Source organism: Gorilla gorilla, chromosome 4, assembly GCF_029281585.2.
Source record: "Gorilla gorilla gorilla isolate KB3781 chromosome 4, NHGRI_mGorGor1-v2.1_pri, whole genome shotgun sequence".
Taxonomy (NCBI): Eukaryota; Metazoa; Chordata; class Mammalia; order Primates; family Hominidae; genus Gorilla; species Gorilla gorilla.
The window spans coordinates 126398100-126470188 of record NC_073228.2 but is presented as its reverse complement, the minus strand read 5'-3'; the positions used below and the strand labels follow the sequence as shown (position 1 = coordinate 126470188).

The following is a 72089-nucleotide window of genomic DNA, read 5'->3' as shown; positions in this document are numbered from 1 at the left end:
GTAAGTTTGAAAATAAGAAAAGGATGCTGTCCTTAACACGTATACTAAAGGAAGTTTTCAGACATCCAGTTTTTGTACCTGGAGTTCACCTGTACGATACCAGTACTTCATAGATGCAAACACCCACCCAAGTGTCCTGCCATTTTTCCATCCTATGCTCATCATCCCATATTAGGAAATCATATAGTTAGGGAGGATTATAAACAACCTCTGTCCCAGAATCAGAGACTGAAATACTGGTTTGTGTCACCCACTTAAACGACTTGTTCATTCTCATGCTACTTGGCCCTTTGGCCTCCATCCCTTGTTGGCCTAGACCCACAGAATATTCAATTCACCAAATATTGAATGGTCCCCACTCGTGTACCAGACAATGGGGACCAATGGATGAATAACAGTTTTTGAATTCAAGGAGCTCACAATTTAATAGGGAGGCAGGTGTCTATACAGTGCGGTATGATGAGAGCATATAGGGGCAGATAGAAGTTGAGGTACAAGGGAAGGGTCACTGTATGAGAAAATTCAAGTAAACCTTCCTATGTTGTGTCTTAAAGAATGAGTGGAAGTTTATGAGGTGAAGGGCCTTTCAAGGAGGGCTGTGCTGTGTACAGAATCACAGGGCATGGTACTATAAATGCATTAAATATTTTGGTCTGGCATAACTGGGTGTCAGATTGGAAGTGATGAGAGATCTGGCTGAAGAAATGGCAGAAACAGACTATGAAGCACCTTGAGCCATGGGCTCGGCTTCTCATTGCAGACATCAGTAATCCATGATTGCACATTTTCAAGAGGGGTATATCATTCTGTCAGATCTATGTTTTAGGATGATGATTATTTACATCCTTTGTGAAGAAGAGTTTGGGAGGTGGCCACTGTCCATTAATGTTTTACACAACATAAGTAGGTGGAAACCAGATGAGAAATTCAACAAATTTGTTTACTCTCTACCTCATTTCTAATATCAGTGGAAGTGCTGCAGAAATTAGCCTAGTAATTCCTGGTATGCTGTTGTATTTTAGGTATAGGTCTTGACACTAGTTTTGGTGTTGATCTGGCCATTATCCTTAACTTCTGAGAACTATCTGAATGCAATTACTCCCCAATGAGTAATGTGCTAGATGATTACTCAATACTCAATGACCGTCTAGGATTCTTGAACAAGATGAATTACGCTAGAGTTAGAGAGCCACAGGTCTTACAAATTTCTTGAACATAGATTCCTTTGAGAATTCCCAGAAAATTGCATGTGCGTGAGTGCACATGCATGCCTGCACTTGTTGCTTATATTTTCAGGAGTTCATAGACCCACTTAAAGCCATCCATTGATCTCCCAGGACCATAAACTCCACCCAGAAGATGGTTACTCTAAAATCACTCAACAAACTGGAGGTTAAAGTCTTTAGTTGGCGATCAAGCTCAAAAGAACTAAATTTCAAAGTTCTTCTACGAACTTTCACAGTTCACCAGAAATCTCCTTGCAGGCTAGAGCTGAGAATAGTGGCAGGGCTTTATGTTTGGGAGATTTTTGTTAACTGATATCAACTTTAGAGGTATTGATATTAGATATAAACTGAGTGGCTTTCTTCTTTCTACTTCAGGTACACAGCAGTCAGAGTAGACTTGAGCCAGGTTGAGGACTTCCAAGGCAAGGCCATAAACTCTGGACATAGATGCTCAAGTGAAGGCTGGTCTTCTGTCATAGTTGGGTGGCTAAGGTGGCAATAACAGTCACGATAGCTTATTAACAGGGAGGTCCTGAGGGATATTTCATGTCTTCTACCAATGTTGGCCTCGTAGACCATCTTTGTATAAGACAAGCCAATGTAGTTCCCACATACTTTATTTTCTCATTTCATTATCACCAAAATTTTTATAGTCCCCAGTACATATTACTTGGCTCATAAAACAGCAATGTTGAACAGAAAACTAGAAAAGAAAATATGTCTAATCTCACATTACTGCCTGCCTGTAATTTGAGACCCATGAGCCACTGGAAACTTTACTTAAGTGTCTTGCTGAGTTACTCTTAAAACTTAAATTTAATTTGTGTGTATTTTTGGCACAGTATTTGTTTTAGTAAGTATTTTTGGCACCTTGGTTTTGGCACTTCAAAATACAACTCATAGACTTTCATAAGTTTTCAGTTTGCTTCCCCACAGACTTTGTCTAAGTGGCTGGCTAAGAAATCTAGATGCAATGAACTTCTTTAAAGCATTGCAACAACCAAAAGACTGATGTGGTGTGTGCATGTTTTAGAAAATATCTAGCATCAATATAGTACACAAGTGTTTCCTTGAGGACAGAGAAGAAGTACATTTTTTAAAAAATGTATACAAATACATATATCCTTTTTACATATCTACCAAAGGAAACTTTTAAAAATAATTATGCCATTTTGTGGTAAATAATAATAATTATAACTACAGCAAAAAAGAATCTTGCCTGTATGCAATCTTATGTGCTCAGGTAGCCAGATTTATTACATTAATATGTGCTAAGACTTAGAAAAAGTGACCTTCTGTCTAGTAGGACTTGATTTTATCATTGTGTCACTGTAGGGCCAAGTTGAATGTGGCTCTGGAAAGAACAGATTTTGTTTAATCAAGAACCAACAAAGACTAGACCTTTCAAGACTGTGAGACTGACAAACATTTCCTATCACTTGCTTATTTGTTTATTTTTTTTTAATTTTTTTAAACTTTTTTGAGGCAAGATCTCACTCTCTTGCCCAGGCTGGAGTGCAGTGGTGTGATCATGATGCTGCAGACTTGACTTCCCCAGACTCAGGTGATCCTCTGATATGGTTAGGATTTGTGTCCCTGCCCAAATCCCATCTTGAATTATAATTCCCAGGTGTTGAGAGAGAGACTTGGTGGGAGGTGATTGGATCATGGGGACAGTTTCCCCCAGACTGTTTTCATGATAGTTAGGGAGTTCTCACGAGATCTGATGGTTTTATAAATGGCAGTTTCCCCTGAGCATTTCACTCTCTCTCTTGCCTGCTGCCATGTAAGATGTCCCTGCTTCCCCTTCTGCCATGTTGTAAGTCTCCTGAGGCCTCCCCAGCCATGAGGAATGGTGAATCAAAAAAACCTCTCTCCTTTATAAATTACCTAGTCTCGGGTATTTCTTCATAGCAGCATGAGAAAGGACTAATAGAGTCAATTGATACTGAGATAGTGGGGTGCTGCTATAAAGATACCTGAAAATATAGAAGTGACTTCGGAACTTGGTAACAGGCAGAGGTTGGAACAGTTTGAGGGCTCAGAAGACGACAGGCAGATGTGGGAAAGTTTGGAATTTCCTAGAGACTTGTTGAATGGTTCTGACCAAAATGCTGATAGTGATATGGACAATGAAGTCCAGGCTGAGGTGGTCTCAGATGGAGAAGAAGAACTTATTGGGAACTGGAGTAAAGGTCACATTTTTAAGGCTTTAGTAAAGAGACTGTTGGCATTTTGCTCCTGCCCTAAAGATCTGTGGAACTCAGAACTTGAGAGAGATAATCTGAAACTGGAACTTATGTTTAGAAGGGAAGCATAGCATAACAGTTTGGAAAATTTGCAGCCTGATGATGTGACAGGAAAAAAAACATTTTCTGGGGAGAAATTCAAGCCAGTTGCAGAAATTTGCATAAGTAACAAAGAGTCAAGTGTTAATAACCAGGACAATGAGAAAAATGTCTCCAGGGTATGTCAGAGATCTTGGCAGCAGCCCTTTCCATCACAGACCTGGAGGCTGAGGAGAGAAAAATGGTTTCATACGCTGGGCCCAGGATCCCCCTGCTCTGTGCAGCCTTGGGACTTGATGCTTTCTTTCCCAGATACTCCAGCTTCAGTCATGGCTAAAAGGGGTCAAGATACAGCTTGGCCCATTGATTCAGAAGTGCAAGCCCCAAGCCTTGGTGTATTCCACATGATGTTGGGCCTGCAAGTGCACAGCATTCAAGAACTGAGGTTTCGGAACCTCTGCCTGTAGTCAGAGGATGTCTGGAAATGCCTGGATGTCCAAGAAGAAGTTTACTGCATGGCCAGAGCCCTCATGGAGAACCTCTGCTAGGGCGGTGCAGAAGGGAAATATGGGGTCAGAGCCCCCACAAAAGGTCCCCACTGGGACACTGCCTAGTGCAGCTGTGAGAAGAGGGCTACCATCCTCCAGACCCCAGAATGGCAGATCCACTGACAGCTTTCACCATGCTCTTGGAAAAGCCACCGACATTCAATGCCAGCTGTGAAAGCAGCCAGGAGAGGGGCTTTATCCTGCAAAGCCACAGGGGTGTGGATATGGTTTGGCTGTGTTCTCACCCAAATCTTATCTTGAATTGTAGCTCCTATAATTCCCACATGTTGTGGGAGGGACCTAGTGGGAGATAATTGAATAGTGAGAGTGATTTACCTCATACTATTCTGTGGTAGTGAATAAATCATATGAGATCTGATGGTTTTATAAGGGAAACCCCTTCCACTTGGCTCTCATTCTCTCTTACCTGCTGCCATGTAAGATGCACCTTTTACCTTTCACCATGATTGTGAGGCCTCCTCAGCCAAGTGGAACTGTAAGACCATTAAACCTCTTTTTCTTTATAAATTACCTGGTCTTGGGCATGTCTTTATCAGAAGCATGAAAACAGACTAATACAGGTGGAGCTGCCCAAGGACATGGGAGCCCACCCCTTGCATCATCATTCCCTGGATGTGAGACATGGAGTCAAAGGAGATTGTTTAGGAGCTTTAGGATTTAATGACACATGAGCTGGATTTCAGACTTGCATGGGGCCTATAGCCCCTTTATTTTGGCCAATGTATCCTATTATAAATGGGAGTACTTATCCAATGCCTGTACCTCCATTGTATCTTGGAAGTAACTAACTTGCTTTTGATTTTACAGGCTCATAGGCAGAAGCAACTTGCCTTGTCTCAGATGAGACTTCGAATTTGGACTTTTGGGTTAATTCTGGAATGAATTAATACTATGAGGGACTGTTGGGAAGGCATGATTGGTTTTGAAATGTGAAAGGGACATGAGATTTGTGAGGGGCCAGGGGCAGAATGATGTGGTAAGGCTCTGTGTCCCCACCCAAATCTCATTTTGAATTGTAATCCCCAGGTGTTGAGGGAGAGATCTGATGGGAGGTGATTGGATCATGGGGGTGATTTCCTCCGTGCTGTTCTCATGATAGTGAGGGAGTTCTCACGAGATCTGATGGTTTTATAAATAGCAGTTTCCCTGGGCTTTTCACTCTCTCTCTCACCTGCTGCCATGTAAGATGTGTCTGCTTCCCCTTCTGCCATGATTATAAGTTTCCTGAGGCCTCCTTAGCCATGTGGAACTGTGAGTCAATAAAACCTCTTTCCTTTATAAATTACCCAGTCCTGGGTAGTTTCTTTATAACAGTGTGAGAATGGACAAATATATCCTCCCACCTCAGCCTCCCAAGCAGCCAGAACTGTAGTCATGTGCCACCATGCCTGGCTAGATTTTTTTTAATGTATTTTTTGTAGACACAAGGTCTCTCTATGTTGCCCAGACTGGTCTTGAACTCCGTGCTCAAGCAATCTGTCCAGTTTGGCCTCCCAAAGTGCTAAGATTACAGGTGTGAGCCACTGCACCTGGTGTTTATTTTTTTTTTAAGTGTGAACTGAAGTTGACTTGCCCAGAAAACAGGAAGGCTCCATTAGCCATATTTACAATGAAGATTGCCCCCTTGAGACCCACTGTATTCAGCAGAGTGACTCTTGTTATTGTGAAGTTCTATAGCCTCATTTCTTTCACTTTCTAAGTTTTCATCTTGCAAAGAAATGCTATTTTTCACTAATCCTGAATACTACAGTTTAAATTTGTAAAAACTTTGCCTGACTGAATCTTAAATCTCTCTTAAGACTTAGTTTGGGCATTGCTTCCTCTAGAAAGTCATCTTTGACTGTCTTTGGGACAAGCATTTCTAGTGTGCTTTAAATATAGTGTATGGGTAATAACACGCACTACAATAGGAAAGGATGATACAAAGTTGAATAAGATATAGTTCATAGTCAAAAATATTATATTCCTGTTGTATTTCCTCCAGGTTTTCTATTTCTACAAAGCATTCAATGTTATTTCCTAAAGATGGTGCTAGGTAATTTTAAAAGGAATTGGAATGGCTGAGAACATAGTTATTGAGGACAGACTGCTGGGATTGGCCCTTGACTCTTTTTGATAAAAGCTGTGTCACCGAAGATGGCTGAATAGGAACAGCTCCAGTCTACAGCTCCCACTGTGAGTGATGCAGAAGACGGGTGATTTCTGCATTTCCAACTGAGGTACTGGGTTCATCTCACTGGGGCTTGTTGGACAGTGGGTGCAGGACAGTGGGTGCAGGAGAGTGGTGCAGCCCACTGAGCGTGAGCTGAAGCAGGGCAAAGCATCGCCTCACCTGGGAAGTGCAAGGGGTCAGGGAATTTCCTTTCCTAGCCAAGGGAAGCTGTGACAGATGGCACCTGGAAAATCAGGTCACTCCCACCCTAATACTGTGCTTTTCCAATGGTCTTAGCAAACGACACACCAGGAGATTATATCCTGCACATGGCTCAGAGGGTCCCATGCCCACAGAGCCTTGCTCATTGCTAGCACAGCAGTCTGAGATTGAACTACAAGGCAGCAGTGAGGCTAGGGGAGGGGCACCTGCCATTGCTGAGGCTTGAGTAGGTAAAAAAGTGGCCAGGAAGCTCGAACTGGGTGGAGCCCACTGCAGCTCAAGGAGGCCTGCCTGCCTCAGTAGACTCCACCTCTGGGGGCAGGGCATGGCCAAACAAAAGGCAGCAGAAACCTCTGCAGACTTAAATGTCCCTGTCTAACAGCTTTGAAAAGAGTAGTGGTTCTCCCAGCATGGACTTTGGGATCTGAGAATGGACAGACTGCCTCCTCAAGTGGGTCCCTCACCCCTGACTAACCTAAATGGGAGGCATCCCCCAGTAGGGGCAGACTAACACCTCACACAGCTGGGTACCCCTCTGAGGTGAAGCTTCCAGAGGAACGATCAGGCAGCAACATTTGCTGTTCAGCAATATTCACTGTTCTGCAGCCTCCGCTGCTGATACCCAGGCAAAAAGGGTATGAAGTGGACCTCCAGCAAACTCCAACAGACCTGCAGCTGAGGGTCCTGACTGTTAGAAGGAAAACTAACAAACAGAAAGGACATCCACACCAAAACCCCATCTGTACGTCACCATCATCGAAGACTAAAGGTGGATAAAACAACAAAGATGGGGAAAAAACAAAGCAGAAAAGGTGAAAATTCTAAATATCAGAGCACCTCTCCCCCTCCAAAGGAACGCAGCTCCTTGCCAGCAATGGAACAAAGTTGGACAGAGAATGACTTTGATGAGTTGAGAGAAGGCTTCAGATGATCAAACTTCTCCAAGCTAAAGGAGGAAGTTCGAACCCATTGCAAAGAAGCTAAAAACCTTGAAATAAGATTAGACAAATGGCTAACTAGAATAACCAATGCAGAGAAGTCCTTAAATGACCTGATGGAGCTGAAAACCATGGCACGAGAACTATGTGACGAATGCACTGAAGTAGCCGACTTGATCAAGGAGAAGAAAGGATATCAGTGATTGAAGATCAAATGAATGAAATGAAGTGAGAAGAGAAGTTTAGAGAAAAAATAGTAAAAAGAAATGAACAAAGCCTCCAAGAAATATGGGACTACGTGGAAAGACCGAATCTGCATCTGATTGGTGTACCTGAAAGTGATGGGGACAATGGAACCAAGTTGGAAAACACTCTTCAGGATATTATCCAGGAGAACTTCCCCAACCTAGCAAGGCAGGCCAACATTCAAATTCAGGAAATACAGAGAACACCACAAAGATACTCCTTGAGAAGAGCAACTCAAAGACACATAACTGTTAGATTCACCAAAGTTGAAATGAAAGAAAAAATGTTAAGGGCAGCCAGAGAGAAAGGTTGGGTTACCCATGAAGGGAAGCCCATCAGACTAAGAGCTGATCTCTTGGCAGAAACCCTACAAGCCAGAAGAGAGTGGGGGCCAATATTCAACATTCTTAAAGAAAAGAATTTTCAACCCAGAATTTCATATCCAGCCAAACTAAGCTTCATAAGTGAAGGAGAAATAAAATACTTTACAGACAAGCAAATGCTGAGAGATTTTGTCACCACCAGGCCTGCCCTAAAAGAGCTCCTGAAGGAAGCACTAAACATGGAAAGGAACAATTGGTACCAGCCACTGCAAAAACATGCCAAATTGTAAAGACCATTGATGCTAGGAAGAAACTGCATCAACTAACGAGCAAAATATCCAGCTAACATCATAGTGACAGGATCAAATTCACACATAACAATATTAATCTTAAATGTAAATAGGCTAAATGCTCCAATTAAAAGACACAGACTGGCAAATTGGATAAAGAGTCAAGACCCATCAATGTGCTGTACTCAGGAGACCCATCTCATGTGCAGAGACACACATAGGCTCAAAATAAAGGAATGGAGGAAGATCTACCAAGCAAATGGAAAACAAAAAAAGGCAGGGGGTGCAATCCTAGTCTCTGATAAATCAGAGTTTAAACCAACAAAGATCGAAAGAGACAAAGAAGGCCATTACATAACGGTAAAGGGATCAATTCAACGAGAAGAGCTAACTATCCTAAATATATATGCACCCAATACAGGAGCACCCAGATTCATAAAGCAAGTCCTTAGAGACTTACAAAGAGACTTAGACTCCCACACAATAATAGTGGGAGACTTTAACACCCCACTGTCAACATTAGACAGACCAACGAGACAGAAAGTTAAAAAGGATATCCAGGAATTGAACTCAGCTCTGCACCAAGTGGATGTAATAGACATCTACAGAACTCTCTAACCCAAATCAACACAATATACATTCTTCTCAGCACCACATCGCACTTATTCCAAAATTGACCGCGTAGTTGGAAGTAAAGCACTCCTTAGCAAATGTAAAAGAACAGAAATTATAACAAACTGTCTCTCAGACCACAGTGCAATCAAACTAGAACTCAGGATTAAGAAACTCACTCAAAACCACTCAACTACATGGAAACTGAACAACCTGCTCCTGAATGACTACTGGATACATAACGAAATGAAGGCAGAAATAAAGATGTTCTTTGAAACCAATGAGAACAAAGACACAGCATACCAGGATCTCTGGGACACATTTAAAGCAGTGTGGAGAGGGAAATTCATAGCACTAAATGCCCACAAGAGAAAGCAGGACGGATCTAAAATTAATACCCTAACATCACAATTGAAAGAACTAGAAAAGCAAGAGCAAACACATTCAAAAGCTAGCAGAAGGCAAGAAATAACTAAGATCAGAGCAGAACTGAAGGAAATAGAGACACAAAAAACCCTTCACAAAATCAATGGATCCAGGAGCTGGTTGTTTTGAAAAGATCAACAAAATTGATAGACTGCTAGCAAGACTAATAAAGAAGAAAAGAGAGAAGAATCAAATAGACGCAATAAAAAATGATAAAGGGGATATTGCCACCGTTCCCACAGAAATACAAACTACCATCAGAGATTACTATAAATACCTCTACACAAATAAACTAGAAAATCTAGAAGAAATGGATAAATTCCTGGACACATACACCCTCCCAAGACTAAACAAGGAAGAAATTGAATCTCTGAATAGACCAATAAGAGGCCCTGAAATTGAGGCAATAATTAATAGCCTACCAACCAAAAAAAGTCCAGGACCAGACGGATTCACAGCCGAATTCTACCAGAGGTACAAGGAGGCGCTGGTATCATTCCTTCTGAAACTATTCCAATCAATAGAAAAAGAGGGAATCCTCCCTAACTCATTTTATGAGGCCAGCATCATCCTGATACCAAAGCCTGACAGAGACACAACAAGAAAAGAGAATTTTAGACCAATATCTCTGATGAACATCGATGCAAAAATCCTCAATAAAATACTGGCAAACTGAATCCAGCAGCACATCAAAAAGCTTATCGACCATGATCATGTGGGCTTCATCCTCGGGATGCAAGGCTGGTTCAACATATGCAAATCAATAAATGTAATCCAGCATATAAACAGAACCAAAGACAAAACCCACATGATTATCTCAGTAGATGCAGAAAAGGCCTTTGACAAAATTCAACAGCCCTTCATGCTAAAAACTCTCAATAAATTAGGTATTGATGGAACATATTTCAAAATAATAAGAGCTATTTATGACAAACCCACAGCCAATATCATACTGAATGGGGAAAAACTGGAAGCATTCCCTTTGAAAACTGGCACAAGACAGGGATGCCCTCTCTCACCACTCCTATTCAACATAGTGTTGGAAGTTCTGGCCAGGGCAATTAGGCAGGAGAAAGAAATAAAGGGTATTCAATTAGGAAAAGAGGAACTCAAGTTGTCCCTGTTTGCAGACGACATGATTGTATATCCAGAAAACCCCATTGTCTCAGCCCAAAATCTCCTTAAGCTGATAAGCAACTTCAGCAAAGTCTCAGGATACAAAATCAATGTGCAAAAATCACAAGCATTCTTATACACTAAGGAAGAGAGCCAAATCATGAGTGAACTCTCATTCACAATTGCTTCAAAGAGAATAAAATACCTAGGAATCCAACTTACAAGGGTTGTGAAGGACCTCTTCAAGGAGAACTACAAACCACTGCTCAATGAAATAAAAGAGAATACAAACAAATGAAAGAACATTTCATGCTCATGGATCGGAAAAATCAATATCGTGAAAATGTCCATACTGCCCAAGGTAATTTATAGATTCAATGCCATCTCCATCAAGCTACCAATGACTTTCTTCACACAATTAGAAAAAACTACTTTAAAGTTCATATGGAAGCAAAAAAGAGCCCGCATTGCCAAGTCAATCGTAAGCCAAAAGAACAAAGCTGGAGGTATCACACTACCTGACTTCAAACTATACTACAAGGCTACAGTAACCAAAACAGCATGGTACTGGTACCAAAACAGAGGTATAGATCAATGGAACAGAACAGAGCCCTCAGAAATAATACCACACATCTACAACCATCTGATCTTTGACAAACCTGACAAAAATAAGAAATGGGGAAAGGATTCCCTATTTAATAAATGGTGCTGGGAAAACCGGCTAGCCATGTGTAGAAAGCTGAAACTGGATCCCTTCACTACACCTTATACAAAAATTAATTCGAGATGGATTAAAGACTTAAAATGTTAGATCTAAAACCATAAAAACCCTAGAAGAAAACCTAGGCAATACCATTCAGGACAGAGGCATGGGCAAGGACTTCATGTCTAAAACACCAAAAGCAATGGCAACAAAAGCCAAAATTGACAAATGGGATCTAATTAAACTAAAGAGCTTCTGCACAGCAAGAGAAACTACCATCAGAGTGAACAGGCAACCTACAGAATGGGAGAAAATTTTTGCAATCTACTCATCTGACAAAGGGCTAATATCCAGAATCTACAATTAATGCAAACAAATTTACAAGAAAAAAACAAACAACCCCATCAACAAGTGGGCAAAGGATATGAACAGACACTTCTCAAAAGAAGACATTTATGTACCCAACAGACACATGAAAAAATGCTCATCATCACTGGCCATCAGAGAAATGCAAATCAAAACCACAATGAGATACCATCTCACACCAGTTAGAATGGCAATCATTAAAAAGTCAGGAAACAACAGGTGCTGGAGAGGATGTGGAGAAACAGGAACACTTTTACACCGTTGGTGGGACTGTAAACTAGTTCAACCATTGTGGATGTCAGTGTGGCGATTCCTCAGGGATCTAGAACTAGAAATACCATTTGACCCAGCCATCCCATTACTCGGTACATACCCAAAGGAATATAAATCATGCTGCTATAAAGACACATGCACACGTATGTTTATTGCGGCACTACTCACAATAGCAAAGACTTGGAACCAACCCAAATGTACATCAATGATAGACTGGATTAAGAAAATGTGGCACATATACACCATGGAATACTATGCAGCCATAAAAAATGATGAGTTCGTGTCCTTTGTAGGGACATGGTTGAAGCTGGAAACCATCATTCTCAGCAAACTATGGCAAGGACAAAAAACCAAACACCGCATATTCTCACTCATAGGTGGGAACTGAACAATGAGAACACTTGGACACAGGAAGGGGAACATCACACACTGGGGCCTGTCACGGGGTGGGGGGAGAGGGGAGGGATAACATTCGGAGATATACCTAATGTAAATGATGAGTTAATGGGTGCAGCACACCAACATGGCACATGTATATATATATGTAACAAACCTGCACGTTGTGCACATGTACCCTAGAACTTAAAGTATAAAAAAAAAAAAAGCTTTGTGACCTTGGACAACTTACTTAATATCTCTTATCCTTGGTTTCCTTCCTTGTTTATAAAATAGGAGCAATAGTACTTACTTCATGGGTTTGTTTTCAGTATTCAATGCAATTATATATAATATAATATACCTATAATACATGTATATTATATATAATGGGTATATAATTATAGGTATATAATATACCTATAATATATGTATATTATATATATTATGGGTCATATATTATAGGTATATTACATATATATAATTGTGTGTGGCCCTGTTTAAGTGCTCAGATAGCTTTGGTTATTACTAGTTTCATTTTCATCACGGGCTGCTAAGGTTGCTAATGTCCCCTTCTCACTGCTAGTTATGTTTTCCTTTGAAGCTCAATTGAAAAGCATCACTTCCTTATTCAGGACACAAAAACTAGTTTTTTAGGCACAACAGCATTCACAACATTTGTCCCCTTTAATGACACAGAGTAGGTGTGCTGCAGTTCTGGTGAGGAGTGCCACCCACACCTTAGTTTGAAGGATCTGATAACAGCATATTTTTCTTCCTCTGCATTGTGAGCCAAAGAACTGAGAATGACTTGCCAACTGGGTGCTGGAGAGTGAAGGGCTGTGTAATGACCACTGTGTACCCTTCCATGGGAGGCACGGGGAAGAGGTGGGAAATGGCAAAGGTGGGCTCATATGTTCAGCATCTGGCAGTAGTGGAGCAGTAGAAAGAAGGAAAAGAAAACGGCTTGGGTGGGGTTGTGTTACAGAGAGTGGGAATTGTGATCTACCATCTGAGGACTACAGCCAAAGAAGGTAATGTTCCAGGACATATTCCAATGCCCCAGCAGCTTCTAGGAATGCACCTAGGAAGCCAGAACTGGGAGACTGCCTCTACCTCCCTATACAGGAAGTAGACATTGACCACGGGAAGAACATTTGCTCTAATAGTGAACATTAGAACAGCGTGGCCTTCATTGTGTGCTCTCTCCATGATTCATGCTGGCTGCTAATGTCAAATATACATGCAAGTGGTGTATATGTGCCACATTTTCTTAATCCAGTCTATCATTGATGGACATTTGGGTTGGTTCCAAGTCTGTGCTATTGTGAATAGTGTCACAATAAACATACATGTGCATGTGTCTTTATAGCAGAATGATCAAGTCAAATTGCTTTTGAAGACAGCAGGCTCACAGAGACTCAGGTTCTTTAATTATAAATTAAATTTTCTTTTTCCCAGAGCTGTTTGTGATATTTGTGTCTTTCCATCGGATTGATCCAAATATGGAGATCTGTTGGGTGAAATTGTTGAGAAATAGAGCAAGCCACTGACATCAATAAATGCTTCTGATCATAAGAGAAGATAAAATCCCTAAACAAGGAAAAAGCAAGTCAGATTTGAACCAACATGCTAAAAGGAAATCCTGATAGAAAAACCTTGAGTCTGTGTCTTTACTTCTGTTTTTACCATTGCAAATGGTTTAATGTAGAAAACTGGTTCTTACTGTTTTAAGGAACTACTCAATAATTATTCATATCAGGTGCACTTCAAATTTGGCAAGCTACAGGTGCTCTGATCACCAACCTGTAATTCTCATTGGTGAGAACCCTGCTTATGGCATAGAATCAGACCCTGCCACATACTCACTGTATGACCTGAGACAAGTTACTTAAATGGTCTGGCCCTTAGAGTCCTCTGTTATAAAATGAGTATAACAACAGCCGCCTTAGAATGTTAGTGTACAGACTGTGAAAAGATGGGTGCACGTGCAGAGCATGCTGGCAGGCACATCTTAGCTGGCAGCTCTGGTTGCCACCACGTGAGCACTTCTCTTCTTCTGCACATCAATAGAAAGGCATTTATGTAGGCCTTTGAGTGTTGGTGTGTGCTTCTTCATTGCTTATGTAAGGATATTAAGCCTTACTCCAATCAGGAACACAGCATTTCAGATCTAGCCTCAATAATTTTATCAGATTTCTGATTTTGTAGAAAAGTTTAAAAATGCCCATTTCCCCATGGGTTACAAAATAATAAGATTTTTCCCTGCTTTGCTATCTTTTCAGTTAGTTATTTCAGCATATCACAGCATTAAAACACTTCCAATGTAAAGGTCACTCTTTCTCCGATCAAAACATTTCTTTGCTGTTGTGCTCCCAGAGGTGCACTGGGGAACAACAATCAATAAGAGAAGCTCATGGAATGTTTTGACTTACCTTTGAGGAATAGCCATTAGGTCAACATGTAACGTCGTGGTTTTACCACCAATAATTTCTCTCAGAATGGCATTTTCTAATCATTGAGTGAAAAAACTTCAGTTGCAATAATAGGGTTCCATCAGGATCTTTTAAGATCTTTTCCAGAACTTTGACCTTAACATTTTTTTTTCCATTTTGGCATTTAAAAAAATATGTAATGAAAACAATTCCTGATGTTTCAGACTAAACAGATAAAACATTTTTCAATATATCAGCTGCAAAATAATTAAATATTGCCAATACACATTTACTTTCCCGTATTTCTTACTTTTTAATGTTTATGTATTTTCAACTACAAATATGGTGAATGGAGATGCATTCATTATTACAGTTCCTCATGACTTTGAAGAGTGACTTTCACCAGGGTTCAAAGCCCAGAGCACAGATAACCTCTAAAGTTTCCCATCTTACTGAGAAATTAAGATAGGGTATATATAGTGAATGTCTTCTGAAGTAGAAGGGAATAGCAAATATTTTTAAAAATAGGGCTACCGTGGGTATTTTAGCAGCACACAAACTGTAGGACTGTTAGTGTGTCTGTCTCCTTAGTCTGTGAGTTTGCCTGCAAAGCTCTGTGAAATCCCTTAGAAAGGTAAAGAATATGCTGTGGAGATCTCAAACGTGGATATGTACAATTTAAGTTGATATCTTAAGCATGACAATTTTAAATAATTCCTGGAAGCTTTATCAAGTAAATGTTACCCTCAGAAGTTCATTCATAAGCTATGATAGATGTGAAAAAGGCAAATAACATTGGAAAATTTAAAGCAAGACTTGCAGATAAACTCTGAAATAGTCCTGTGTGTTGTTTCTAAATTGCATCTCTCCACTGCTGGGCACTCAGAAATTATCTATTAGGATTAGGCCCATATATATGTGAATTGGTTTGAAGTCCACTAATCTTTTGTTTTAGGTAAGATTTTGTTTGAAATTGAGTTTTGTTTTTTAGCATGTGATATTTCATACATACAAGATGATATATGTATACCATGAGGCATGGTAATAAAATCAACACTAGCACGGCTACTACTCAACTGAAGACCACAAAAATTACTAATACTGTTATTAAAACTTAGGTGCTGCTTCCATTCACATCCCCCTGCACTGCACCAACTCCTGGAGGTAAACACTCTTACATTTTATTTTTGTATAATTTTCAGCTTTATATAAATAGTATTATTATATGTATATATGTATCCATGTATGGATGGATGTGTGTATATGTTTTTCTGACTTGTTTTTTCATGTTTCATTATGTTTCAATATTATTATTGCATGAAGATAATATTTATTTTCACTGCTTTATAATAATTCATTGTGTAAAAGTTCCACAATTTATTTATTCACTCTCCTTTTAGTATACACTGGAAATATTTTCAGTTTTTGTTATCACAAACAGTGCTGCTAAGATGATTCTTGTACAGTTCTTTTGGTGCACATGGGCAATAATCTCTCTATGGTATATACCTGGGAGTAAAATTTCTGAGTCATTCAGATTTGAATGATACAAAAGCAATGCCAAATTATTTTGTGAGAGATTCTACCAATATACCCTCCCCAGCTGGAGTCCTCCTTTGCCACCTGGAACACAAAGGTGCTGTGGTCATCTGCCTTGCCCCTCATTTGGAATAATTTTACTTTTACATTTTACTCAGATTCTGTGGCTAAAAGGACAAGTAAAACTTCTATATTGTGCTTCCTCCTGTAATAAGCGAGTAGAGGGAAAAAGCCTTTTAGAGAGAAAGAATACACCACTGGTCATATATAATCTAATATTTATAAAGAAGGCAAAACCCCTAGTTATCTGGATGCTTGAGAACACCCAGAATCTCTCCCACAGTGGCATGAAGCAGAGAAACCACGCAGAATTCATTGAAAAACAAATGGGTGTCCAGTGGAGTTGTGGCGGGGATCTCATGCTTGTTTCTCAGATAAAACCAGGTATTCAAAGTGGGACAACTTAAAGTCACACATCAAAATCTTAATTGTCCTACCTCACATATACCCTGCTTAAATAAATATGTCCAGAACGAGATCTCTAAATGTTTCTAGGTAGCTAAATTCTTTTTTACAAAATCTTCATTCCTTAGGCATGTTTGCAGAGCTGTATCTTCTCAGTACACATGTCAAGATGCTTGTGTTCAGTCCAGTCAAAACCTATTAGGAAAAACTTAATACTTTGATTGAAATTGAATTCATTTATGCCCATGTGAAACATGGCAAATAGCAACCCATAATAAATTTTCCCGTCCTTAACTGAATGAAAATAGGTTTTTATAATTGAATTTCTTTGATGTTTCTCACATTTGCATCCTGGGGAAAATGGAAAAATTTATTATAGGCATGGTATGAATTGCTCATCTGTAAAAAATATTTTAATAACAGAGGTTTCTACAATGACTAGGAAGGATAAGAAGATAAGAATAGGTTTGTCAGCCTTCTCTTATGACAAATTCAAGTAAGAAAAGGCACAACATTGGCTTTCTGGAAAGAGGATATTGGTAGAAATTTGAAGAAATCTGCAGGAATGGAGTGAGCCCTTGGATCCAAGAGTCTGAATCATTAGATTTACTTGATTTCCCATGAAGGGTACATTACAGAGGAACAGAATCTAGAACCTCTCCTTGAAAACCCATCAAGAAGTTTTGCATAAACTCAGTGACTGAAGTTTTTAGTTTTGACTCTAACCCTCATGACTATTTCGCTGAAGTATTTGCCATCTCTCTTGTCATTTTTCATAATGCTTATGTAGGGTAGGGCACTCAATAAGTATTTGTGGAAAGAATAAATGATGAATGTAGCCAATTTCCCCATCCTTATCCTGTCACTACCATAATCTATGATGGAAAGTTAAAGTGCCAAAATGTCTGCAAAATTTTACACACAATCTTTTCTAGAGTTTCACATATGAAATTTACACATATCTGGTAATAATGAAAACAACAACAGTGGGCATTTATTTCATGCCAATGAATGTTCTAGGTACTGGATTAGACACTTCATATTTAATCTTTATAACAGGCTTACAAGTCAGGTGTCAGTATTTCCATTTTACAGATGAGTAAACTGAGACTCAAGAGAAAAATGACAGAGCAGCTGTGAAATAAAGATACCATGAACTGGGCTGTACTGCCTCTTACGCAAAAATGTGAAAAAATCCTTTCCAGTGTTTGGTTGGTCAGTGAATTTTTTTTTTCTTTTGAATGAGTCTTGCTCTGTCACCAGGCTAGAGTGCAGTGACATGATCTCGGCTCACTGCAACCTCCACCTCCCGGGTTCAAGCAATTCTCCTGCTTCAGCCTCCCAAGTAGCTGGGACTACAGGTGTGTGCTACCACGCCCAGCTAATTTTTGTATTTTCAGTAGAGACACGGTTTCACCATGTTGGCCAGGATGGTCTCGATCTCTTGACCTCATGATCCTCCTGCCTCAGCCTCCCAAAGTGCTGGGGTTACAGGCATGAGCCACCATGCCTGGCTGGTGATTGAATTTTAAAGGAAATATTTGAAAAATTAAATATAATTTTGATTCAAAGCAAAAAGTATCTCATACATTTTATGTATTACAGGAAGTATTTGAATACTCAGTCACCTTGAAATAAACAGACATCAGAAATGAATACTAAGTTGTATTTATTACCAGAAATACACAGAAAAACTCAGAATACTCAGGAGAAAGTAGGACACTGTGGTCATGTGCTGGTTGAAAAACCACATTGTCTGCCTAAGACATTCCTGAAATATTTAAATTATTTAGCCCATGACTGAGCTGGAAAGAAATTGTGTTGTCTGGGTAAGCACTCACAGCACTCTGTACGGAGCTGAGGATTTTGCATGCAACAGGGACTTAGTAAGCCCAGGGAGCTGGCTGTCTCTCATTTCAGGACACCCTGCACATCCTTCTATTTCATGAAGTTTTCCCATTGAAAATGACATGACAAAAACACAACTTCCCACAATCCCCCTTTCATTACGCACCTAACATTCACGTTTCTTTTCCTCTTAATTAAACATAGTTAATCTCTTCCCGATTTAGCCAACATCCTGCACTTTTTCAGTGTTGGTTTGAGTGTGTATCTTGCTGAGACGTGGCTAATTTCTGCTGGAACGTAAGCAGCTAGGGGTTCCACTGCTGTCAAGCTCTGTCCAGGACAGCATTCTCTAAAGATAAGTGCCAAACACCATAATTACTTTATAAACTTTGGCAGTCACTGGCTCTTACCTTTGCCCTATAGTAGGACTAGAGATTCTAAAGTGCCATCCGTGAGCCTCGTCCTTTCCCCAGATTGGTTCCATGCTTGTAACTGGGACCAGCAAATGGCAAAATAAAGGACAGATACAAAGTACTTCTATACTGCGGCAAAATTTAGCTTGCTATCTTGAAAATAGTCATACTATTTTGGGATTTTATAGTAAACAAAATCCAGACAGCAGACCACAGGGGCCATTTATGAGTTATAAAATTGCCTGGGTAAGATAAGGCAACTCATAAATGATTCAGTGAAGCTCACAGGATAAATCTTATTCCTCATACGCACGAATCCAAGGAAGATTCTGTGATGCTCTTAGCCCTTGATAATGTAAGAGAGGAACACATGTCACATTAAGAACCTGACATGGCATTAGAGTGCTATAAAATGTTCAATTAAACATGGCAACTGCAGGACAAATGGTACCCAGGATACAGTTCTTTGTTTGCCTTTAAGAACTTTAATGTGTCTTATTTATTGAGGGCAAAGAACATAAGATAGTAAAGTGACAGCCTCCAACCCATCTGAAAATATTTGTGTTAGTGTCAAGACAAATAATAAATGGGGCTGCCTCAGGATCTTAGCCTTTTCATAAGATGGACAGAGTTGTGTTTGGTGGATTGCACCTTATGGAATTAGAGCCAACTTAAGGAAAACTTCTCCAGCATCTGTCTTCTTTCAAGCAGATTGTCAAGAGGCAAAAAGACTAGGGGAGAGGGAATAAGTGGAGTGGGGGAGAAGAGGAGGGAGAGTGAAAGGTGGGGAGGAGGAGAGAGAAGCAAGTAGGGACAGCTTGCATGTTTTAAACCTTCAAGATAAGCTTCGCTTAGAACCTTGACGGCTCCAGAACTTGACACATGCGTTTGCTCTCTGGGGGCCTTTTCTGGCTGCTCTGTGAGCTGATCACGGCCACTGAGCTGTGATGCCCCGGCACTTGCCTGACCTGACATAATGGGCAGCTATTTACTGCAAACAAGGTAGATGGAAGAACATAGGCTTAAATGATGCTCTGGTGTAAGCAGGAATCCACTGGGATCCCTTGCAAACCAGTCCATCTTCTGGGGTTTTTTTTTTCCCCCCTCCTCTCCCCTCCCTCTTCTTCTAGGCTGGGACTATTTATTTCTTTCCCTCAGGACTAAACACAGATGTCTGACTCGGAGCAATGCTCTTCTTCCATCCAACCCCCTTCCCTTCCCACTCAAGATCAATACAGTGGGTTAGAGAAGCAATTACATGACAATAAATAAAACAGAAAACTAAGTTTGGATACTACCACTTCCAAAATGACTGTTTCTGGGTTATTTTTATCCATTGCTAAGGAGAAAAAAAGAACAGCCCCAGGAGGCTTTCTGGTTATGCTGTCAGATCGCTTCAATGAGAAACCCAATCAGACTTGATTTGTGAAGTGTCAAAAGCTGTAGTGAATCATGTACACATCGTCGTCTATTACGTGAGGCTGTTGCTTTGCAAACTGAAGGCTCCTCATGCGTGTTTCTGAAGCTGAAGCTGGTGGATGTTTATTTTTCCTGCATCTAAGAACACACATTTGCACTCTCCATTTTCTGGTCAAGGGGAATGATCAAAATGGGAGCCTTGGTAGTGAATGTGAGTGAATGCACAACAAGGGGGATTTGTAGTTTTTGCCTCTATCCTCCAGACCTAAGCCCTTCATAATAGAGAAAATTATTAAAAAGTCTTTCTCCCATGGCATCCTACTTTTCAAAGAGCCAGAGATTTTATTTCTGTCATTGCATGTATTTCCAATTAACTGAAGCAAGAAGGCAGGTATACAAAGAGGAATCTAAGGCTCATTTGCCAAAGTCAGCACGTCAATAGCACAATTTTCTCTAAATTTTCTGACTTCCAAATTGGTCCCTTACAGTCACGGATTAAAAAAGAAAAGAAAAATCCTTTTCTTAAATCTTATAAATATTTAAATGGCACAAATAAGATTAAAAACTTTTTTGTCTTCAGCCTCCAGAGACTCAATGCATACCAGTTTGGCTGTGAGTTTCTTTTTCTTTCTCTTTCTCTCTTTCTCTCTTTCTTTCTTTCCTTCTTTCTTTCTTCTTTCTTTCTTTCTTCTTTCCTTCTTTTTTTCTTTCTTCTTTCTTTTTTTTTTTTGACAGTCTTGCTCTGTTGCTCATACTGGAGTGCAGTGGTGTGATCTCAGCTCACTGTAACCTATGCCTCCTGGGTTCAAGTGATTCTCGTGCCTTAGCCTCCCAAGTAGCTGGGATTACAGGCATGTGCCACCAATCCCAGATAATTTTTGTATTTTTAGTAGAGATGGGGTTTCACTATGTTGCCCAGGCTGATCTCGAACTCCTGGCTTCAAGTGATCTGCCCACCTTGGCCTCCTAAAGTGCTGGGATTACAGGCTTGAGCCACTGTGCCTAGTCATGCATTTCTTTACATAATATAAGAAGCTCAAAATGAGAAGCTTGGTTCCTGAATGTCTGACAAGAATGGAAGGCAAGTTCCTTTTGGAAACTGATACTGTTTATTTTTATTTTTATTTTTTTTTAAGTAAAGCCTGCATTAGCTATAGAGGAAAGAAACATTGTATAATTTTATTATTAGATTGTAATAGCTTTGTTGGACCTTTATATCATGTTTAAGTATAAGGCCATGCGTCTTTTGCAAACAAGTTCATAAACCAAGAAAACTGCCTTATAACTCCACCAACTCTCCTTATTCATTGTTTTAAATGCTTTTATAAATCTTTACTGTCACTTGATAATTATTTACAGTAACATGGAACAAAAGTGAAACAGATATTTGAAATCTACAGATGACTCTACCTCCAATTCAGTTGATCCTTTCTAACTCATCTTTCCCCAAAACTATGAACTGGCAGTGAAATCACTTTGTTTCAGTATCATCTACTCCTTCTCTTGTGGGGATCAGTGCAGGTGGAAGGCAGGAGATTGAACAGGTTTTTATATTTCTTTTCTTCCTTTTTTTTTAAATCCCTTATTAAAATTTTCTCTGTCTGATTTCTTCTTACCATCGTCAGCTGAGTTCTTTGGCGGCTGACCATGGTTTTGCACATTGGTAACACAAAGGCCAATTCTGTTTCTTTTTTTTAGGCTGCCGGGAATAATCTCATGTTTCTGGGCAACTTTCATATTTTCAAATACATTATTTCCAAAACTCTTATTATTATATCCACTTTAAGAAATTCCACTCTTGGCCATGAGAGTGATCTGTCAGCGGACTGGTCAGGGTACCTTTTCACCACTACAGTTTCACCCTGGAGTAATGGAATAAAGAAGACAGTGTTTGGGCACTGTGGTAGGAAAGGAAAATGGGAGTTTTATTATCCCCCACCTATAACTAAAACTCGTTAAACAATTATGTTTTATATTAGAATGTTAACTCTGTAAAGAACCTGGTATGTGTTGCATAGAAAGGTAGAGTTTTAGGTCATTTTCTTCTTTTCTGACAAAAAGTTAGTCTTTCCTCAGTCCTGCAGGTGATGAGAACTCTGTATGGGACACACATATCAACAGCTGGTAGACGACGCAGGACTCCGGAGTAGATGTGGCATTCTGCCTTCATATTATTCTCAATGTGCGTGTGATTTATTTCATAGACTATACACACTGAAATAAGAAATGAGGAAGGTTTGAAAGTAGAATTTTGGGTCTACAGTGCTCTCCAGATGTACACTGACATGCCACATGTGTTATCCATGTCCCCACGCTCACCTGCCCTGCCACCTTGCATTCTTTGATACAGAAAGAACTACATTCCTAGAAATGGAATTCAGATTTTTCTATTTGATGTAAAGCAGGCTTCCTCAACCTGAGCATCACTGACATTTTAAGCCAGATGATTTTTAAATTCTTTGTGGTGGTGGGCTGTGCCATGCATTGTAAGGCATTTAGCAGCATATCTGGCTGCTACTCACTAGATGCCTCCCCCAAACCTCCCCCAGCCACCCCCCTGCCAGAGGTGACTACTGTAAATGTGAAGACATTGCCAAATATCCCCTTGGGGCAAAATTGACTTTTGATTTTTGATTGAGAACCAATGAGGTAAAGTAATACATGACATTCACTTTAAGTTTCCCTCTTAACAGCAGACTGGTGTTTGAGTAACTTACAAAGAAGTTCAGAAGCCACTGCGCCAGCCACGGAGGTACACGGCTCAACTCTCCTTCCAGACAGAAGCTGCTGGGAGGAGCTCCAGCTACCACAGCAGTCATTCTGAGGCTACACCTTCCCCAGGCTGCTTCTAGCCAATAACTCTGCACAGCAGGGAGACTGGAGGTGGGACATTTCTGCCAACATGGGACCCATCGAATGGCTCTCCTCTTTGGCTTGGCTAAAACATTCTCAGAACTGTACTGTCATCTGAGGCTCTTTGTACCCATTCCTCCTTCCCTCTTCCTCTTTTTTTCCCAGGTGTCAGACTTACATCATGGTCTGGGGATCTCACAGCCTTCACCTGCTTCCTCTCCTCTCTATGTTTCACAGACATTTCCCCAATAAATCTCATAAATCTCTTGTATTTCTAATTTTGTCTTGGATTTGCTTCCTGGATTACCCGACCTGCTGCAGCTGCCATTGTGCTATTTTCTCTCCTTCTCCCCCGCCTCAATTTTATAATGCATAGTTTTATAAAAAGAAATAGCCTATGCTGGGCATGGGATGTGGGTTAAGGGTGGCAAATGAAGAGGTTCCTGGCTCTGTCTTCAAGGCCTTCTCTTAGCCTTGTGTGGGTGATGCAGAACTCTCAGGACTCAGAGATACCCTGCTGTTTGTGATCATCAGAGAGGGAGGGAAGGAAGGTAGAGAAGGCCTCACAGTAAAACATACAAAATGGTCAGGTGAGGATCTCTTTGATGTTACACACATAATATTTAGTTTTGTATTATCCAGGTTTTGTCAAATTGGAGCATGGATTAAAACAAAAATATCTTTACACACTTTCTTGCACTCTAATTTTCAGTTTTCTACTTGGAAAAGCAACTTTACCTCTCAAGAGGATACTCTAAGCCAAATGATTTTTTTTCCATTGAAAAATCAAAGGAAGCGTTAAAGGAGGTTTAGGGAAGCCGAAGAGGAGGAGGAAGAGAAAAGAAAAGAGGGAAGGTCAAACTCTTTGGTTCCTTTCCCCCAAGTTGTGAGTTATTCCCCCAGATCCCCTATCAGAGAAGAAGGAGGATTGTAGATATGATAACTAGAAGGCCTATTTATGCAACAATCAATTTTTTTTTTTTTTGCAAAAAGAATGATCTATTTTGTGTGGGCATTACATTCTTAGCCAAAATATTTAACAAACATTTGAAAACCATCTGTGTGCTAAATTCTGCTAATTGTTGGTGATAGATGGAAACAAATAGGGTGTGCCTTTATAGAACTTAAAGTCTAATGGGAAATAAAAACAAATAGGAAACTATAATTCAGTTTGATACGTGATCTTGAAGGAAGCTATGGGGAAACAGAGGAGGTACTAACTGGAGACAGGTGATATCCAGGAAACACCTCCTTAGAGGTCTTAGATCTGAAGAACGAAGAGTTGCAGGGGTGAAGCAGTAGACAGAAGAGATTTTCAAGTAGAGGAAGCATCATGTACAAATGTCCACAGGCAGGAGTTCATGTTCATGAAAGCAAAAATAATTATTGTGGCTGGAGTATGTATGGTGGAGTAAGATGTTCAGGGGAAAGATCTAGGAAAGCTGTATTAAACAGTTTGTACTGGCCTCTAATCCCAGCACTTTGGGAGGCCGAGGTGGGAGAGTTGCTTGAGCCCAGGAGTTGGGCAGCATATTGAGAACCTGTCTCTACAAAAAATAAAAAAAAAAAAAATAGCTGGGACTTGTGGCCCATGCCTGTAGTCCCAGCTACTCAGGAGGCTGAGGTGGGAGGATTGCTCAAGTGGGGGAGGTTGGGCTGCACTGAGTTGTGATTGTGCCATAGCACTCCATCCTGGGCAACAGAGTGAAACCCTGCCTCAAAAACAAGCAAACAAAAAGCCGATTGTACTTTATTCTGAGGGCAATGAAGAAGTAAGGAAGCCTTTGGGTTTCGAAAACCCACTGTATTTGTGATGAGGGAAAGGATTGACTAGGGCAATAATGGAGGCAGAATGGTCTGGTGTGGACTGTTGCCATGATCCAGGTGAGAGATGATGGTCAGATATGTCTGTAACTGGGGATACAAGTTTCAGTACTGAGAGGTAGTGTTGACAATTTTGGTTATGGGGTGGGGGTAAGGAGAAGAGGGGATATAGGTTTCACGTTTGGCAAATGAGATTGAAAACACAAGAAGAGGCAGAATTTTGGGAAAATATAGTGAGTTTAATTTGTGATTTCATGTGATTTAGGGGCTTATGGGACAATCAAGCAAATCTGGAGCCTGGTAGAGAGATATAGCAGATTTGAATTTGTGAGACATCAAAATGTAGATGGAAATCGAGGGTGTGTGTGTGTGTGTGTGTGTGTGTGTGTGCGTGTTGGGTGGTGTGGAGTGTGGAGATAAGCCATTCTGGGGCAGTGTGTGGAACATTGAAGGACCAAGCAGAAGTGGACCTTGCCCAAGAAATCAAAGGGAGAAGTCAGAGAAGTGTGGGGAAATCACAAGGACTCTGGAGGGAGGTCAGGTAAGAAAGGGCTGAAGAGGCGCCATTAACTAAGCAGCTGCAGCACCCAGAGGCTTCCATGAGAACTGGGTGGATGGCGAGCACAGGATTCTGGGGCCAGTGGCTGAGGAAGTGGGAAGACAGGAAGGGGGACTGCAAAGAAAAGAGAGACCCTGGCAGAGGAGACGGTGATGTCAGGGTAGTGTTTGCTTAAGAGATGGGAGTGAACTGAGTATAGTCAGACAGAGATGGAAATGAACCAGGAGAGAGAAAGCGGTTGAAGGCATGGGGAGAGAAAACACTTTGAAGTGAGTTATCTTCTGAAAATTCCAAGTCAAATCATGTTACTCTTCAAAGTAAAATAAAACAAAACAAAACATCCTCCAATAGCTTTCATTTGCATGTGGAGTATGAATCCGGACTCCTTTCCCTGGCCTGAAAGATCTATCCCCTGCCTGCTCCTATCCTCTCATTTTCTATCACATTCTCTCCGTTGCTCACAGTGATTTTGCAGTCCCTGCCTTTCTTGCTGTTCCCCAAGCACTCTGAAGTAGTATCGCAGTAGTGCCTTTGCAAGGAGTCGTTTTTACTTTGTGAGGTGGGCTTTTCACAGCTCTTTGCATAGCTGGCTCTGTCACTCGGGTCTCAGATTGCTTGTTATGTCCCGAGTGGAGCCTTTTCTGACACACAACCTAAAAGAGCCTCTAGTTAGTGCCCATCACATCATCCAGTTTGATTTTCATCATAGAATTTTTCATTGATTTTTTGAGTGTATCTGTTTCCCTCCATCAGAATAAGCTTCTGATGGATAGGGAACAACGTCTTGTATAAGATTGCATTTCCACTGTCAACAACAGGGCCTGAAAAAAAAAATGGGTGGAAATTGGACTCCCAACCTCTGGGAGAGAGAACTGACAAGGAAACAGCAGAAATGCCAGGCAGTCCTTAGACGTGGTTACGAGTGGAAACATTGGATATAAAGAGAAACCATTTTTCATTGCTGTGTGATTTTTACCTGCCAGATCAGTGGCCTTAGGAGGTACCAACAAGGCTGTCACTTAAGTAGATACAATGACTGTGGTTTTCCAGAACAAGTAATAGGACAAAAGGGTGAGGGGGTCAATGCTAGATGCTATTGCCAAGAGTGTGTTTGAAGTGACAGAGTAAGTATTTGAAGGTAAAAGCAGTCCGGGCACGGTGACTCGCACCTGTAATCCCAGCAGTTTGGGAGGCTGAGGCAGGTGGATCACTTAAGGTCAGGAGTTTGAGACCAGCCTGGACCAACATGGTAAAACCCCGTCTCTACTAAAAGTACAAAACTTAGCCGGGCATGGTGGCAGGCGCCTATAATCCCAGCTACTCGGGAGGCTGAGGCAGGAGAATCACTTGAAACCAGGAGGCAGAGGTTACAGGGAGCCAAGACTGCGCCACTGCACTTCAGCCTGGGTGACAGAGTGAGACTCTGTCTCAAAATAAATAAATAAATTAATTAAAATAAAAAAGAAGGTAAAAGCAGAGGTTCAGTAGGCTGGAGTTGAAGAATGGGTGGTATAGGAGCAACTGATGAGAGAACTGTTAGAAAAGGAGATTGAGATCAGGAAAAAATGTGTCAATGTTTGATTTTAGAGGTGGAGAAGTTCTGGGTGATGATACATTCCAGGTTGTGGCTGGATACATTCCAAGCAGATGGCAGAATAGACTGGCCCATTGGAGGTAAGGTCATTGGAGATGAAGAAGTGAAGTAGCCCCAAGGCTAAGAAGTGGGATGGTCTATTTTTCATGGACACTAAAGGTACCTAGAGTGGTGATTGAGCTTGGAGTGGAGAGGGAGAGGCTAAGCCAGACACCAAAATAAACAGCAAATCAAACAAGTGATTGGTAGGTTAGTACGGAACAGCAGTTAGAAGGGTGGTATAACCACATTGCTATGTCAAAGATGCAGGGGTTTTTTATGAGAGAGGAAATAATCCTGAGAAGTGAGGAGGATGCTCTCCCACCTCCTGACCCTGAGATGCATGGAATGAGGAAATAAGTGTCCTTTCCTTGGAGCCATGAGTTTAGAAGAAAGCCAGGCTTCTTGCTCTGACCAGCTGGGAACAGGACAGTTAGGGAAGTGATTAAAGATATAGGAGCTCTTTATTAACCATGGGATGGAGATTTCTAGGCTCATTAGAAAGACTGGATCAGTGCATGTAGGAAGGTCAAAAGAAAAGCAGCATAGAGCAGCAGTGGGGTGAGGGTACACAAAAGGAAAATAACTGGAGCAATATATGCCTTGAGTAGTAACAAAGATACTAGAGATGTGAGGCACTGTGGCTTATCTGAGCATGCTGGTTTATATGGGAAAACAGAAGTCAGTTGAAACCCAGAAGTCAGTTGAAACCTGGTTGTATTGCCTTTCTGTAGGAGCATTTCCTCTGTGCTCAGGAAAACTCTCATCTTTCTGGAAAAAGCATATTTTGGCTGGATTAATGGTATGAGCTCTGGGAAAAGACTCCTCACCCCAGACTCTTGGAACCAAATTCCTGTGTCCCAAAGCTGGCTTAGGCAGAAAGCCCCCTGGTCAGAGTGCTGGTCTCTGGGAGATCAGGGTAGGACAAGCCTACTCTTGTTTTACAAGTCCACCTGGACCCAATCCCCTCCTGGGGTGAGGCCACCTGGTATCATATTGTTGGGTGATATGCAGCTTTGACCAGCAGGGTGATGTGAGGTGATTCTTATGAGTATTAGCCCCTTCTTCTACAAAATTTGTCACGCAATATTGACTTCCAACTGGCTGGTCCTCCCTGGCTTGGAGGAGATTTCTACTTTGTTTCTTTGCCAAAGATTTATATTTGGTTGTAAATGAATCACATAGTTTTTGGTAATTCAAACTATTTCACAGCACTGGACAAAGGAATATATAAAATACATTTTCTGCCAGAACATACACAGGAGTTATGCAGCAAAACCTCAATGAAACAGCAAGTAGGCAATTTTAGCCACGGTGCTGGAAAGAGGGACACAGAGAGGGATGTTTGAAGGACAAGCAGAAAGTATGCATTAAGGAAAGAACTGATTGCTGCTGAGGAGACAGCTTCTGGGAAGCTTCCAGGCCAGAAATATTTCCTTTTTTGTTAAAAGATAGGGTATGATCTACAAACATTTGCTTCCAACTGGTGAGGAAATAGATAAGTGGATGGTTTTTGCATGTGCAGGGACCTGGGGCAGGCATATGTACTGAACCTGAGAACCATGCTTCTGTTTTGATTTCTTTTTGCATTAGCACAGCTTTCTATGACAGTAGTGAGAAGTTGTCATAGCTAATTAGTTGAAGAACTCATAACAGAGACTGCATTTTATTAATTATAAGCAGAGAGATATAAAATTCCCAGTCATTATAAGGAAGTGACCACTTTAATGTGGCTTCATATAAATCAGCATGTCATGGACTAGCCTGAACCATAAAAATAGATGGTGGATTTATGACTCGAGAGGCATTTACAAAAAAAGATGGTAGATGATCTGGACAAAGGTTAGTGACAGAAGGGGACATAGCCTTTCCCTCAGCTATATGTGGGGAAAGTTTGGAATTGACATAATTACTCTGTTGGTATGTCTATTTATTATTCATGAACATTTTGTGTATGTATGTGTGCATGTACATGGCCAATAGAATGAAGTAAAGTGGCATGTCGAACTTTAGTCTAGGCCTCAAGAGGCCTTGTTCCCTCAGGACCTCTGCCTCCACCATGTGAGCAAGCCCACCAGCCCTGATAGAGGTTGAGAGCCCACAGGAACCAGAGTCCAATCAGCCAGTTGTCCCAAACAAGGACACAGACATGCAAGAGACCCCAGCCAACATCACTAGGTCTATCTTCCTAACCCACAGCTGACTCTTATGAGTCCAGTTGAGATCAACCAAACCTGGCACAGATCAGCAGAACCACACACCTGACCTGTAGACTTGTGCAACGCTAAATGGTGGTTGTTTAAGCCAATAAATATTTTTTTTTTTTAACACAGCAATAGATAACTGATGAAGCACTATTCATGTGTGCTCCTTGTTAACCTTACAGTTGTGGTGGGTAAATCATATGAACACACAAAAATATAATTTTGACCAGAAAGAAGAAAACAATTAGAGTGGGCTCAGGTAGTAAAACGATACACAAAGGAGAGAAGGATTTGGGGTGGATCTGAATGGTCATGCAGACTCTAACTTGGGTCTGGATTGGGACTCCTTTCCTGTAACATAACTAGACAGGAGGCTGTGTGGGTGTGTGGAAGCCATTCCAGGCAGAGGAATAATACCTGTAAATGTGCAGAAGGGAATGAGAACCCAGTGAGGGAGTGGACAGTGACAAGATAGGATTCCCTGGAATGGGTGGCTAGGAGAATACCATAGTGGCCTGCAAGGGAGAGAGAGAGAGAGAGAGAGAGAGAGAGAGAGAGAGAGAGAGAGAGAGAGAGAGAGTGTGTGTGTGTGTGTGTGAAGGGGAACAACTGAGCCTTACCTAATCATATATAAAACCATGTGGCTTGTTGCCACAAGTGTATTACAGATCTAATCTCTGTTGACTATGTTTTCTGAGAATTCCATCTCCTGCAATGTTTTATCAAGAGCACTTGTGAATGGTCAGTTCTGTATTTCCCATTTGGCTGTATTTTCCTAGTGTCGTGTCAGAGCCCAGGCTCAAAGCAGCATCTTCTACTCTCCAAAGTAGCCATGGCTCTGTGTGCCAGAAGCATCTCTGCCAGGAAAACTACATTCATGCTCATTTTTTTTTTTAAGGAACCGATTGTAGGTCACAGATGACATTCATACTTTTCCATTTTGATTTTCTCTAAGAATTCAGACAGAGGTGGGCAAAGAGCTGCTGGTGCTAACAAGCAGCTTCTCTACAAGGTATTGGGACTTCCTACTGCATCTGTTCTGCCTCTCTGTAACTGTTGTTGCCATGGCCAAAGTGCCAGCAATCAGTTATGGCCAAGGCTTGTTCCTCTACTAATGGATCTTCTCTAGTAGCATCTTGGTAGCAAGGATCCCAGAAAAGTATAACTCCTTACATTATTTCTCAAACACAAAAAGTGTTTTGCTCTCTAGTGGTATTAAGAGCACAAGCCAAGATGGCTCTATATCACTACTGTATCATTCCATCGCTCTGAAAGATTTCTTCATTGTCTAACTTGAATCTTTTTTGAAGCAACATTAATGAAAGGAGCAAACATTTTCCAATAGTGAGGATTCATTTTGCTCTAAATGTAAACAGTGTGAGCTGATAGAATTGCAATCTAGAATTCTTCTAGCCGGAAATGGCCTACAGCATTCCTTTTACCCCCCCGCTTTTTTTTTCTTCCTCTGCCTCTTTTGTTGTTGTTTTTTTTCAATATATTTTTTTGAGACAGGGTCTCATTCTGTCACCCAGGCTGGAGTGCAGTGGGGCAATCACAGCCCACTGCAGCCTAAACCTCTTGTGCTCAAGTGATCTCCTGCCTAAGCCTCCAGAGTAGCTGGAACTATAGACGTGTGCCAGCGTGCCTGGCTAATTTTTATTTTTTATTTTTTGTAGATACGGGAGTCCCACTATCTTGCCCCAGCCGCCCTCAAAGTCCTGGGCTCAAGTGGTCCTCCCACCCTGGTCTCCCAAAATGCTGGGATTATGGGCATGAGCCACTGCTTCCAGCCCTTGATCGGCCTCTTGCTACAGCAGGTGTTTTTTAAGGAACCTGTGGGAAAGGCCGCCTCCAGACTTTTTCCATTATTTTAATTACCTATTACCACTACTCTGCAATCTCAAAAACAAAAATAGCGAAGGGTTAATAAGGAGGTGAGTTTTGTGGAGGAGGACAAAATACTTACATGATGTCTGTATTTTAAAGCTATTTGTCCCAGTTTGGTCTAACCCCTGTCTACCCAACCTATAGCTCAGCTTTTATCGCACTCCCAGTTACTGTTTGTGTTTCAACCACTCTGGCTTATTTGAATTCCTAGAACTGCACTAGTCCCTCTTGCCATGTGCATATGACTGAAATATTCTCCCTTCTCTCACTGTCCTTCCTACATTTCATGTGTCAGTAATTATTTTTTCCAGGTCTTAGCTTAGTTATTACTTCTTTAGTTAAGTCTCCCTTAAATTCTCAGTTAGGGGTAAAATTTCCCAATGATTAGCTCTCATAGTACCAGTTACCTCTCATTTGGAGCACTTACCCAATTTTCAAATTTCAATTTATTTGGGTTTATCGTCTGATTAATGCCAATCTTTCATATTAGACTGAATGATCCATGAGGGCAAAGATGTCTTTTTTTTTTTTTTATTCCTTGTTACATCCACAGTGCCTGGCACAGAGCCCGTGCTCAATAAATAGATGTTGAATGAATGAATGAATGAATGAATGAATCCTAGGATTTTTCTCTGAGAAAGGACATGGAATACCCACTTTGGCTGGATGTTCAGAGATTTCTCCTGTATACAGTACTTGCCAAGACTATCTACTGATGCCTGAAAAATGATAAGGGTATCTGGATTTACGGAAATTTGTAGATTCTGTTTTTTGATCAGCAGATATTGTGGAAATTCCTCTGTGATGAGGTTTACCAAATGCTTTCTTGAAGTACTTGTGGAACAAAATTGCAGTTTGGGCTTTCATCTTCCTTAAACTGTACAATTAACTACTGATTTTTCCCTTGAGGATTTGGATAGTGGAAATTTTCCTTTAATTTTTCTTCCAGCCCTCCCTCTAAATTTCATAATAATGAATGATGCACCTCAAAATCTAAATGCCAAACAATGGAAATTACAGAAAGTACTTGATGTTAGAAAAAGGAAGAATGAACTCCATAAACGAACATTGTTTTAGTTAGAAGAGTTTTTCTAGTGTGATTGAAAACACATTTGCACTGTGAATTTAGGATGTTAAGTTCAGATATCACAAAGTGACTTAAACACCGGAGATGATCCAAAGAAGACTACAGTTGATTTCGCATGACTCCAGGTAACTCAAATGAGCCACAGATTATATTCTGGCAACCTTCAGGCAGACTTAGGCAGAAAAAAATGGACTCTTTACTCTGCATACTCTCATTTTAAGTATTCAAGGTCTTCTTTGAATAGATCTACAGTGAATAGTCAAAGTCATTTCAGCCCTGGCACTGTCTTGTTAAGCCATGTGGCCTACTGTAACGCATCATTGCCACTGTCACTGACTCTGAAAAATGAGCATCCTAAAACCTATAGCTCCCTTAGCCTGAATAATTTGGCAGTTCTAGACCCAGGGTGCTCCAATGCTGGTAGGTTTTCCTCAGTTTTCTGCTCTGGCAATTAAATACTTAGGACTTTACGAGAACTCTTAGAGTCATTTGTTGCTCTGAGCAAATGATTAAAAAACTGGGGCAGAACCTCCTCAAGGACCACAGTTCAAGGGGAGTCAATGTTACGATTAAAGTCAGGAGCTTGTCTTTGACTCAAGGCCCATCCCCAGCACTGCCTTGGCACCCTGGCCCAGAAAACCCAATCTCTTCTTCTGTCAGGTGCATAGTGCAGGTAGCCTGCTTCCTTCTTTCCTCTCCTTTTGTTCTACCTGGGTTGCTGTTCTCTCCTTGCACAAACAAGTGCTTATGCTAATAGCAAGATATAGCCCAACCTTAAAAAGGGTGTAGTGATCAGTATCCATCATCTTTCCAAGTGCCTTGTCACTACATCAATTAATACAATTGAGCAAAAAATGTCACAGGCCCGGTGGAAAAACCTTTTCACAGCCTTTCAGGGGGAAGTTTACTTCCAGCTTTTTTCCCTTGCATTAGCTCCTGTCATCTACAAAACAACAGAACCCAGTGGTGTCAATTATATTTGATTGACTGAGTAAAGCACACACACAAATAAGCGAAAACAATGGACACAAAAATCTATATATGACTCCCCTTGTCAGAGAGAATGCTTGTCTCCTCCATTTTCATGCGGCACGGTGTCCTGCTGCTCCTGGCTTAAATGTTTCCTTCAGCCCCCAAACTATCACCAATTAAGTTAGCAGGGTCTTCAAAGGTGTCAGACGACTCCCTAGGCAATCGGCTCTAACTGCTGTTCAATAAATGAGGTCTAATTTATCAGTTTAACTTCACTTCTAAAAACCTAATGCTTCACAGTGCTGGGCTCCATTTACCTACGGTGTGAGGCGCTGCGGCAGACAGCATGGAGGGTGAAAGTTATGGCGCATCTCCTAACAACAGCACACTTTGTTGGGTGTATTTTTCCCCCTGATTTCAATGTGCACTTCCTAGTTTTATACTTTTTGCACTTACCTTGTACATATGTGTATGCAGAATCCCCATGGGCCATCGTAAAGCTCAGTCAGGACTCTCTTTGAGCTGACAGTTTTAGCCACAGTCTAGGAGAAGCACAACCCTTCTTTCTTTGTCATGTTGTGCCTTTGTGTTGTCACTATGTGGAGATTCACATTTTAAAAAACTCTGGGAGGCTAACTTTGGCAGCAGAACAGGAGTTAGTAAGTGCTCAGATTCCTAACATAGACATGAATGTATAGACTCTTGCTCCTAAATAGATTAAATAGGTACTGATTTGGCAAAAAGGACCAGTTAAGTAGAACGTCTTACAAATAAACGGAACAGAAATTTTAATGGGCAGTTTATGAGTGAAAGTTATTCAAATCCATCAGTGAGTCATAAAAAGCTATTTTAAAGCTCAAATTTGCTAACCACATTAGAATTGCTCATAATTAATACATCTTAATATCAAATAAAGACAATGAGTCTTTATCTTAAGATAAAATATTTTTGATAAATTTAGACAGAGTTAGATGGAGACTTGATGAGACAAACAAAAACCGAACCAAAAAAAATCACCAAACAAAAAGCTCTTGTGAGAATATTGGTTTATATGCAGAATAAGATTATATGTGAAATTGAGGCTTAGGTGACCGGGCAGTATCATGTCTTAAGTGAGATAGCTGCAGGGTGCCTGAGTATATGGTGACTGTGGAGATGTTTTCATTGTAATGGGAAGACACCCCATTTGCAAATATTTCTAAATTTTCACTCTATTTCAGCCAAGGAGTAACTAGAATTTGAATAAAAATCACATTTGTAAGTAAATTTACATCATTCATTCTGGAGTCTCCACATTTTTCCATGGCCTTGAAATATTTCTTAGGGATACCCACACATGATATGTATTGAGGTCAATATTTTATTATTGATTTGTTTTCCCTGTTGTCTCTGTGAGCACATTAACTTTGCCCTAATTCACCTGAGGAATCCATCTGCCTAGAAGAAAATTAGGATTTGGTTACAGAAAGAAAGCCAGTAGAACATATTCTTCAGCTCCTGACATGCACACTAGAATTTTACAGCAGGAAGAATAATCATATAAACAAGGCTTGGGATGGTATTTTACAGATTCTGTTGTTTCCCCTTTAGCATATCAACAATGAGGAGAATCCAGCTCATGAAGTTCTCTCATGTTTAGAGAAGATCTGCCTCCCAAGATAGCTAGAAATGTTCTATGGTCATATTCTTCTCACAGGAGAAGACAAGGAAACACTTCTCTTTGTCTGCCTTTCTGTCTCTCATTAGATAACCTGTTGGAGAAAGGGAAAATTTGAAAAGAGAGTAGAGTTTCACTCTCCATGCTTTGGCCAGGAGAGGGGGAGTCATGTGAGATAAGAGAGTATAATGGTGGAGGAAGAGGGAGCAAATACACAAATTCAACTGGGAGGGGCAGGATGGTCAACTGGAGGGATTTAGCTGTCATGACATTTAGTTTCATTGAGTTGTTCTCACTTTCCAACTTCTGTCCCACACCTGCCATTTAAACCTTTCTGGTTGCTCCAAACTGTACAGATTCCCCCCACCACCTACCACCTCCAACTCCTCTTTCTTTCATAGTCAATGTGTATAGTGCAGAGCTTGGTTACTTTCCGTAAGTGTTTTCTATGGTAGCCCTAAATCTCCAGTAGTTTGCTAATTTATTGACTTCAGGGATCATATTTTATACTTTTATGTAAAAGCACAGATTATAGAGTCAAACAGATATCTCTTTGACTCTATACTCTGCTACTTGTCGGTTGTGAAACATTAAACTGATTTCCTCATCTGAAAATTGGGATAATACTTATCCTATGGAATTGTTTTTAGAATCAAGTGAATTAGTTTATGTAATAGCTTTAATCCAGGAATTGAACTTTTCCTACTCAAAAAATATTTGATGACTTCCCATTCACTCATGGAAAAGAAATCCAAAAACATTATCATGCATGATCTAGCCCCTGCCTACTTTTCCAGTGCCATCTGCCTCCCCTCACAAAATGAAACCTTAAGCATGTTAAACTTCCACATGTCTGTGAATGTGTCATGCTGTTTCATGCCTCCATTCTTTTCGGGTTATTCTTCCTCTGCCTGAAAAAACCTGTAAGTATTGCCTCTATGCAGCTGCAGCCTTCCCAAGACAGAACTGATCTTCCTCCTTGGGAGCATTCCTGTAGCCTATTTTCTTTTATTTTTATATCTTGCTCTTGCAGGTTGTAAACTCTTCGATGGCACAGACAATGTCTTCCCCTTCTTTATATCTTGAGTATATAATATCTGGCACATAGGAGGTTTTCAGCAAACACTGAATGAAAAATGGTCATTTCCCATTGCTCTAGCACCCAGAACATAGTGAATTCTTAATTAATATTTGATTGACAGGCAGATAATACTTTTCGTTAAACTTGGAACTGAGCTGACCATGTAATCACAGAAACATACAACTGACAATTTTTAACATGCCAAGTTTTAATTTCTTTATATTTACCCTCTCTGCCAGTATTCCAAGTATTTCAAGGACCTGTACTTCACTCCTCCATAGATTATTAGATCATATTATCTGAGTAATTTCTCATAGAAACCTGCTTATAAATCAAACATGTTACTCATTTGGAATTTTGATTTAGTGTCAACATTAATAATTTTTGGTACTATGCTTCTCCGCATCTTATCTCTATGGATAGACTGGCTATTGGTTAAAATTGGACTATAAACTGTGAAGCACAATAACAAAGTTGTTAACAGTTTTCATGCTTTTCTTGAATGACTTGAAATCATGTCTCCCATTTCATAAAGGAGAGAACAGCTAAAAGAATTTTAGAGAAATTGCTGTTCTCAGAAATCTTCCGCAAATATAATAGCATGTTCCTGCTGCAAGGCCAGCAAAACCCAACTAGAAATTATCTCGTTAGAGACAAAATTTGGAGCAGGCCCATGTTGGTATTAAAGATTTTTGCAGGCAGGCAGCAGGACCCAACAGCTCAGCTTTAGGGCCAAGCCTTCACTCTTTCTCTGGTGGAAGAATTGGGTAGGACTTGATGGACAGATTTTTAGGCCAAAACTATCTAGCCCAGAGGAACATGGCTAGGATTGACTTGTCAACATAAAATTGGAGGCTGTCAAAAATGGTGAGATAGGGCAGAGCTCTTCAGATTTTAAGGTGCATACAAATATTGTGGGAATCTTGTTAAAATGCAGATTCTGATTCAGTAGCAGGTAGGGCCCAAGATTTTCTATTCCTAACAACCTACCAGTGATGCTGGGGATGCCAGGGCCCTTTTGAGGAGCAAGAAGTTAGAGAACACTGAGGATTCGCAGTAATCCTCTGACTTTCCAGTGCTCACTTTGGATAGTGAATTGAATAAAACAGGTTTACCCAACCTGCAGCATGGGTTCTACCTTCTTGCCTTTTTTGATGTAAAGAGTAGGGGTCAGCGGAAGGGAGAACTCGCTGCAGGATTTTTTTTCTGTATTTTGCTGACAAGGTGACTTATATGTGAAGATTTTCACAAGTATATATTTTTCTAGACAAAGATCAGAATCTGTAGGGATGAATACTAATATTTATATAGTTCCATACATAACTCTGATGAACAGCCAGGTTGCACCAACTAGCCCCATTTGAATGAAGATACTTGGAGATTATGCCTTGGTCACTGTGTCAGAAAAGAAGTGTGGTGGCAAGAGAGTGAGGAGGAGCTTGGTGTTTTAGTGTTTATTTTGTAATTTTACTTTATGCATACTACCATTTAATGTCTGCAAAATAATTATTTTAACATGTGAATTTTATTGGGTTTTAAGAATTATTTTTGTTGGTCTTCGTTTCCTTTAGCCCTTGGATGGTATGTGTGTGCACGCCATAACCTCACTCATGTCTCATTTCCAGTCCTAGCAAAAAGATACTGGAAGCCTCTGATTTATAGCTTAAGTGAACATTCTGAAAATTTAAAACTTACCTCACCAAAACTCTTTAAAGCAGACATAAGTGATTCAAAGAAGCCCAAGGCAAAAGCATGATGTGTCTTGTTTGTTTATTACCTGCTACTTGCTCACATTTAGTCTGGAGACTGATTTCTTGGAACATAATTGAGGCCTAATTGAATAAAAATAAGCCCTTCACTCTGTGGGAGAAGGTTATGTGCACTGAAGATAAGTTGGAATCCAGGAGTTGTTTTCTCAGGACTTCTTATGAAGCTATTACTCAATTTTTCACATTAAAAGACATCCCCTAGACAGAATCAGCAGAGTCAGGGAAAGACGAAGAAAAATGACGCCACAGTTCTTGAAGAAAACAAAACCCAATATCAAATGCTGCCCATCAGCTCAAGCCATCCATTGTCTCTGTACATTCATGTCATCTTATTTTATTCCAATCGAAAATCCACCAGGCAGGGATATGCCTTCTGAGGGATCTGGGTAGCACCATGGATCCAATTCCTGATCAGTGCTTCTAAGCACTGAGAACCTTAAGCTGAAGGAAAAAGAAGATCCAAAGAGGGACTAGAATTAGGAGATTTGTCACCAGACAGTTACTGGAGAAAACAGAAGCAGGAGTTAGGGCAGAAAAAGTAGACAGAAGTTACTTTACTTTTTGAATTACTCGATGGTCAGGATATTTATTTATTTATTTATTTGAGACAGAGTCTCGCTCTGTCTCCCAGGCTGGAGTGCAGTGGCATGATCTTGGCTCACTGCAACCTCCGCTTCCCAGGTTCAAGCAATTCTTTTGCCTCAGCCTCCTGAGTAGCTGGAACTACAGGCACGTCCCACCATGCCTGGCTAATTTTTGTATTTTTAGTAGAGATGGGGTTTCACCATGTTGGCCAGGCTGGTCTTGAACTTCTGATAGATGGTCAGGATATTTATATGTTTATTCAAAGATGTGATATGTTTCATATATTAAATTTTAGTTCTTCAGTTGGAATTCAGGTGAAAACTATTGAGAAAACACTGGATTTGTAAAATCCATATTTATCAGACAAATCAATCAAAGAAAACCTTGCTCTTTTTTCTCATTTTTAAAATGAGAACTCCAAATGTAGTTTTAATGATAAAACTAGATGTGTATAAGCAGTTAGCATGATTCCTGGCTCATAGTAGGTACTTGGTAATTGCTAGCTATTATCGCAGCTATTTAGAAAGATTGTTTCCACACACAAAAACAGCAAAATATTAAGTTAAATTGTGAAATTTCTCAGTACATGAATGTATTGCTATTTAAAAATTCTCTTATATTGTTAGGATCTAGGAAGCTAAATTGTTAATTTACGATTGTAAATTCATTCTTCATTCAACTCATATTTTGAGTACATGTTATTTCACGTAGTTCCTGCTCAGAAGTTTATTGTGTTCACCTCTTATAATGCCCCACAAGTGAGACAGGTTAGCAAAGCAAGACTAAATACATTGTGGGATAAAAGCAAGGATCAAGGTGTGTGTAAGAAGATATGGCAGCAGCGAGACGGGGCATCTTACTCAAATATTTCTTTGAGGAGATAAAGTTTAAACCCAGTAAAGTCTTGACAGGAAGAAAACTTACAATCTGAAGAATCAGCATGTGGAAAACCTAGAAGCAAGAAATGCACGATGCGTTCCAGGAAGCCGAGTAATTGAGCACGTGAAGGAAAGGTTGCATGTTGGGGTGAAACTGGAGAAAGAGGGAACAGTGTGATCTTCAAGCAGCAGGATTCCTGACCCGAGCTAACGGGCTTGACATCTTTAAATTACAAAACTGACACATTCAGATTTGCATTTTGGTAACATCCCCTTGGTGGAGGATGGGTTGGTGATGTCGATCTCTGGTACAGAAACGAACAATTATATAGCTGTGAGTTGCTGTACATTTGTATGGTGGCTCAATATAATATAATCAGAATGAATGTTTCCAAGTTCATTCTACACCAATGTGCCTGAAGACATCCGGATAATCTGTCTGAATTCAGCTGCAGGCAAGCATATAGTGTCTGGGTGGGAGTTTGAATACATTCTTACTTAATAGCTTCTATTTCCTGAGATGTAGTTGGCAAAGTCATTTATTAAGAGTGAGGCAATGGAGTTTGAGTTTTTATTTAAGGGTTTAAAAATATGACTAGGTCACTGAACTAGTCACACCAGGAGAGTGTTCTGTCACTCATGGTAGCAGAATTATTGAGGACTTCAGTGACCATTATGTCAGGGTTATCCTTGGATCCTCTGAGGACAGACTGACCCCTAGGGCCTTTAGGAGCACGCAGCGGTTCCCCAAACATGAAATATTTACTGTGAAACTATGAAAATGCAAAGTGCCCAAGGAACCTATTCTTTACTTCAATATTGAGTCATATGAAATGCCAATTTTAACAGATTTTTAACTTCAAAACTGGCAATTTTGTATGAGTCAACCTAACTCCATTTTATATATATTGACAGCCTCAAATATTTTGAAGAATGAATTTGAAGGCAAAATCATACTGAGAGATAGCTACAGACAATCTCCACAGCTGGAGGAGGCAGGGATTTTCATGTTTCAGTGTTCCCGCATTCTGAGACTGTGAAGGATGGTTCTGCTAACCATGGAGAAATGCAACCCAGCCTGGCCAGAAGCTGCTGCAGATTCCACGTCCTCCCTCTGGTGAGAATCACATAGCTCCTGATTAATTGCTCCCCACTGTTAACTAATTAACCTTTTCACTGTGGCACTTAAAACCAGCTTAGGTTAATGTGCCTCCCTCTTGCCCCTAGCTGGATACTCTCAGGCCTGAGAAAGTCCCCCACAGCATGAGGACCTAATCTATTCTGCCTCTGATCCTTGTTCCCACAGCTGACTGCAAGCCTCTCATGTCATTTGTCATTTCCCAAACTCTCAACCCCTCTCATCCTCGCCCTTCTTCTCCATCAATCCATACCCCCTTTTCTCCTCTCTTCTAACTCCTTCCAGGGTGCTCTTGGGAACCCCCTCTCAGATCAGCCTACTTTGCAGGTGGTTGGGCAAGTCAGTCCAAATCAGTGTGTGCAGAGTTTGAAGCAACCTCACTGTGGCTGTAGATCCAAGCCTCGTTTCCCAATCCAGCTTTATCAGAAATTTTTCTGATGTTTGAGGTCTATTTCTGGGTCTGGTCCCTCCTATGGGATGCCAACAAAAACAGCCAGCCTGTTGACATCCCTCTCCCCTCCTGCCATATTCCTGCTCTCCTAAAACCCTTTCAGACTTCCCTTCCCTTCTGGTTCTGCTTGAAATCCATGGTATATCATTATATTCCTTGCATAAAAATGCTCTTGAAAATACCATGACCCTTGCATTAAAAATATAATTTGATTGAAATGATAAATCTGTTATTATTCAGCTAAGGAAAGATTAAATCTAGGGATCCAGTTTCTCCCTCATTTTGAGAAAAAGAGAAATAGGCACACAAACAATTGGAGACACAAACGGTAGCTGAAGAGTAACTTTTTCTTTCAGTATAGTATTTTTAGATAATATTCTCCATCTTCACACCATCTACTTAACGACGGGTGGTTTCACAATTTCCTGAAGTATTGCCTTTCAGTTAAACACCAAGCCCAGCAGCCAAGCCTTACTTTCTCCTTTCCCAATGGTTTCTCTACTTTCAAAGCAGTTTGCGGCTAAGTCAGGAATCACCTTACAGAATGATGAAAAAAGTAGGAGTACAACTTACATTGGTTTTGGGCCCAAAGGCCCCAATGTCTAGAGTTCTTAAAACTCTCTGTGGTTGAAAATCTTGCTCGTTGCAAATCACTGCCAAGGTGTATAAGGGTTTTCAAATGGAAAATTCTAGGAAGCCAATGGCTTCCAGAGTACCGTATAGGTTACAGGGAATGGATCTGTCATATTCTGGCCAAAGATTTTTCTCTAACGCTATCACAATGCCAGTATGCCTTCAAGTGATCCCTTTTACTAATTAGAAGCATTAGACATAAGGGATTGGCCACTGAGAAGTAATTCTTGGTCCCTTGTTTGTACTTTGTCAGCTTTGTGAGAAACTGGGGACATTGTTGAGCATCAGGCAGGGCAGGGTTCTTGCAAATGGCAGATGAGCCAATGCCTAGCCCTTTTCCCTTCTGTCAGACTTCTACTCTGCTGCTGGTCCTGGTGTAGAATTTATATAACTGGAAATCTTACCTGTAGCAGAGAATGCAAGCTGTTAATCAGAATTCATGCTTTCTTTTCTTCTCAGCTAGAACCTCTTTCCCAGATTTAGATTTGTCTGGAGTTGGGTGTGGCTGAGTTTGAGTTCCAGCCAGCCACGTTGGAGTGCATGCTGTGCTGTTTCTGGGTCATGGCTTAAGAAGAACCTATCCTCTTCCAGTCTTTCTCTCTTCTCACTGGATGAAAAGCAAGAGGAGACCAATGGTAAGTCCCTAGAAGAAGGCAGAATCACCGCGTGCAGGAAAACCTCCACCAACCAGGAGAACCTCCTTACCTTCTTCCATGAGCAAGAAAGAAACTTCTACTATGTTTGTCCCTACACATTGTTGTTTCTTTGGCCTATTTACACTGATTCACTCAATACATTGACAGATTCACTTAACTCCTTATAAAAGTTTTACCAGATTGCTTGTATTTACTTAAGAATCTTTTGTCCAGTTGAATAAAACACTGGCCCATCTGCGTGGGAGGACTTTTTAAGACTCCATTTCTTGCCATTTCAGTAATGCTATTCGCAGCCCTGAACTTCGCTTCTGCACAACTGTGCTCACTTTAGAAGCTCAGATTTCATGTTCAGCCTTTGCTTCCTCATTTGGAATTTTTTTCAATGCTTTCAATTGCTGAACCTGTTTATGTTTGTGGTAATTCAATCCTAAAAGGATAGACATTAATGTGACCATGCATATTATCTTTTCTAGATATGGCCTCCTCAGCCAAACCCAGAGAATGTCTATAGCCCTGATTCTTGTCAGTTGCCTAATCACCATCTTTTACTTGTATTTGATTTGGTGAATTTTGAGGCATGAGAAAGGAGAAATGTGAGAGCTACAAAACTCAAATCAGAATCCCCTTTATTCAGTTGTAAAGGGCATGGAAACTTCTTATCACAACTTCATGATAGATGTAGATGCTTTTTTGCTTAGAACATGGGCTAGGCTAATGAATGTGTTGCTAACAAAAACTAAATTGGCAAAGCCCTTTATAGCTTATATGATTTTATTTTGTCTTCAAAACAACCCTAGGAGATAGTGAGAAAGGTATTTTGATTCCAGGATTCTATTTGAGGAAACCAAGGTTTGGGAAAAATAAGAGGTGCTTAAGGAACTGGCACTATAACATGGGTGGCCTGAGTCCAAATCCACTGCTTTTTGCAATTAATGTTTATATAATACAGCGGTTCTCACCTCCAAGTATATGGTTCACTTTTATGTCCTCTGGCATTATATTTCCTCTAAGATGGGAGATCTGTATGAGGGGATTTCCAAGGTTCCTTCAGTTTACATGTTTTATGACTACATTCTGCTATCTGCTTTCATATTAAAAAAAGTTTCTAGGCTTCCATGGTGCTGAAGAACTGGAATTTTCATTTTCTGCTAATTCTGTCTTCACAATGAGGAAAATGATTCAAGTTTTATTTACTGAGGTTCCCTTCCTTTTTCTTTACTCAGTATCGATTCCGTGCCCTTAAATACATTATGTTTGAAGCTGTGATTTTTTTCCCCCTGGAATCAAGCCAGGAATGAAGTTAATCTCAGCCCATTACACTGCTAATGCTTATCTTCACCTCGGGATGCTTTCCAAAGTACTTAGAAGTCATTATCCCTTCTAGGACCTAGCACTTTACTGAGTTTCCACTTTGTTTAAAATTAGCATGACCACATAATTTATTATTTTAATCAGGATATGTTTCGTGGGAAAGGAGCATCTATTAATAATTATGCTGGAACAACTGGCATTAACTGGGACTGTCCCAACCAAACAAGCACATATGTTCCTCTAGTTAAAAGGCATCTTTTGTTGGGGGTGTGGGATGTGCTCTGGCCCTGCAGTCTATCACTGGTACTTCCCTGGTTATTTTTTTCTACTTTAGCATCCAAGTATTGGTTCTCATGTCTATTATCACAATGTATAAGAAAACATTTACTTATATACTTTAAAAATACCTGTGTCCCTCACTAGACTTTATTCCATAAGGCAGGATCTAACACCCAGTACAGCATTTAACACACCGTAGATGCTCAATAAGTGATTGCTAGTTAAAGGGATAATAAACAAACCTGCTACCCAAAGGCATCTGGTCAATTATTTAAGAACACCCTAAAATACGTATGGTTTTTGCAAAGAAATAAAAATGCTAGAGATTGTGCTACATTTTAATATCTCAGGCCTATACATGCCCACTTTGTATTTTTGGTATCTGGAGAAAGTCTTATCATTTCCCTCGCCATAGCAGTAGATTTGGTGCTAAGAAACATTCAGTTGTAATAGTGTGATAAAATGTACTAATAGTGAATGCAAAAGGCGTTAGGAAATTTTTTTTTCCTTCAAATGGAGTGGGACCCAAGGTTGTTTTCTGGCTGCTCCTGGAACCCCACAGGTGCAGGGCTTTGGGTGCAGCATAAAGCTTCCAGGGCTGTTCATCAGGATCAGCAATGAAATTCTATTGAATTGCTAAGTCAGAAAGGTTTAGACAGTAGACTCAAACAAATCAAACTCAGAAGAGACTAATTAGCGGACTAGAGTGCCAACTTTGTAATTTATAAATAAAATTAGGCCAGTCGTGCCAGAATGCTCATGTCTATTGGTCAACACAATCTCTCCTGTTGAGAAATGTGAATCAATGCCAAAAGGCTGCTTAGAAATATAGACTGCAGATAGGTAGTTATATGATCTTAATACTGTTGGAATAAAGTTTTGAGAGTGTGGAGTGTTCAGTTCCTCTATGGATGTAAATTACATCAGGTACTTGGAAATTCACCTCACAGAGGTACTCAGGTTTGCTCTTCAGAAACTCTTTTCCCCTGTACGGTGCTAGATAAGTAAAGATGTGTGTAATTTTAATGAGTGATTTAAAATTATTTGTAACAATACATACAATAAACTATGATGGGATATTTAAAAATTTAAATTCAAAAATGGGATCCAAGAAGAAAAAAGGGGAAAATAATTTCATGTCTGCATAGAAAATACAGGTCTGTGAGATCCTGTCTGTTTGACAGAGGTTGGTCATAAATTTGAGTCTGAGCTTTCCGGTAGCTGGGATGGAAAGAGAAACTGATCAATTTTTCTTCTCCAGTTCCCATCCATCATCTCCCCCTGCCTGACATGTTACCAAATAACTGGGTAATTAAGTCATATCCTGGTTTCAGAGATTACATTGTATTGGAAGACAACCTAATTTTTCCACCAAAGATCTACATATTATTTCCCAGGAATGGCACTTCTATATATGTATGAGTTAATCTTTATTTCAATTCAGAGTGTTTATTTCTTAGGCTAACTTCTAAACTCTGTAAGGTGTGCCCTCCTTGGAAACTGTAGAGCCCTATGTACTGACACCAAAAAATCACTTAATAATAATTATAAAGATATAGTGTATTCTTAGGTTAAGTACAATCAACTAAGCTTTCTAATATGCAAACCACAGTTTTTTTTAAAGGAAACTTTTTTTCTCTGACATATATATTACTTTTCAATCCTAATTGAAGAAATATTCTGACTCAGTTTTTTTGGCATGGTGATAGAGTGAACTTCCATCCATTATTAGCTAATACCTGAAGTTTCTTCTTAAAACATACAGACTGCAGGAAAGTACAATTTTGCTACAGAGTAGTGATTCTCAACCACGATATCCCTTCTATTCTCTGTTATCTTCTAGCCAGATGACAATTGTTGTGATTTTGGGCATGTAGCATACCCCTCAGCTTTGTTGAGTTAAAAATAATTGAAAATCACTGCCATAAAGAATACTACTTAGGTACAGATAAAAAATTTTAATAATGAAATCACTTCAACTCAGCCATTGACTGTGACTTGGAAATGTTTTAGTGATTTCTTGGAACCATACTTATTTTACTGTGATCTAAACTATGTTTGAAAAGATAATTACCAAAAATTAACATTTATCCAAACTTTAAAATATGGAGTTTTATAGCTGTATATTGCATATACGGACAGAGCACACAAGGGAAGTCCCGCAGCAAGTCAAAGAAAACTCTACAGCATAAACACATTTTCAAAACTTACTAATGTCATATAGGTGACATAATTGCTAACTTTTCCAGCCAAGGATGGATGACAATCTTCATAATGTTCAGGGATTGCGTTCAATTAAGCATTTGATAATTTCTTCCCTCATTAGAGATAATCAGTGTCTAGAAACTAGATTGATAGATGTTTCTAAAATTTTGGCTAGAATTGTATAGAATAAATTATACTGGAATTGTAGAAAAATCATGAAGAAATTACTTAGTAAACACAACCAGCTTACAAGTAAAAATACCTCTTTTTTCTTCACTCTAGGATTAGGTCTTATTTATGAGGATTTTTTTTTTTTCTTTTTACTCCACAACATACTCTTACTGGGGGCAAAATGCAAACACTTTTACTTTTAAAAAATGTAACCAACTCATAGGCCCAAAGAGTTTTCTATAAATTTAATACCCTGATTTAGCAAATGAGGATATTAAAGCTTGTAAGGGACACAGCTTGAAATTTGAACCTCCAAACCTAAGCTCTGAACTGTTTTATTATATGACTGTAGTAAGTACAGAAGTGAGTGTGTACGTGTGTGTGTGTGTGTGTGTTTCCTAGGACTAGGTTTCTTGGCTTCCATCAGATTCTCGCAAGTGTTTGTAACTTTCAAAAGATTAATTAAGATGTATTGTTTTACTGGCCAATTTAGAAATTTGTATATAGTCACAGGGTTGGTGAGATAAGAATAAGACAAATATAATTAAAATTTACAGGCTTAGCTCAGAGAAAGATGTTTATTGTATAAAGAAGAAAGCACAGCACAGACCTAGAGAATAGAACTGAAGAGGAAGTCCTTGGTAACAATTTTGTTAAGCCAAAACAAGAAATTAATTAGTGAGAATTAGTTCCAGAAATTTTAAGATTCAGAGTAAAGTGTTGGAGACATTAGTTGGTGACAGTGACTAAAAATTGGCCATATATAAGGGTTTCACATAGTTTGTTAAGTTTCAGTTCATGACAATGTTTAGCATTTTTGGCATGGTGATAGAGTGAACTTCCATCCATTATTAGCTAATACCTGAAATTTCTTCTTAAAACATACAGGATTTATTTATATCAGGATTTGCAAGCACCCTTATTGCATCTGGGTAGATGATATGGTCTGGCTCTGTGTCCCCACCCAAATCTCATCTTGAATTGTGATTCCCACAATTCCTGTGTGTTGTGAGCAGAATCTGGTGGGAGGTGATTGAATTATGGTGGTGGGTCTTTCCTGCATTGTTCTTGTGACAGTGAATGAGTCTCACAAGACCTGATGGCTATTTCAAGGGGGAGTTTCCCTGCACAAGCTCTCTTCTCTTGTCTGCCACCCTGTGAGACATGCCTTTCACCTTCCAAGGTTGTGAGGCTTCCCCAGCCACATGGAACTGTAAGTCCAGTAAAACTCTTTCTTTTGTAAATTGGCCAGTCTCGGGTATGTCTTTATCAGCAGCATGAAAATGGATGAATATAGTAGATATTATGAAAATTAAGACTCAGAAACCTATGAAATTATTATCTGTTTCAGAGTCTCATTCAAAATCATTTGGAACTCAAAAATCCAAAAGCTTACATTGGTCTGTAATTTATGTACCACATCCTAGGACTAATGTTTCTCTAAGTGAAGAGTCACTGTGTTTATATTGTTCTGCATTTGCAGCACCTGCCTTGCTGATGGAATAAGAAACTTCCATGCTATAGAAATTAGGCCTAGAATATGGATCGACTATGTCTTTGATCAACAGACTCAGATCTCTAACCTGTGTTGGTCTTAGGTATAGGAACATTAATTAGATAGGAATAAGTGTGACTTGGTCAGTAAGTATTGGTGATCTAATTACACCCTGGGACAGGGACAGAATTGAAACTACAGTTCCACATCTTGGTTATTGTGCTGGTTACTCAAACTCTTGGTAGTCATGTTCAGGCTCATGAGGGGTTACAGAGAGATTGATGCATTACAGTTCACAACAAAGAAAGTCATCTTATGGCTGATGATGTGGGGCCAACACCTCCATACAACAATTTGTAGGGCATTCTGACACTATTAATTCAGCACGAAATCAGCTTTCCCAACCAAGTCTTCTATTTCCAACTCATAGGAATCTCAAGTGTCCCAGCTTCCCTTGCTTTTTAGGGCTTCCTTCTTTAGGGAATGAAAAGTAGACCTTCTAGGAAAATGAAGAAAGGCTGAGACCCATCAAGGAAAATGAGACTTAGAAAAAAGAAGGGAAAAATAGCACGTGTGTGTGTGTGTGTGTGTGTGAGTGTGTGTGTGTAGATATTGTCTGTGTGTGAGTTGTATAGCTATAAAAATTATAATATATGAATTTATAATTTTCTAAATGATCATCTTTCATTAAAATTAAAGTCAATCTTTTGATTCTAATTTTTTTCTGGAGATGTTATAATTTTATAGTTTTGATTCTAGCATTTATTAGGTATTTGTTCATTATTTACCATAAAGATAAGATTGAAAAATGGTATTTAGCCAAACGTGTGCTTCATTTATCAAACTCATCTGGTGTATTTTTAACAAGCATATTCAAGAGCTACAGATGGTAAATAAATGCAGAGCAATAAGAAAACTAATTTTTTAAAATTTCTAAAATTTTAAACAAACAATAGTAAAGAAAATAGCCAGGTATGGTGGCATGCACCTGCAGTCCCAGGCACTTGGGAGGCTGAGGTGGGAAGATGGTTTGAGCCCAGGAGTTTGAGGCTGCAGTGCACTGTGATCACACCTATGAATAGTAACGGCACTCCAGCATGGATGACAGAGCAAGATTCTGTCTCTTAAACCGAAAGAAAAGAAAACCCTTTTCTCTTCAGCCTAATGAAATGTTGATGATACATTTGCTTCTGGCTTTAGTTATTCCTATCCCAGGTGAGAGTTGTCCTAGTTTTCATTTCACAGAGCTACACAGTAGGTTTTCAATATTTACGTGGAAATAAGGTGCTGAGTATTGTTAAAGAAACAGGTTTTGTGCTATGTTTCAAAAATGAGTTTATCTGAATCACAAGATTTTGTGTGGTTTTTTAAGGGACTGTAATAAAAAGATAAAGACAAAATGAATTTGTCCCACTTACAGGCATACCTTGGAAATATTGCAGGTTCAGTTCCAGACCACTACAATAAAGTAAGTCACACAAACTTTTTGGTTTCCTAGTGCATATAAATATTACATTCACACTTTGCTATAGCCTATTAAGTGTGCAATAACATTATGTCTAAAAATGTATATACTTTAATTTAAAAAATACTTTATTTCTAAAAAATACTTACAATCATCTGGGCCTTCAATGAGTTGTAATATTTTTGCTGATGGAATGTCTTCTTTGATGTGGATGGCTGTAGACTGATCAGGGTGGTGGTTGCTAAAGATTGGGGTGGCTCTGGCAATTTCTTAAAATAAAACAACAATGAAGTTTGCTGCATAGACTGACTCTTTTGTGAAAGATTTCTCTGTAGCATGCAATGCTGTTTGATAGCATTTTACCCATAGTAGAACTTCTTTCAAAATTGGAGTCAATCCTTTCAAACCCTGCTGCTGCTTTATCAACTAAGTTTATATAATTTTCTAAATCCTTTGTTGTCATTTCAGCACTGTTCACAGTATCTTCACCAGGTCACCAGGAGTAGATTCAATCTCAAGAAACCACTTTCTTTGCCCATCCATAAGAAGCAACTCCTCATCTGTTAAAGTTTTAGTATGAGATTGCAGCAATTCAGTCACATGTTCAGGCTCCACTTCTAATTAGAGTTCTTTTACTATTTCTACTACATCTGCAGTAACTTCCTCTACTGAAGTCTTGAACCTCTCAAAGTCATCCATGAGGGTTGGAACCAACTTCTTCCAAACTCTTGTTAATACTGATATTATGACCTCCTCCCATGAATCATGCATGTTCTTAATGGCACCTAGGATGGTGAATCCTTTCCAGAAGGTTTTCAATTTACTTTGCCCAGATTCATCAGAAAAATCACTATCTGTGGCAGCTATAGCCTTACAGAATGTATTTCTTAAATAATAAGACTTGAAAGTGGTAATTACTCCTTGATCCATAGGCCACAGCACTGATGTGCTAGCAGGCATGAAAACATTAATCTCCTTGTAGATCTCCATTAGAGCTCTTGGGTGACCAGGTGCATTGTCGATGAGCAGTAATACTTTAAAAGGAATCTTTTTTGCTGAGTAGTAGGTCTCAATAGTGGGCTTAAAAATATTCCATGAACCATGCTGTAAACATATATGCTGCCCTCTAGGCTTTGTTATTTCACTGATAGAACACAGGCAGAGTAGATTTAGCATAATTTTTAAGGGTCCTAGGATTTTCAGAATGGTAAATGAGCACTGGTTTCAACTCAAAGTCACTAGCTACATTAGCCCCTAACAAGAGAGTCAGCATGTTCTTTTAAGCTTTTGAAGCCAGGTGTTGACTCCTTCTCTCTGGTTATGAAAGTTCTAGATAGCGTCTTCTTCCAACTGAAGGCTATTTTATCTACATTGAAAATCTGTTCTTTCATGTAGCTGCCTTCATCCATGATCTTAGCTGGATCTTTTGAATAACTTGCTGCAACTTCTACCTCAGTCAGCACTTGCTGCTTCACCTTTTACTTTTAGGTTATGGAAACAGCTTCTTTCCTTAAACATAATAAACCAACTTCTGCCAGCTTCCAATTTTCTTCCACTTCCTCACCTCTTTCAGCCTTCAAAGAATTGAAGAGAGTTAGGGCCTTGCTCTGGATTAGGCTTTGGCTTAAGGGAATGTTGTGCCTTGTTTCATCTTTTATACAAACCGCTAAAATTTTCTCCATATCAGCAATAAGGCTGTTTTGCCTTCTTATCATTCATGTGTTCACTGGAATGGTACTTTAAATTTTCTTCAATAACTTTTCCTTTGTAGTCACAAGTTGACTAGTGCAAGAGGCCTAGTTTTCAGCCTATCTGGGGGTTTGACATGCCTCTAACCAAGCTTAATCATTTCTAGCTTTTGATTTAAAGTAAGAGCATGTGTGTGCTTCTCTTCCTTTCACTTGAGCATTTAGAGGTCATTGTAGGGTTATTAATTGGCCTAATTTCAATATTGTTGTATCTCAGGGAATAGGGAGGCCTGAGGAGAGGAACAGGTATGGGAGAACAGCTGGTCAGTGGAGCAGTCAGAGCACAGAACACATCCCTCCATTCACAGTCTTAAATGGCACAGTTTGTGGTGCCCCAAAACAATTACAATAGCAACATCAAAAATCATTGATAAGAGGCTGGGTGCAGTGGCTCACACCTGTAATCCTACCACCTTAGGAGGCTGAGGCAGGCGGATCACTTGAGGTCAAGAGTTCGAGACCAGCCTGGCCAACATGGTGAAACCCCATCTCTACAAAAAATACAAAAATTAGCCAGGCATGATGGTGCATGCCTGTAATCCCAGCTACTTGGGAGGCTGAGGCATAAGAATCGCTTGAACCCAGAAGGCGGAGGTTGCAGTGAACTAAGATGGCACCACTGCACTCCAGCCTGGGTGACAGAGCAAGACTCTGTCTCAAAAAAAAAAAAAAAATCATTGATAAGAGATCACTATAACACATATATAATAATGAAAAAGTTTGAAATACTGTGAGAATTATCAAAATTATTAAACAAAGACACAAAGTGAGCACATGGCATTGGAAAAATTGTGCTGAAGCCTTGCGTCATGCAGAGATTAGTTGTCACAGACCTTCAGTTTGTAAAAAAAAAAAAAACACTTTATCTGCAACAGACAATAAAGTGAAGCACAATAAAACAAGGTATGCCTGATTATACTAGTGGATTTATAGAATAAAATTATTAATAATTAGTGAAATAATAATCATGGTGGCTAATGGGTCTATTATAGATCAGATAACTAAACTCAGCTGCCTGTTAGAAGCATGTTAAAACAAATACAATTTTCTACAAATCAAATTGTACATAAATACAATTTCATGCCTCACAGGATAAAATAAGGTCTGAGTTTAAGGATAGTTTTCATAGGAGATTAACTCTTTTTTTAAAAAAAAAGGCAGAAAATACAAGAGAGCTTGTCACCTTTCTCAGCAAACAAGTTAATTGAAGACCAAATTTGAGGTTCATTTAGTGATAAAATATAAAATATGTTTAGATCTAACCAGAAACATAATCTTCTCATGTGGCTAATGTTCTTTAATCTTTGTGCTTTTAAATGATCACCAATCTTTGATCTTATATTTACAAAATAGGTAATAACTAGACCAGTGTTTTGGCATAAAGTATTTAGGTCTCTCATGGTTGTTCATTAAATACTGGGGTGGCTTGGGAATATGGTTTTACACACAATTTTAACCCAGGTTGACTCAAAATATTTGGGGCTTATAATTCTTTTTTCATTTCTACCTTATAGTAACCTCACAGACTGGGAATAAATCCTCAGGTGATATTAGCATTTTTAGTACAAAATCTGTCATGGTAAACCTGGTTAATTAGAAGTTCAAAAGTGCTGAGCAGTGAAGGAGTTCTGTTCATTTTTTATTGCTGCTGCAACAGATTACCATAAGTTTGGTGGCTTAAAACAACACAATTTTATTATTTTACAATTCTGGAAGGCAGAGGTCCAAAATGGGGCTCATTTGACTAAAATCAACGTGCAGGCAGTGTTGCCGTTCTCTTGGGATGCTTTAGGGTGGAATCTGTTTCTTCTGCTTCCCCCCCCTCTAGAGAACTCTTGGTTTCTTGGTTCGTGGCCCCTTCCTCCATCTTCAAAGACAGCAGCCCAGCATCTCAGCATCTTCATGTTTTTGACTCTGGCTCTCTTGCCTTCCTCTTTCACTTTTAAAGGTCCATGTGATTACATTGAGCTCAGCTGGAAAATCCAGGGTAACCATCCATTTCAATGTCCTTAATTTAATCACATCTACAAAGTCCCTTTTGCCAGGTTAGGTCACATTCATGGTTACAGGGATTAGGACATGCACAGTTTTGGGGGTCATTATTCTGCCCACCACAGGAGTGTTGACAACATTTTATTATTTTAAAAATTAAAATAAATGTAGCTTTAACTGTATAAGTAATATATAAATACATTCACTTACATAAAAGACTACAGATAAATCTAATGTCCCTCTTTCACTCTCTCTCTCTATCCAGATTCCAAGAAGTAGCTATTGTTGCTCATTTAGTTTACGACCTTTATGATTTTTTAATGTACCTGTATATCCGTATATATGTAGCTAAACAGGTATAGTTTGGTTTCTTTCTTTCTTTCTCTTCTTCCTTTCTTTCTCTTCTTTCTTTCTTTCTCTTTCTTTCTTTCTCTTCTTTCTTTCTTTCTCTTTCTTTCTTTCTCTCTCTCTCTTTCTTTCTTTCTCTCTCCTTTTACAAATGCTTTGATATTTTGATGTGATTACTTTGTTGGTTAAGGATGAGTTCCCTAGCGACATTAATACCTTTACAATATTTCATCTTCCTATTCTGGAACATGTTTTTATTTTACTTTATTTTTAGTTGACAAGTAAAAATTGTGTACCATGTGATATTTTGAAATATGTACACATTATGGAATGGCTCAACTGAGCTAATTAACATCTGCATTACTTTACGTACTTAGCATTTATTTTGTGGTGAGAACATTTAAAATTTTACTCTCAGCCTTTTTCAAAATACGATACTTTTTTTTTTTTTTTTTGAGATGAAGTCTCGTTTTGTTACCCAGGCTGCAGTGCAGTGGTGCAATCTCGGCTCACTACAACCTCTGCCTCCTGGGTTCAAGTGATTCTCCCACCTCAGCCTCCCTAGTAGCTGGGACTACAGGTGCATGCCACCACGCAAAATACAATACATTGTTATTAACTACTGTTTTTTCACCATGTTGTACAATAGAGCTCTGAAACTTATTCTTCCTATCTAATTTAAATTTTATATCCTTTGACCAACATTATTCCAATCTACTTTCCCACCTTCCCAGCCCTGGAACCACAATTCTACTCCCTATTGCTGAGTTCAATATTTTTAGATTATATATATAAATGAAATCATGTGGTATTTGTCTTTCTGTGCCTGGCTTATTTCACTTAACATAATATCCCTGGATTATGGTTTATTATTCCATTTTTTAGGTCTTATTTTAAGGACTTCAGTGAAGTTTACTAGGTTTTTTAAGGTTTTTATAGGTTTGCTATCAGCTATTTTATTTTTTGTTGTTGACACAGTGAATGTAATTTTTTTCCATCAAATTATCTAATGGATTATTACTGAGTTATAGGAAAGATTTTTTTATACTGTTACTATATCTAGCCATCTTGATAAACTCTGTGGGTTCTAAATTTTATCAATTTATTTTCTTAGGTGTTATGCAAGTTAATAAATGTATTTGACAATGATAGTTTTGCCATGAATCATCCTTTTCCAGAACTATATTCTTTAATTAATGCACTTAAGGCTATAAATTTACCACTGAGTGCTATATTAGCTGCATCTCACAGATTTTGATATGTAGTACTTGATTATTGTTCAATTCTAATATTGCATTCTACTTTTAAAATTTGTGGTAAGAACAAATAACATGAGATCTACCTTATTTTTTATTCTCTATTTTTTTATTTTTAAATTTTTATATTATTTTTTGTTTTTTTGAGATCTACCTTCTTAACAAAATTCAAAGTATACAGTATGGTATTGTTATCTATAAACACAAGTGGAATCATGCAGTATATGTACTTCTGTGATTGGCTTATTTCACTTAGCATAATGTTCTCAAGGTTAATCCATGCTGTCTTATATAGCAGCATTTCTTTTTTATGGCTGAATAATATTCCATTGTATGTATATACCAAATTTTCTTTGTTCATTTATCTGTTGACACTTAGGTTGTTTCCATATTTTGTCTATTGTGAATAATGTTGCAATGAACATGAGAATGCATGTATCTCTTCAAGATCTTGGTTTCAGTTCTTTTGGAAGAATATTCAAAAGTGGGATTGCTGGATCATATGGTAATTCAATTTTTAATTTTGTGAGAAACATCTATACTCTCTTCCATTTTGCATTCCCACCAACAATGTACAAGGATTCCAATTTTTCCACATCCTCGCCAGCAGTTGTTACTTTGTTTTCTTTTCTTTTCTTTTACTTCATTTGAATAATAGTCATCTTAACAGATGTAAGAGGATACCACATTGTGGTTTTGATTTGCACTTCCCTGATGATTTGTGATATTGAGCATCTATTCATATATCTGTTGTCCATTTGTATGTCTTCTTTGCAGAAACATATTTTCAAGTCCTTTGCTCATTTTAAAAATTCGGTTATTTGTTTTTTTTGTTATTGAATTGTTCGAGTTCTTTATATATCAATGCCTTCTCAGATGTATGGTTTGAAAATATTTTCTCCAATTCTGTAGGTTCTTTCAGTTTGTTGATTGTTTCTTTTGCAGAGCAGAAGCTTTTTAGTTTGATATAGTCCCGCTTGCCTATTTTTGCTTTTGTTACAGTCTACTTTTGAATGGGATCTCTCTCTCTGTCTTTCCCTGTTAAATATTCCATCCTATACTCATTAGATTTATGTTTGCTTATTCCTGGCTCTTTGGAGTTTAGAAATACATAGTATTTCAGGATTTCTTTTCTGTGGTAACATTGAAAGTATCAAAGATGTTGCCACTCATCCAGCAATTCCTGTTTCTTGGACTTGGTCTTTGTCATCCTACCTTCATAATTGCAGCTCCAAAGGGACATTTCAGTCGCTTTGGCTCTTCAGGGGATCCCCATCATGACCCCTGATTTCAAGGGGGGTAAACCAAGTGTTAATCACATAGAAAACTTTTAGTTCCTGGTACCTCATAGAAGCTGTACTCTCAGCCATCTCTGTTTGATTTTAAATTTGGCCATCAGCAGACCTGCAATGTCAGTCCTGCTAAATGCTGTGTTTCTGATCCATGGAGTTGTTAATATTGTTTTTGAATCTAGCAGTTTTGCTTATTTTTTTTCTCTTTGTTTACCCGTCTTTGGAGCAGAGAGGTTACATTAAGGTAAAACCTTCCCCTCTGCTTTTCTAGGTCAGAGAGTGCTCCTTCTGAATGCCCTGATGGCTTTCCTGCTCTTTATGTCATCATTATTCTCTACCTTCAGAGGTCCTTGCTTTTTTTAAAAAAATTATTATTATTTTTTATTTTCAGAGGAAGAAGAGCTTTTACTTTGTAAGGGTGACCCTCTTCGGTTACTTCTAAATCTAATTCTTCCTGTTGTTCTGGGATTTTGCTCTATCAATTACTCCTCCCACCCCATCTTTGAGTTTTCCTTTTCTGCTGCTTTCTATTCTGAATGAAGACATGCTAAGGCCTCCATTCAATAAGAGAAAACAAACAGAAAGTCCTTTCCTTAACACTGCTACTCTCTTAAATGATAATGGGTCCTTATTTCTCTTTAGTGTCAAACTTTTTGAAGAATATTACCCAGTAGGTAAGTCTAATCTTTTCTTCCCATCTCATCATGCTGTTTACAATCTGACTTCTGTTCTTACTATTATAAGAAACTTGCCCCTCAAAAATCATTAATAAATCCTTATAGACCAAATACAATGGTTATTTTTAGTTTACATCTTCCTTATCTTCTTTGTAGTACATCAAGGTATTGGCCATCCCTTCTTGCTTATGACTCATCACTATTTTAATATGTCTTACCCCAAGTTTTTTTCTACTTAACCTTTGGTGATTTTTTTTTTTTTTTTTTTTTTGAAAAGAGTCTCCCTCTGTCGCCCAGGCTGGAGTGCAGTGGTGCAATCTCAGCTCACTGCAGCCTCCACCTCCCAGGTTCAAGTGATTCTCATGCCTCAGCCACCTGAGTAGCTGGGATTACAGGCATGTGTCACTACGCCCAGCTAATTTTTGTATTTTTAGTAGAGATGGCTTTACCATCCTGGCCGTGTTGGTCTTGAACTCCTGGCCTTGAGTGATTGATCCACTCACCTTGACTCCCAATGTGCTGGGATTACAGGCATGAACCACTTCACCCAGCCGACCTCTGGCAATTCTTTGTCTACACTTTTCCCCTGAACATCTTCATCTGCTTCCATTTTTACTGTTTTAATAGATGACCTTAAAAAATTTCTTTCTATGCAATGATTTCATATCTTTCCAGAGGTAGCAAGTTGTCTTAGAAACAGTTTTGGATCCAGACAGATCCTACCTGTGCCATTGCGTAATGCTCTCACTATAGAGTGTGGCTAATAATAAGTTGGTAGGTGGTTGTTACAATTAAATGCGATGTGCAAAGTGTTCAGCAGGTTGTAGGCACTGAATTGGAGCTCACAATATTCATTTCTTTTTCTCTTTCTCCTTATAGGAAGAGGTAGAACTTAACACAATAATTCAGTAACACAAATTCAATTCAATGAACACAAAAAAGTCCAGCCTTATAGTTCATACACTGTATTTCTATACAGTGTTTGTTACTCTTAGCTGGACTACTTCTTACTCTCTGCTGATACTCTAACAATGTCTAAGTTCAGTGTTCCAAAGTAAATGTATTATCTTCCCCTCAATTTTTGTGTTTTTCTGAAGTTGTGTTTCTAGTAATTATGACAGCATTCTTCTGAAGTGTAATTTGGTCCTGATGCAATACCCACATGTGTCTTGCATTCATCTACTATTAAACTTTCTATAATTAGCATCCTCGTTTAGAACTTTATTACCTTTTTCCAAGGCTACTGGAAGCAGATATCTATCTAAGTTAATTTCAAGCCCAGTTGCCAAGATGAATGTTCTTAAAGCACAGTTTGAAACTATCACTTATTTATTTAAAAATCTTCAGTTGCTCTCTATGCTCTCCTAAGTAAAGTTCAGAACTGCTTTTTAGATTGATATTCAAGACTTTTGACAAGTGAAGTTAAGCAGAGTTTTCAGAGTTAATATTCTCTAATATTTCACTCAGTGGTTAGCAAATGTGTGTTTGTATGTGTGTGTGTGTGTGTGTGTGTGTGTCTGTGTTTTGTTTTTAAGCAGTGGTCCTACTTTTTCCAAGCTAAATATTAAGGGAACAACCCCTACCCCAATATATAAAAGAATAAGAAGTAAATTTTAACTGGCTAAACTAGAGTAGGAATCCTTGTCTAATCACGACCAATCTTACCCTCATGCTCTTGGTAACTCCCAAGAGTGACAGATCCTTTGAGCCTTGGCATAGTCAATGCCCCCTTCACTTCCTGGAAGTGTCTCGAACTTCTCACTCTCTGTGCCTTTACTTTTACTGTTGCCTTTGCCTTGAAAGAGCTATTGGCACCTGTTGAAACCATACCCATTCTTTGAGACCCACCTTGGCTGCTACCTTATTGGTAGCACCCTGCCTCCAGTTGCCTGTTAATAACTAGCCCAAAGACACTTTAGACTGCGCCTCATACACAGTCTTCCATATATATAGTCATCCATTTATACCTCTTTCAATCCTATGTTGTAATTTACCTTAGTACAAGAAGTTTCAAATTTTAAACCTCACTTGCCTGTTTATACAAAGGGCTTCAAGGAGAGGATGCTCAATAAAACATTTTGCATGATAAATTTGTGTATATCACTTATAGCTTTGAGATCCCTTGAAAGACTAAAGAAAATTGTGATATCATACTTCTAATAATTATTTAATTTCATATTTATTACGGCTGGAAATATATATGTGTGTGTGTGTGTGTGTGTGTCTGTGAGTGTGTGTGACCTCCACAGGTTAATAAGTGGCTCCTTTTTGTTCAAGTAGCCAGTTGGGCCATATATCCAAGGGCATGTTGATGGTCCTGCTGTTTTGGTGAGTCAGCAATGCTGCATTCTATAGTCCAAGGGCATAGTTGCAGTCCTAATTTTCAAGGGTGTTGATAGTCCATAAAGAACTCCCAGACAATTTATGGCATTCTGACTCTCTGTGGTCACTGAGGTTTCTTCAGAGAAGAAACTTAAAGCTTACCAACTACTATGTGAAAAATCACTTTCAGCAGTAGATTTGATTACATCTCTATCTTAGGAATTAAGTTTTGCTTTTTAAAAAAATATATAATCGATGTTGAGTTGCTTTTAATGCACAACCCATAGTTATTTTAGCATAGTGTGATAAAAATTACTTGGCTTGCCACCAAAAATATTGTTTTTGAAGAACCCGCGGTACTCATCTTTAATTCTCTTGTTTCTTTTCCTCCCAATATATAAATGAAAATAAGTTCAAAGCAGCTGCCTAAATCCCCAAAGTCTCTCAGAAAAAAATGAAATCTACTTTTCCCAGACCACAGTGTAGTGAAATAAATTAGTATAATGATTTATGTTTACTCTTTTAGTCAATTCTGATGGAGATTATAGAGACAAAATGACAAACTGCCTTAGTGGTAAACTTAAATCATGTCAGCCAATCTTTAGTTTTTCCTTACCCTAATTGCTCCTCCTGTTCATTTATCTTCCCAGGCAATCTTTGGAAGAAATACTAGTTCAATCAGTGCATGTGCAAACCACCCGAGATAAAAAAGTTTAGTCTAATTTGTCTCACTAAATTGTAATGCCTCTGGTAAACAAATCTTGGTTTGAAAGGAGACTAAAGAAATCCGAATAATTATTTGTATAAAATGCTCTTTTTGCATTTCTAAAGATACCATTTATATTCAGGTTTCTTCTCTCTCCACTCTTACCTCTATATTTCTTTTCCTTATTGTCTTTGAAGATGTGTCCTATTTTCAAGTCAGGGTTCAGAATTGCATGCAATATTTTTATTCACACAGTTCAGGACCTGTTCAATATACAAGTGAAAGATAAAGACTTTTTAAAGGAAAAAACCCAGCAGCATTGTATACTGAAAAAGAGTATGTTGATAAATAGCTTTTATAAGGATAATAAGAGATAGTATTTTAAAATGGAAAGAAAACCTCTAGCCACATACTTTGAAGCACATAGACTTTGAAGCACATAAGCTTTTAGGTGATGAGAACAATGTTAAGAATGTATTTTTGTCTCAACATCAGAACTTATTAATGGGACTACTTTGTGCCAAAAATTGTGCTGAGTTCTGAGTATGTTACTTTTCATTTAGGAGGGAGCAGGGAATCCAGGGAAATTGGTTTCATTAAGTTTCTTTGTGTTTTTATTGAAAAATCACAGAATATCATTTTCATGTTAGAAAACATATTAAACCAGGGTGATTATAATTAAAGTCTTTATTTTATATATATATATATATATATATATATATATATATTTTTTTTTTTTTTTTTTTTTTTTTTTTTTTTTTGAGAGAGGTCTTTCTCTGTCACCCAAGCTGGAGTGCAGTGGTGCAATCTGGGCTCGCTGCAACCTCCACTTGCTACAACCTCTGCCTTCCGGGTTTAAGTGATTCTCCTGCCTCAGCCTCCCGAGTAGTTGGGATTACAGGCATACACAACACCTGGCTAATTTTTTTTTGTATTTTTAGTAGAGACAGTGTTTCACCATGTTGGCCAGGCTGGTCTCAAACTCCTGACCTCAAGTGATCCGCCCGCCTTTGCCTCCCAAAGTGTTGGGATTATAGGTGTGAGCCACCAGGCCTGACCATCAAAGTCTTTTAATTGTTTTCTTTCTCCAAACTCAGAGCAAGTTTGCTTTCTCTATGATTTCTCTCTGTGGCTACAGAGAGAAGATTCTGAATCTGAGCTATTATGTGATGCCAGAGACAAACTCGGTGGCCTTGTCAACAATAGTGGGGTGAAAATTAGTAGATGCACAGCCTTTCTTACTCTTGCTTGCTTAAGAAGGAGAAAGACTCTAAGGCCCTTGGTGGTCTGTGGAAACCACAGCCTTCACTGGCTGCCCACCACAGAAGTGTCTGATGTACTATTCTAGGAGTTTCAGGTAAGGGCGTCTTGTCAAGCCAAGCTTAGCGGCATCGCTCAAATGCATAAGGTAGATTTTCATGCTTGTCAAAAAGTGTTGAAATGAAGGGGTCTTAGAAACCATCTCTAAAATATGAGACTGGGGTATAACAGAGACACTGTGCTTAGACAGCATAAGGGATTTTCTTAAGGTCATATGAGAAAAGAGAGCTGGGATGAAGACTTGGGTTCTACAAAACCAGATGGACTGACTCTAGACTCTAGACCTACTTATAGGAGGGAATAAAAATGACACAAACCAGAGAAGTGCATTCAAATAAAGAGAAAACTTGAAATGTTTTAGCAAACTTTATGGTTATAAAAGTCGCTCCCTTTCTTGGACTTGGGCAAGTAACACACTTGCTTTGAGTCTTCTCTTTTAGAGGAGTAATCAAGCAATTAATCACTGTATACAAATCACTGTGCTAGGAGCTTTGGGGGAAAAAAGAGATCATGGCATGACCTCTAGGAGCTTACAGTCTAGTGACTGAGATGGATGTGTGAATGACCAGCCACAGTGTCAAGTCAAATAAAACAGGGAATAACCACATGGGGCCTATGTATAGTTAAATAAATATCTGTGAGATAGATTATTTGGACATAAAATTTATCTTCATTAGTGGATCTTAACTGCGAAGGCAAAAAAATTAACATATAAATATTGGGGATTAACACATCTAGGCTGAGGTGATGCAATTCAAATGACACAGTTAGTTGAGTTATAAAAGTGCTTGCCTTTATTTTTCTAACTCAAAAGGAAAAAGTGTGCAATTTATACAGACAAGTAACAAATAGACCCATTGTTTTCTTATATTTTACAACATAAGTGGTCAACTTAATATACACATCATACCCTTGATATTTCTCCTGGTGGGAATTTGTTGCAGGAAGATATATCTGCCAATACAATGTTTGTGCAGGGAGAAGGGGAATCTAACATTGATCAAATACTACTTATGTGCCAAGCATTGTCATGGATATTTTTGTTATAGGAAAGCGGTCCTGATCCAGACCCCCAGAGGGGGTTCTTGGATCTTGAACAAGAAAGAATTCAGGGCAAGTCCATAGAGTAAGGTGAAAATAAGTTTATTAGGAAAGTAAAGGAATAAAGAGTAGCTACTCCATAGACAGAGCAGCCCTGAGAGCTTCTGGTTGCCCATTTTTATGGGTTTTTTTTGATGATATGCTAAACAAGGGATGGATTATTCATGCATCCCCTTTTCAGATCATATAGGGTAACTTCCTGATGTTGCCATGGCATTTGTAAATTGTCATGGTGCTTGTGTGAGTGTAGCAGTGAGGAAGACCAGAGGACATTCTCAATGCCATTTTGGTTTTGATGGGTCTTGGCCAGCTTCTTTACTGCAAACTGTTTTATCAGCAAGGTCTTTATGACCTGTATCTTGTGCTGACCTCCTATCTCATTCTGTGACTTAGAATGCCTTAACCATCTGGGAATGCAGCCCAGTAGGTCTCAGCCTCATTTTACCCAGCTCCTATTCAAGATGGAGTTGCTCTGGTTCACACACTTCTGAAACTTTGATGTATTTTATCTGATGCAACCAGCGTGGCGGTCCTATAAAGAATTGTTTCTATCCCTATTTTACAGATGAGAGAATAGGACTTTAGAGAGGTTAAGTAATATGCTGAAGATGATATAGCTAATAAGTGGCACAGCCAGAATTTTAACTGGACCCCAGTATCCATGCTCTAATATCATCCAACTGCTAAAGCATGATGCTGCAGAGAACAGAGAAGGAAATGATTAGTTTCAACCAAAAAGAAGGGACAACCTTTCAGAAAAGAGAAGAAAGCATAAGTCAGCAGGTGGAAGAAGGAAGGAAGAAGGGAATGACGTAGCACTCAGAGGCACCACACTCCTATTTCTCATTATCCTTTGCCAAGGCTTCTGTGCCAGAGAAGCATTTGCTGTGAATAATGGTGAGTGAAGGTGGATTTGAACCCTTTCCTTCTGCAAGCTGGAGCAGGAGGCCAGGGGTCTGAGGGGTAGGTTTGAGTTAGAATCCACATTTGTGCGCAAGCTGAGGACTTTGGCAGTGAGGCAAGAGGCAATGAACATCTTATGTGACAGGGCTGGGTTGCAGGGAGGGGGAAGGGGGAAGTCTGGAATCTCTACATATGCAACGTAGATTACTGATGCTCAAGTTAAGTGACAATTTTTGCTTATTTGCTATTTCAGTAACAAAGTGTTTCTATTAAAGGAAAACAACTTCAATATTTAATAAGGAATGTTATCTTTTATTAAAAATGCTATCAACAAAAACAAAATGAACAAAGTAACAAAAAAACCATGAACAAGAAAAAGATCTTAGAGCAAGATATTTTGGTCTCAGGCAATAGTCACAAAATGTTTTGTGAACTCCCTCAATATAGACAGGATTTTTTTTTGTAATTAAGAAATTAAAGAGTAAAGATAAGAGACTCTTTACTTCTGTATGAGTGAGGACATAACTCATGCCAAACTCCTGAGTTCTTATCACTTTCCCACTATATTCATTTATCATGGGAATCTATCTGCTTATCAGACCTGTGTGAAGTAAAACATCAAAAAGCACAAGCAATCTTGAGCCCTTAAAGAAACATGAATTGGCATGCCCCTTCAAAATGCATCTTCATCAACTGAAGCTATGTCAACTCAACTCTCTCACGTGACAAGAGGTTATAATGCCAAAGACTGAAGACTTAATGTTACAGGGGAAATAGGATCTACATTAAAAAAAGAGAGTACATTTCATTTGTTTTTACTGGGCTCTTTTCATTGTTGTTGTCTGCAACCCATTTTATACAGAATTGTTTGGCAGCAGTTTTGTGAAGGAGAAAAAGCTTAAGGGAAAAGTATGTTGTTGAAAATTTAAAGGATTATTTATTTGTGTTATATTATCTGAGATCTCATAGCCTATCTGCCTAGCTACACTGCTAAACTTCAAAAATACTAGAATGAGAAGGCGCTGGGGAATTGGTTAGCAGGAAAGGTGTGGACATAGGATTCAATACAGCATGACTGGACCCATCATAATATTTCAAAGCCTCAAACCAACCCAGTGTCACTGCATCTCACAAAGCCAATAGGTTATTCGCTGTTATTCTCAGCTATTATTACAGCAAGTACTTATAGAAAGTTATCTGTGTACAACCCAGATGAACATTGAGTAGAGAGTAATTCAGCAGCCACATTTGAGCTCTTGCTACCAAGACAATGTTTTGCAGCATTATGCAGGAAGTGCAGTGGTGTCACAGTGGTGTCTATCCCTAGCATCTGCTTCAAGCAGAGTTTGTCCCCCTCAGCAGAGTTGTTAAATCTCTCTTCACCCTGGCCTGTGGAGGAAATGTTATGCTACAGTGAGAGGTGGTGGGCACAGCCTTGCAGATGGGAAGGCTGGAGATCGGCGGCAGCACAACTCAGCCACATTGGCAGTGCATATTGGAAGGAATCCTAGCCTTCTGTGGAGGAGCTGAGATGATGTTTTGACTAAGCACACAGCAAGATGACGAGTAAGAAACAGAAAATAGGGAGAACAAACTTTGGAGGACATATAGGAGAGATACAAGATGAACCAGACTAACCCGGAACTATCCATTTCATCACATTAGGTAAAAGTTAATCTGCAGGTTCATTAGTGGGGAGAGAAAGGAATCTGACAGCAGCACTTCTGTGTTTTTTTTTAGAGCATGGGGTCCACCCTTGAGACTTGTGAACCCTGGGGTTTCTTGGATGACCTCAAGAGGACCAGGAATCTTTTGAAACTGTTTTAAAATTTCTTGATGTTATTGTGTAAATGTACATTTTTTATGGGGAAAGGATGCTCAAATGTGTCCAGAACCCCAAAAGAAGACTGACTATTGCAATAGTCAGTATATGCATAATACTTATGCACGTAGAGCTAAGTACATTGCTCTTATGCAGAACAGGTTACTCAACTCAATAAGTCAATCTCAGCACATATTTTATCATCTGAATTTTCATAAAGTCTTGAATTCAAAGATTCTTCTATGTTTTGCCATGTTGATATATGAAATTAAGCAGATGATACCTTGTGATGGGCACCAACAGTTCTATTCTGTGTGTAGACAAAGCCAGGAAAGCAACCCCTTTCCTGAACTGACCTTATGAGGTTTGGTCCCATCTGGATATGCAATAGATTGCAGCCAAAGGTTGCAAACTCAAATGCCTATAGGGGCAAGGCAGATTACAGAAGTGAGTGAACAGGTCAATTCATAACATGATAAAGTACAAATCAACACTCATCTTCTCTTTGGGGGAGACTCTGAGGAACAGCAGAGCACCTTGCAGGGAGCCGCTATCACTCAGGTTCAGCTGACATTTACCACAATGGAATACATATTCAGCGTTTCCAGATCTTCTAGGGGATCTAGAGAATCTAGAGATGTGATTTTTTACACAAAAATGTCTCTTATGTTCAGAATATCCAGAAAAAGTTCTACAAGATGTATGGATCTTTGTCTATTTAATGCATGACTGAGCCATAAATCTTTGTTTGAAATGACCTGGATTAAATGCTTTTAAAAGTCTTCTAAAACTTAAGGTTTATAAAACTCTAAAATTATTTTAACTTAAATAATATTATGTAAGAATATGTAGGCAGTTAGAAACTCACTGTTCTTTGAAGATGGAGTTGGTCGTATTATCCACATAACATAGAATGCTACTAGGAAGGCACCCAAGGAGAGCATTCTTTCAGGTGTTTGGGGGGATGTGAACTTGATCCATATTGTCTACGTGGACAGATAGAACCTGTGATGTTACTAAACCTAGAGAATAGCTGGTATTTTTAGAAAGGAAATTTTACTGTATGGGAAATGACACTATATGGAGCCCAAGTTGCAGGTCTGTTCCTTCCCTGAGATGGCAAGAGTGGGGCATGAACTGTCAGAACAGTGGCAGACAGACAGAAGGCTGGTAACCTGGTGAGTAGGAAGGCGTCGGATGCTCATTTCGGCAGTAGAGGCATCTCTACCAAACATGACAGTCAAGTTTCTAGCTTGCCTGGTGACACATACCAAGTCTAGAGACCCAGATACTCCGAACCTTACTCAGCCACACCCAGGAGACACTTACTCTCCCAAGCCCAGTAGCTAATGGGCAATGGTGGAAGAGAGCCCCAAGGGGTCATGGGGGGTTTGCATTGGGTTCTTATAGAAAGTCCCTGCTTACAGAAGGGGCTGTTTCACAGCAACCCAACTTTTAATCCCTTTGCCTTACTTTTAACCAGAAGTGTGTTCTGAAAGCTTATTTTTATGGCAGGAATTATGGCATTATTTTATATTCATTAGTCCTCTGCTCTTAGGGCTGAGGATACCACATGGTATCTGTCGTGAGGGCCACGCCTAACAAAAGAATATTCTTCTTCTTTTTGTTTTTGAAACGGAGTCTTGCTCTTGCCACACGTGCTGGAGTGCAATGGCACGATCTCTGCTCACTGCAACCTCTGTCTCCTGGTTTCAAGCGATTCTCCTGCCTCAGCCCCCCAAGTAGCTGGGATTACAGGTGTCTGCCACCATGCCCAGCTAAAGGTTTGTATTTTTAGTAGAGACGGGGTTTCGCGATGTTGGCCAGGCTGGTCTTGAACTACTGTCCTCATGATCGCTGTCTGCCTCGGTCTCCCAAAGTGTTGGGATTACAGGCGTGAGCCACCACGCCCGGCCCAAAAGAATATTCTATAAGACTGCTGTGGACCACTGTGAAAACTGATCACTTATTTTAAAAGCATGCCTTTTAAAATAAATATCCCTAAACAAAAGGTTAATCTTTAGTGATATCAGATTACAACGTACTATAATTTAGATATGGAGTTATAGGTTACACAGTATTTGATATGTCTTTAATAAGACAGCATTTAATATGCAAAACAGATATTTATTTTTCTCATACTTTTTTCAGAGATTTAAAATTGCTCCCTAATTAAGAGTCAAATTTTTAAACCACTACTAATTAAACCAATGTTGTTATTGAGAAAGACTGCAAATCCCGATGCATTGATTCACACAAAGTAATAGCCATTATTACACTGAACTCAAACCTTCTGGGACAGCAGAACACAAGCCCTGAACTTATATAAGATTCAGAGTTATTCTAAAAATGGAATAAGTCAATATTTAATCAATCAGAACAAATCTGTTTTTGTATAAAAATTTAAACACACGAAATGAACACCTTGAGACACTTTTGGAATATATAAAGCAAAGAATTTCCAAATAAACATGGTCTTTGCTTGTGAGTAAAGTCCTCCGTTGTTGTGGGCTGCAGAATGGCAGTGCAGTATAGACAAAGCATGATAGGGCCATAGATCACAGTAATAACATTTGCAATAAACAATAACAGAACAAAGCAGACATCTATAAGAATCCCACGAGGAATTTATGTTATCCATAATTTTTCTTTACATTTGAGAAACTATGGCAGGAAAGACCATTACATTCAATGGCACCAATTAATTTCTGCAACTTTTAATGACATCTTTCTGAGTAAAAACCTCACATAATGCCCTAAGCATGTGATTGATGGCAGCTTATGTTTGATTTGTACTGGATTCCTGATTTTTTTTAGTATTTTTAAAGAGTCCCTCTGCAGCCAATCAAGCAATCAACGTGAAATACTCAGATTCGCTCTTGAAAAGTACAAGAAAACAGAAAAGACAATGTGGTTTCCTTTCCTGGCCAACAGACGATTGGTGATGCTATTTAAGTAGTTTTCTGGCTGATGGATTACGGAGATTTTTATTCCAAGAGAAAAAGACAGTCAAGGAAAACCACTTAATTTTTCTTCTATTCAAGATATCAGAGTATAACACTACCCTTAAATATGAGTTTGTAATATACCATTTCCCTTTATTGACTTTCCTAGACTTTAGAAAAAGTATTTCCCCATATCCTAGAAAATGTCCCGAGTTTATAATATCAATGAAAGGATTTAGATTGAACAAATAGGACCACACAAGAACTCACATATGTTTTTAGTGGGCATGACCACGGGAAATGAATCCTTGATTAACATGGGGTTTGGTAGGAGCTTCTCTTTTATTTAACTGTAAAAGCTCCAGTCAAAAGCTGGTTGAGTACTTTACAAAATAAGTCTGCAACCTAAAATAGTGAGTATATTTAGTAGTAAGCCGGTAAGCAAAAATTTCTTACCCTCAAGGTATTTACTATTTACAAGGGTCTCCTGAATGGAAAACCAAGAAGCTTAGAAAAAAGCTGTGTAACATTTGTGCAAGTGACACCCTGCAGAGCAAAAATAACCCAGTGGAGACCAAATACTGCCCAGAATCATTTATCAGTGGTGACTATAAGGAGAATATGGTGTCTAGGAGAAACAAAACATCCATTCGCTCCATAAATATTTGTTGAGTATCTATTATGGTCCAGATATTTTACTAAATCCTTGTCTCTGTGGAATTATAAACCAAAAGGGAACGAGCTTAGAATGGCTAAATGGCTCTCCCAAAGGCACAAGTAGGAAGTAGAGTTGGGATAATCCAATTTACTCTAAAATTCTAGTTAGAAAACAATATGTTTTAGTCCATCATGAAAATAAAGCAAACAAAAGGACTTTAGATTTTATAAGCTAGTGAATTGAGATGAAAATTAGTGAAAATATCTTATTATTTGATGGCTTAGATATTTCTGAACTGTTTCAGCCTTACATTTTAATCATATCAGAGGATAATAGTTCTTGTCTAAGGAGGCTCTATTTAACTGATAGCAGTCTCATGTTTAAAGAAGAATCAGTGCCTAGAAACTTGAGAAATTAAATAAACTTTTAAGTTCTCATAACTTTCCTAGAATTATCCAGGGTAACTGATATATTAATCAAGAATTCCAGATTACCCAGCAACCACTCAAATCCCACAACATCTGCTGACAAATAAGGTTTCGGATGACAGAGAGCTAGATTAGAGATGATAAAATTCAGATTTTTCTATGTCTGTCAATATTGTCACAAAATTGTTATGTGGTTTCATATGACAGCAAGTCATAGGCTACGTTCTGATGTGTGCATTTTATGTGATCTGTCAATCCACAGAACACTACATGAAATGGAATTTTTTTTTGAGTGAACTCATCCATTTTTCTACACTGCTTTTACTTACAAGTTTGTTACCTAATTCTTCACTTCTAAAGTGTTGTCTTTCTAGGTAACTCTTGAAGATTATTGCATATTAAAGGGGATCCCAGAACTGGAAGGGTCCTTGGAGATAATAACTCTAACATCCTTATTTTACAAATCCAGAAATTGAAGTTTTGAGTGTTAAATGACTTGCCCAAGACCACTGAGAAACTGTGTGATAAACCAGGATGGAACCCTAGTGAGCAGACTCCTGGTAAAATGGTGATGTTCCCTGATCATTCTGTCTATAACATCAAAATTAGGGCAAACGAGAAATAGGGCATTGTACTGGCTTCCTTAAAACATTCTATGAACCCTGCTGAAGACTGGAATATTCTTTTTGCTTTCTCTTCTTAAGGAGACACAAACCAAACCTTGCCCAGAAAGATCAAGATGAAACTTAAAACGATTCCTCCAAGTATTATTCTGAACAGTCAATGTTGGTCATTCTTATTCCCCTTAGCACAGGCTGAGAGTCTCATTAATTGCTATTTTTTTTCCCCTCGTAAAACAAAATGTATCCATTGTATTTAAAAGCTTATTTCCTTATTTAACTAATGCAAGCCAAAGAAATGGGGAAAAGAGTGTCAAGAAGACCAAAGACCACTTTACACCCACTCTTGATAAAGGCTATTACTAAAAAACAAAACAAAACAAAACAAGTACTGGCAAGGATGTGGAGAAACTGAAATCTTTTTGCACTGTTGGTGGGAATCTAAAATGGTGCAGCCACTGCAGAAAACTGTATGGCGATTCTTCAAATAATTAAACATAGAATTACCTGATAATGCAGCAATTTCACTTCTGGGTATATACCAAAAAGAGATGAAATCAGGAACTTAAAGAAATATTTATACACCCATGATCGTAGGGGCATTATTCACAACAGCTGAAAGGTGGAGGCAACCCAAGAGTTCATTGGCAGAAGAATGGATGAACAAAATGTGATACATACATACAATGAAACATTATTAAGCCATAAAAAGGAAGAAAATGCTGACACAAGCTCATATATGAATAAACCTTGAACACCTGATGCTAAGTGAAACAAACCAGTGACAAAAAATACACTATATGATTCCTCTCACTTATATAAGGAATCATAGAGTAATACTTAGGGTAGACAGAAAGCGGAATCATACAGTGATACTTAGAAAGTAAAACGGCGGTTGCTAGAGCTGGGTGGAGGGGGAACTAAGAAGCGTCTGTCTACTGGGAACAGAGTTTCAGCTGGGAGAGATGAAAAATTCTGGAGATGGATGGTGCTGATGGTTGCATAACAAAGTGAATGTACATAATGTCACATAACTGTACACTTTAAAAATGGTTAAAGTGGTAAATTTTATGCTATGTACATTTTACCACAATTAAAAGAAAAGAGTTCTAGGGGAAAGTTATGAAATGCAAAAATGCAAATGACCCTTATACTTCAGGATCGACTAAAACAATTCTCTGAAGTAATATTTATTATTCTTAGCAAGGATAATTATTTTTGTTTCCAAAACATGCAATGGTTTTTCAAAAACAAGTGACTTACAGGTGATCCACTTTCTTTCCCCACTGGCAGTACTTAGTAGCTGGTAAACTAATGCACTCTTTATAGCTTAACAAAGGTATCAAGGATTTGAGAGTTATACACTCTATGAAGCCAAGAGATCTTTTCCTTTGCAGAGTACAATGTTTGCTTTGATTATTTCTATTTGAAAATAAATAGACAAGCCTTTATTTTTGCAATACTCTTTCTGATCGATCCAAAGGCAGCAGGAATGAGATATTTGTTCTTTCTACTCCTTTACAGTTAGCTTTTCTTTAATTACAGGAAACTCTCATTATAAATATGCTCTGTGTTATCAGGAAGCATCAGCTATTGGATACTTAGCCTGGCTGCCAAGTTTATTTTAGTCTTTACAGCTCTTACCTTGCAAGGACATTCCAATTTCTCTGATATCATTTAGAGACTGGTTAATGTCCAAATTGCAAAGAATTATTATTTGTTAAATGATAGAAAATCTTCCCATGAGCATAGATGATATTAAGCAACTAATTTAAGATATTTAAAGCAATGCTTGTTTTTATTGGCAAAATATGCAGTATCTTGAGAGGAATTTTTAGTCTGAATTTTTAGATTGCTCAGTTACCCACTATGAGAGTATCATATAATTATTACTCTCAGAGATTTTAGGAAGCTGCTACTGTGTGCTAAATAATATGATACACTGCTGATACAAAGGGCCAACAAATATGATGCTGACCCCAGAGGATCTTACTATTCTTAAAGGCATCATATGGATAGATAGTGTTTTAACTTGTTTTACGAATTTTATGATTAGAATGGTTCAAGAGCACTTCTGCTCTCAATATTGCCAGAAAATGTGTCTTTTTAATGTATCTCTGTCTCTCGTGGTGTGAGAACCAAAGTCTTTTTTTTCCCACCACAGCTTGTTGTCTATATTAACATGATGCTACTATTTCATTGCTTTCAATAGCATAACTTTACTGTTTCAAGAGTCTCTTGTCCAGGTCAATAACTTGATTGCTTATTACATGAATTTCCTGAAAGGTCCATCAACTTTCAATAGAAAGCATCAATAGGTAGTTCATATCTAAGACTCCTTGAACCCTTGCCTCAAGATGCTTGCTGTTTCTACCAATCCCAAACTATTATATCATGATCCTTAACCAATCCTACTCAAGTTTCCACTTTGAAAGGACAACCTTAAATGCAGACTTCACAATTCCAATAAATACCAGACCTTGCCCTTCCCTCAAGCCTGTCTTATTCTCAATAGCCAAAAGCTGAAAACAAACAGAAAAACCTAAAAACCCAAATGCCCATCAATGGAAGAATGAATAAACAAAATGTGGTTATCCATATAAGGAAACACTATTCAGCCATAAGAAAGGCTATAAAATGGATGAACCTCAAAAACATTATGCTAAGTGAAAGAATCCAGATGTAACATGTCACACATTGTATAATTCCATGTATATGAAATATCCAGAGTAGGTAAAGCTATAGACACAGAAAGCGGATTAGTGGTTGCCAGCGGTTTGGGTGGTGGTGGTAGGAAAATAGGGAGTGACTGCTTAATATTTATGGGATTTCATTTGGGGATGATGAAAATGCTTTGGAACTAGATTAGTGGTGATGGTTGTACAAAATTACGAATGTACTAAATGCTACTAAA

The 72089-nt window shown here is 38.9% G+C and overlaps 1 pseudogene; it reads right to left on the bottom strand.

Moving 5' to 3' along the window:
* Positions 1 to 34925: 34925 nt before the first annotated feature.
* Positions 34926 to 50957, bottom strand: LOC129533557 (tigger transposable element-derived protein 1-like; annotated as a pseudogene).
* Positions 50958 to 72089: the final 21132 nt, after the last annotated feature.